Below are 72,089 nucleotides of genomic sequence, written 5' to 3' on the forward strand. Positions count from 1 at the left end.
ATTTTAAGTCTTGGCAGATTTTAGCAACTTAGCACAATTCAAGTAATCAACCTACACATGCAATTCTAAGAGTATAGCAGCGAAATGTAAAACAATTGCATATGAAGGTAAAGGGAGGAGTTTGGAGGGAGCAAACGCAATGTAGACACGGAAATTTTTGGCGTGGTTCCGATAGGTGGTGCTATCGTACATCCACATTGATGGAGACTTCAACCCACGAGGGGTAACGGTTGCGCGAGTCCACGGAGGGCTCCACCCACGAAGGGTCCACGAAGAAGCAACCTTGTCTATCCCACCATGGCCATCGCCCATGAAGGACTTGCCTCACTAGGGTAGATCTTCACGAAGTAGGCGATCTCCTTGCCCGTACAAACTCCTTGGTTCAACTCCACAATCTTGACGGAGGCTCCCAAGTGACACCTAACCAATCTAGGAGACACCAATCTCCAAAAGGTAATAGATGGTGTGTTGATGATGAAATCCTTGCTCTTGTGCTTCAAATGATAGTCTCCTCAACACTCAACTCTCTCTCTCTCATAGGATTGGATTTGGTAGAAAGATGATTTGAGTGGAAAGCAACTTGAGGGATGTTTTTAGTGGATAGATTGATTGCATATGTGGTCATGATGATGGCAGAGTAATGTGCTACGGATCGGAGTTAAAGGAATAGCACAAAAGATCGAACTCATACCCTAATTCGGCGGAGTTCGCTACGATGGCAACGGAGGGGTAGAAATCCGTTGACGGCAACGGAAACCAGCGGCGGGAGGTCGCTGGCGGCGAGAGGACAATCCGGAGACCCGAGGCGGCAGAGCAGGACACACGCGGGCTGAGAGGTTTTGAAGGAATTTCCAAAATCTCACCCGTGGGTATATATATCCCGACCCTGTCGGTGTGACCGAGTGGAATAACTCGGTGGCACCGAGATGCAGAATCGCAAGCGGTTGCTACAACTCGGTGTGACCGAAAAGTTCTAATCGGTTGCATCGAGATTGAAAACCTAGATCAAATTAGTGATCTCGGTGTAACCGAAATGGATGACTCGGTCATACCGAAATGCACAAAGAGGTTTTGGAAGTTTAAGTCTATGACGAATCGGGGACTCCAAGTGCTGCTCACACAGAGTGGTTCGAATATGACTTGATCAAACTTTGTGATGTAGCATGAATAGAGTTTGAGACGAGAAAAGCATAGATAGCTAGAGGGATTTCTTAGGCATTCTTGTCCATCCATTTGGCAAAAGAGAAAAAGCCAAACAAGCAAAGCAACAAATGGATGTCCTCGAATGAGTAAAATATGCATCCAACATGCTCACACAATAAGATGGCAAATGAAATATGTGACAAAGCATGCACAAACACTCTAGCATCTATCAAGCAATTTGGCGATGACTAGGTCATCTATATATGAGTATATTGACTTAGGAGTCAAATGAGAACATTTGATCGTAGGTCATACTCATCGTTTAAGCACAAGTGAGGTTGCCACTTTTACATAAAGCATTGTTGTGTTCACACCATTAGAGTTGCTTTAGCTCAATTTATTAAAGTAAAGCTCCCCCTAGATGTGATATCCCTCCTAGGAGGGATGAACTAACCTTGGGTTTTGTCGATGATGACTTCATGTAGGTGTTGAAGATGTAGATGCTCAATGTTGATGTAGATCCTTTGGAGCAATCCTTTGGAGTGAGTTGCACTTTAAATACCTACACGGGTTAGTCCCACAAGGAACAAACAAGGATATCCATAGACATAGAGTGGTGTTTACATAGGATGATGTCCATGAATGCCTTAGGTTACCTTGTCCCTTGTCTTACCAACAAGAGGGTTTGTGACTCTGTGCAAGATATGGAAGTTGTTTGCACTTGTCCTCGCCAAAATGATATGAGTGAAGTATGTTGGCGGAGTCACCCTCAAGAACTCTCTAGTTCTTCTTCTTCGGGATCCACACCATATTGATGGGAATCCTTGGAGTTGTAGTCGTACTTGATTAAGTGGAACTTGATGTAGTCTTGGGAACCCACTTGACCAAGGCTTTGGGAGATTCCTCAAATGCATCAATCTCCTCTTGAAGCTTGTCCTTGCCTTTTTGCTTGTGGTCTTGTGGTGGAAGATCATCTTGAGCTTGTGTTCCTTGAAAAGAAGTAGGATCATACTTCTCTTGTTGAGGAACAAATTTTGTCTTGGGGTATTGATCTTCTTCCCACTCAACTCCATTGGCATTGAGCTTTCGTTCAAAACCAACACCTTGATTCTTCCGGTGTCTTCCTTGCTTGTGTACAATTTTCTCAAATTGCTTACTTCTGGAAGGCTCTTGTAAACACCTTTCTCTATAATTCCCTTCAATAAGCTATTTTCTTGCTCAAGTGTAACTTGTCTAAGAGAATCATTAGTGGAATCAAGGGAACTACTAGAAGCAACATCATTGGGTTTAGCATGATTAGTGTTACTACTAGAAGAAGAATATTTCTTACTCTTGTTGCTAGATTTAACTTGTGGTACGTAAGTAGACAAGAGTAAACGCTTGGCAATGTAAGAAGAACTTTTCTTGCGAAGATCATCATTGATCGCTTTTAAGAACCCATGCTCTTGCTCAAGGTTGAGCTTTTCGAAGCGTAACTTCTCATGAGTCTTTAAAAGTTCTCGATGATTTTCCAAGGTAGTTTCATGAGCTAACTTAAGAGTGTTTAGCTCTTTAGTTAGAAGCTCAATCTCCTTCTTATCATCGTCATTCGTTTTGTCTTGATTAGCATGATTAATAGCAAGTTCATCATAGTTTTCATCACTAGAATTGTCAACAAGTAAATCATCATCACCTAGCAAGTCATCTTCATCACTATTGAAATCCACATACTCGGGGTGTGATACCTTTGGGCCTTTAGCCATGAAGCATTTTCCAATTCCTTCATTTGGTGACTCAAATATGTCATAGGAGTTGGTTGACACAAGTGCTAGACCGGCAACACCTTCATCTTGAGTATATTCGGAGTCGGGGTGATAACTTCTCTCGAAGTGATCGTCGGAGTCGGAGCCGGATACCCATTCACCAACGCGAGCTTGATGTCTTCGTTTTGTATAGCTCCTTGATGATTTGTCATTCCTTTTCGAATCCTTGCTTCTCTGTGATGTTCTTCGTTCATAACGATCATCTCTACTCCTTCTCTTTCTTGGTGGTGATTCTTCTCTCCTACTCCTTCTTTTGGGAGAATCTTATCTTATTTTGTAGGGAGCCATACACTCATCGGAGTAGTGTCCGGGTCTTCCACAATTATAGCAATTGCGTTCACGACTTGAAGATCTTTTGTCATTGTAGGACCTTGACTTGGAACTTCTTTCCTTGCTTCTATTCTTGTAAAACTTGTTGAAGTTCTTCACCATTAGGCTCAATTCTTAATTGAAGTTTTGTTTCTCACTTGATGATGTGGGAGCATCACATGAGGCTTTGTAAGCACCACTTGACTTATTGTGAAGCTCTTCCTTATCCTTGAGTGACATCTCATGAGAAACAATCCTTCCAATGACTTCCGTTGGCTTGAGATCTTTGTAATTGGGCATCATTTGGATCAATGTGCACACGGTATCATATTTTCCATCCAAGGCTCTTAGGATCTTCTTGATGATGAATCTATCGGTCAGCTCTTCACTTCCTAAGCCGGCAATCTCATTTGTGATGAGAGCAAGACTAGAGTACATTTCAGTGACACCTTCACCATCCTTCATTTTGAACTTGTCAAGTTGACTTTGAAGCACATCCAATTTGGATTCCTTGACGGAGTCGGTACCTTCGTGCATATCAGTCAAAGTATCCCAAATTTCCTTTGCATTCTCAAGACGGCTGATTTTGTTGAATTCTTCGGGGCACAATCCGTTGAAGAGAATATCACAAGCTTGAGCATTGTATTGCATCATCTTCAACTCTTCCGCGCTAGCCTCACGGTTCGGTTCTCTCCCATCAAAGAATTTACCTTGCAAGCCAATACACATAATATCCCAAACGGCGGGGTTATGTCCAAGAATATGTATTTTCATCTTATTCTTCCAACTAGCAAAATTAGTACCATCAAAGTAAGGACCTCTACGGTGGTAATTTCCCTCACTAGACTCCATACTCTCCTAGGTTGTGAAACCAAGGCTATGATCACCAAAGCTATGGAAATCAAGGCAAATGGAGACCAAAGCTCTGATACCACTTTTAGGATCGAAAGTATGTCTAGAGGGGGGTGATTAGACTACTTGACCAAATAAAAATCTAGCCTTTTCCCAATTTTAAGTCTTGGCAGATTTTAGCAACTTAGCAAAATTCAAGTAATCAACCTACACATGCAATTCTAAGAGTATAGCAACGGAATGTAAAACAATTGCATATGAAGGTAAAGGGAGGAGTTTGGAGGGAGCAAACGCAATGTAGACACGGAGATTTTTGGCGTGGTTCCGATAGGTGGTGCTATCATACATCCACGTTGATGGAGACTTCAACCCACGAAGGGTAACGGTTGCGCGAGTCCACGGAGGGCTCCACCCACGAAGGGTCCATGAAGAAGCAACCTTGTCTATCCCACCATCGCCATCGCCCATGAAGGACTTGCCTCACAAGGGTAGATCTTCACGAAGTAGGCGATCTCCTTGCCCATACAAACTCCTTGGTTCAACTCCACAATCTTGACGGAGGCTCCCAAGTGACACCTAACCAATCTAGGAGACACCACTCTCCAAAAGATAATAGATGGTGTGTTGATCATGAACTCCTTGCTCTTGTGCTTCAAATGATAGTCTCCTCAACACTCAACTCTCTCTCATTGGATTGGATTTGGTAGAAAGATGATTTGAGTGGAAAGTAACTTGAGGAAGGCTTCAAGATTTATGTGGTTGGAATGGAATATCTTGACCTCAACACAAGTGTAGGTGGTTCTCTCTCAGAAAATGTATGTTGGAAGTGTAGGCATATTCTGATGGCTCTCTCAGAAAACTAGTATTGCTGCGTAATTCACGCCACCTCAAGGGCGCCTTGTATTCACATATATAGGAATTACATGCCTTGCTAATCAAGGTGAATCAGAGAGATCCCAACCGAAATATACAAGAAGGATTCGGTAGTATTACATTCCTATTACATGTGATTACATTCCTATTACATGGGATATGAACAAAAGGAAATACTTTAACATCCCCCCTCAGCTTGTGCGTCGTATGGTAGCAAGCATAAGCTGGAACGAAACTCAGAGAAGAGCTGCGAGGATAATCCTTTTGTCATAATGTCAGCATACTGATACGAGGATGGTACATGAAGAACTCGGACCTCACCAAGCGACACCTTCTCCCGCACAAAGTGGATGTCAATCTCAATGTGCTTGGTGCGACGATGCTGAACCGGATTAGAGGCCATGTAGACAGTACTAACATTGTCACAAAAAACAACAGTAGATGTCGTCAGGGGGTGATGAAGCTCACCAAGCAACTGACGAATCCAGCAACACTCGGCCACAACATGAGCAACTGCGCGATACTCCGCCTCGGCACTCGAGCGAGACACGGTGGTCTGTCGTTTAGACGACCAAGAGACGAGGTTATCACCAAGATAAACGCAGTACCCAGACGTGGAGCGCCTAGTGTCAGGACACCCCGCCCAATCAGCATCAGAATAAGCAGTAAGTGCCACTGAGGATGAGCTGGAGAGATGCAAGCTGAGATCAAGGGTGCCCTTGATGTAGCGGAGAATACGCTTGACCAAGTGCATGTGAGGCTCTCGGGGTGCATGCATGTATAGACAGGCCTGCTGAACCACGTGCGTGATGTCTGGACGTGTCAGGGTGAGATACTGCAAAGCACCAACGTAACTCCGATACTCCATGGGATCGGAAAGAAGAGGGCCATCCTGAGCTGAGAGCTTGCACTTAGTGTCAATGGGGGTGGACGACGGGTGACAGTCAATCATGCCAGCGCGCTGCAGAAGATCCAGCGCATACTGTCGCTGAGAGAGGACCATGCCAGAGGAGGTCCGAGTGACGGAGATGCCGAGGAAAAATGACAGGGTGCCGAGGTCTGTCATGGCAAACTCTACATGAAGCTGCTGTGTGAGACGTCGAAGGAGCTCGTCCGTGGACGCGGTGATGACAATGTCGTCCACATACAAGAGGATGTAGGCAAGATCATGTCCACGCTTGTAGATGAACAGAGAGACATCCGACTTGGAAGCAATGAAGCCAAGACGATGTGCAAACAGTGCGAACCGTTGGTACCAAGCACGCGGCGCCTGCTTGAGACCGTAGAGAGATTTGTGTAGGCGGCACACATAATCTGGGCAGCGAGCATCGACGAAGCCTGGGGGGTGCTGACAGTAAACCTCCTCGTTAAGATTGCCATGGAGAAATGTGTTCTTAACATCGAGCTGGTGGATCGGCCAGGACTGGGAGACGGCAAGACTGAGAACAATACGGATCGTGGCGGGCTTCACAACAGGGCTAAAAGTCTCATCGAAGTCAATGCCTGGTTGTTGAGAGTAGCCACGTACGACCCATCGCGCCTTGTACCGTGCAAGGCTGCCGTCCGAGTGAAATTTATGTTTGAAGATCCACTTTCCTGAAACAACATGAGCACGAGGAGGACGTGGAACAAGAGACCACGTCCGGTTAGCAACAAGAGCATCAAATTCCTCATTCATAGCACGACGCCAGTGAGGGTCATGTAGTGCTCCCCGGTATGTTTTAGGAGTAGGAGAAGGAGTGGAGTGGGAAACATGAAGGTTGAGATGGTCGATGGGCTAGAAGAGACCACGTTTCGCTCGAGTGACCATGGTATGGGTATTAGATGGTGACGGAGGCCTGTGAACTACAACCGGAGGAGATGGGTCGCTAGAGTTGGATGCGGCGCTAGAGGGAGAAGGTGGTGGACCTGGTGGGGTAGAAACCACGGCAGGAGTTGTGTTTGGCCGGTCATACACGGAGGGAGGCGAAGAGCCGTCATGCATGGCGGGTTGTGGGTGCGCATGCAGGGTGGGTTGCATGCGCGCGGGAAACCTGGGTGGTTGGGTGGGTTGCAGGCGTGCTGGGGAGTTGAGCGGGATATTGCGAGGTGTGGCCCCGGGTGCGGCGTTGTGGGGCGTGGGGCTAGGAATGTGTGCAACACTGCTGTTGCCATGCATGGCAGGAGGCGAGGATGCATGCAGGTTTGGTGTGTGCTGCGTGACTGCTAGGTCTAGTAGAAAATCAAGTGCGGCGATGGGATCAGCTGGACGCTCCTGGGAGTAGGAGAAGGGAAATATGGTCTCGTCAAATACCACATGGCGGGACAGAATGACTCGACGAGTGCTAATATCAAGGCAGCGATAGCCTTTGTGGTTGCTTGGGTATCCTAGGAAGACACAAGCTGTAGACCGTGGAGAGAGTTTATTTGTGGCTGTAGCAGACTGGTTGGGATAACAGAGGCAACCGAAGACACGGAGGGCGGCGTAGTTCGGTGCAGTGTCGTGGAGGCGTATGTAGGGCACCGCAAAGCCAATGGATTGGGAGGGGCGAATATTGACAAGATACGTGGCCGTGGCAAGGGCTTCGGCCCAGTAGAAAGGTGGCATAGAAGACTGGAAAAGAAGTGTACGAACGACGTCATTGATGGTGCGGATGGCACGTTCGGCCTTGCCATTTTGGGCGGACGTGTATGGACACGAGAGGCGAAGGTGAATGCCGTGGGTGGAGAAGAAGTTGGTGACCGTGGAGTTGAGAAACTCGATTTCATTGTCGGCTTGCATAGCAACAAGAGGCCAGGAAAACTGTGTGCGTATATAAGCAACAAGGTTAAGTAGAGTGTTGGCGGTTTCAGATTTGTGGCGAAGGGGAAACGTCCACATGAAGTGGGAAAAATCGTCGACAATAATGAGGTAATATTTGAAACCAGAATTGCTTAAAAGCGGTGAAGTCCAAAGATCACAATGAATCAACTTAAAAGGTTCGACGCTTATTGAAGTAGACCTAGCGAAGGGCAAGCGCACGTGTTTGCCAAGTTGACATGCATGACAAACATATGTGGCTGCTTTATTACATGAGATAAAGGAGTTCTTATGAAGTTGGGACATGGCGTCGCGTCCCGGGTTACCTAAGCGACGATGCCATAGCTCGGTGGTGGTGGTGGCGAGGAGTCCATGGGCTTGGTGGTTGAGGACCGCGGATGGGAAGACGTAAAGGTCGCCGAGGCTATTGCAGCGAAGAATCACGGCCTTGGTGTGAAGGTCCTTCACAAAAAAGCCGAACGGGTCAAATTCAATTGAGCAAAGATTGTCAATAGTGAAACGATGGACGGAAAGTAAATTTTTGACAATAGTAGAAACAACTAAGACATTGCGAAGAAGAAGAGAGCAAGCGGAAGTATTGAGAGATGTGTCACCGGTGTGAGAGATGGGCAAGGTGGAGCCATTACCCACGGTAACAGTAGAAGAAGAGGAGGAAGGAATGAGAGTGTGGAGCATACCGGGGTCGGAGGCCATATGTGTGGTGGCTCCGGAGTCCATGACCCACTCACCAACGGTCGAGGGTGTAGCGGCGTTGTTCGGGGCAGCAAGAAGAGCCGAGCAGTCCCATGCTGGTGCACCGCCGTAGCCGGGAATCGGTGGAGCATTCGTGCCGAATGCCTGGCCATGCAGGGGCGCGAGAGAGGTGAACGCCTGGGCCGGTGGCAGCACTGGAGGGCGCGGCCCAAGGAGGCCTGCGCTGGAGTTAGCCCGTGTCATGATGGGGGCCTGGAACGGCTGCGACCCCGCCTGGAATTGTTGCCCCGTATACGGGTTGAAACAGACCCGGGGGCCAATCGAGGAGGACGCCCCGCGCTGGGAGTTGTTGTCGAGAGAACCGGAGCGGCCGCCGCCACTGTATCCGCCGCCAGTGTTGCCGCCGCTGCCGGACTTCTTCTTCTTCTTCCAGTTGCCGCCGTTGCGGCTCCCACAAGAGGCACTGCCCCTGTTGTTGTTGCCATGCCGAGCACCGTCGCCGCGGTCCGACCCGCGGTGGTGACCAGAGGTGTTGGAGCCGCCGATGACGTGGGAGGGCGTACTGCCATAGAGGGCAGTCTGGTTCCCAATCGCGATGGAGTTCGCGAGTTGAGTCTCACAGAGAGTCAGTAGGGACCTCGTATGGCTGAAAGACGGAAGAGGGTTCTGCATAGTCACGATAGTCGTGATGTCCGAGAAGCGCGGATTGAGCCCTCGAAGGCAGTTGAGGACGAGAGTTTGGTCAGAGACGGGAGTGCCGACATCGCTCAGGGCGTCGGAGAGTGCCTTCAGACGGTGACAGTAGGCGGTGATGGAGAGATCGCCTTGGACGAGGCCGCGGAATTCCGCCTCGAGGTAGACCGCGCGGGTCAATTGATTGTCCAGGAAAAGATTGGAGATGAACGTCCAGGCCTCCTGAGCAGTTTGGTCCTCCATCATAATAATGTCCAGAATCTCGTCGGAGATGGACCCGTAAAGCCACGAGCAGACAATATAGTTCTCGCAAGTCCAGTCCGGGGTGCGGTCCGCCTCGGCAGTTACGGCGTTGACATGGGAGAGCAGATTGTACTTGCCGAGAAGGACGCGAAGCAGCATCCTCCACTTGGTGAAGTTGGAAGCATGGAGGTCTAGGGTGACGGGAACGTGAGTACGCACGCTGGCGACGTTCACGACCGGCGATGCAGCAGTGGGTAGGACGCCCGAGATCATGGCACCGGTGGTGGTGTTGGTGGTGGCGGGGAACGTCGGGGAGGAGAGAGAGCTGCTGGTGCTGGACGAGGTGGTCATGGTGTGGCGGCGAAAGGTCTGGAGGCTGGCGACGTGAGAGAAGGAGGATGGATCGGTGTAGTCTGATACCAAGAAAAACTAGTATTGTTGTGTAATTCACGCCACCTCAAGGGCGCCTTGTATTCACATATATAGGAATTACATGCCTTGCTAATCAAGGTGAATCAGAGAGATCCCAACCGAAATACACAAGAAGGATTCGGTAGGATTACATTCCTATTACATGTGATTACATTCCTATTACATGGGATATGAACAAAAGGAAATACTTTAACACTCTCCACGAATGAAGAGTGGGTGGAGGGGTATATATAGCCTCCACACAAAATTGAACCATTACACACAAATCACCAAACTTGATGGGACCGAATCATATAACTCGAACAGACCGATTTAGTTCAAAATGTGAACGTTAGGATTTTCGGTGGGACCGATATGTCAACTCGGTGGGACCGATTCCATTAGGGTTAGGGCATAACGTAATCTTGGTGAGACCGATTACACAAACTCGGTGGGATCGATTTTGGTAATAGGCAAACAGAGAGTTGGTCAGGCAAACTCGGTGGGACCGATTCGCTCATCTCGGTTAGACCAAAACGTTACGAAGGGGAAACAGAGAGTTTGCGTTGCAATCTCGGTGGGACCGATCGCTCATCTCGGTTAGACCGAAATGTTACGAAGGGAAATAGAGAGTTTGCAATCCCATCTCGGTGAGACCGAGATCCCTATCGGTGAGACCGAAGTGACTAGGGTTTCTAGCAGTAGCTATGTCAAGTGAACTCGGTGGCGCCGGATAGAAGATTTCGGTGGGGCCGAGTTTGACTTTTGGTTTGGGACATATGTGGATATGCGAAAGTAGTTGAGGGTTTCTGGAGCATATCACTAAGCATTTTGAGCAAGCAACTCATTAAGCAACACCTCACCCTCTTTTAATAGTATTGGCTTTTCCTATGGACTCAATGTGATCTAGGATCACTAAAAGTAAAATGTAGAGTCTTGTGCTTTGAGCTTGAGCCAATCTTTTGTCCTTAGCATTTTGAGAGGTCCACTTTCTAATCCATGCCATGCCAATCATTGAGCTTTTTCTGAAATATTTATCTTCAAGTAGCATTAGCTCAATGAGCTATATGTTGTTAGGAATTACCAAAATCACTCAGGGATAGTTGCACTTTCAAGTGGCATAAGCAAAGTGGGTAAAAACTAGAGTGGCAAAAACAAAGTTTTCCCTATGTGAAAACGGGATTTTACTAGGGGTCGACCAGGGAAACGTGTCACATTTTGGTTGGCTGAAATAGTATTTGCTCGGGAGTTACTAGTGGATGGGCGACACTTAAGAAATCTGGAGTTAATTGCCTAAAAACCAGATCGGTTTAGATCTACAGTGAACCGGCCGGTTAACCCACATAAAGAAACGAAGAATAGAGGGATTTTAGAGAATAGAGAGGAGGAAGGACGTGCTCACCATGGGGAGGGAAGAGGGTGACGGCGGCTCCGGCAAGCAACGACGACCAGCGAGGAGGGGGTTGGGGCGGCGCGTCGAGGGAGTTCATGGGGTGGTGGAATTGGTCCTTGGGGAAGTCGGTGCAGAGCGGGGCGTGCTCATTTCTCTCGTGAACTCATGTGCTCCAGTGTTGACGGACGAGCTCGGGTAGGCTGTTTTGGTGTTTTTTTCATTTTCCAGTGTGAAATCTTCTCTCAATCCCTCCCTAATCTTTTCTTTCCTGGGCACAGGCTTACCTGGTTGACCGCCCACATTCATTCATTGTTCATTATGTTGTGGAATCGAACCACAGAGCTAGCACAATTGTGATTTAGAGTCCCATGTGTGAGACTAAAGAGGATTTTTAGTCCTCTGCTCTACCAGTCAGAAAGTAGAAGGACACTTCGCACCCGATTTGACACAGCCAGACTGGAAACACTGCTTGTCAACAGCATAGACTCTAGAAGCAACAAGTGGATGTCAAACGGGTGAGTTGCACGAAAGAAGTTGATTGACAGAAGAAGAAGGCCTAGGGTGGCTTACCAGAGTCAGGAATGGCCGGCGAACTTTGATGATCTACGGCGAAATCCAACTCGTTCTTGCGGTTGAAACGAGAGGGTTTGGGCGAAGGGTTTTGGGGAAATCGGTCGAGGGGAGGCTCGGCTATTTATAGGAAATCTTATTAGAAGGAAAGGATGATTCGGAGATCGAATCCAACAAAGAACAAGATCTAGTTAGTGTACAGAAGGAAAGAACATAGAAAGAAAGAAGGACGAAGAAAGGAAAGAAAAAAATAAAGGGAAGGAAGGGTGATGGGCTCCGCCAGGAGGGAAAAAGGGGGGGGGGGCTGGACTAGGTCGTCCTGGTGGTGGGTGGGGGGGGGGGGCTGCCTGAGTTGTGTTTTCCCTTTGTTTTTTTATGAAGCACAAAAGTGCTAGAAAAAAATAGCAAACAAACTCAGGAAAATTTGAAATTTTGCACAAAAATACCAGGGGATATGTAGATCCCTCTGAATTATTTATTTTTTCAAAATAAAATATATAAATATTTGTAAAAAAATTAGAGAGACAATCTGGTGCTAAAAATAAATTCAAAATGACTTTTAGAAAATATCAAATGGCTCCAAAATAATTACCAACTATTCCTCATGGTGGGATTCATGTTACCCTCACCCGTATTTAATATGTTTTAGAGGAAAATATTTTGAATGAAACCCAAATAAGCAAATATTCAATAAATCAAGAAAACAGCTATGCAAATTATTTCAATTTTTTTTCAAATTTGATTTGTGTGTTTCATAATTCATTTTCCCAATATTCTTACTGATGTTTGAAGGAGACATATTTGCTTCTCTCTTTATTTTATTTGAATAAATAAAAATGATTTTGAAACTCACATGGGAGAACTCCAAAGGGATTTTTTTAAAAGGTGATCCAAATGAACTTTCAAAATGATCCCTTTTAAACTTCCAACTCTCTTTCACTTATGTTTGAAGGAGTCCTTTTATCTTCTCCCATGAAATCATTAAATTGCATAAAGTTTCTGGGGTGAAATATTTTCAAATGGAATTGAAATCCCTTTTCATTTCTTTAACGGAAGAAGTCATATTATCTTCACTCCATGGTTTTGTGTTGAAATTAATTTGAATTCCTGTAAAGATACATAATGCAAGAATGAATAATAGGGAAAGTCATTTTATTTCCTCTCATTTAACTTTAATTTTTTAAAATTTCCACTCAATTTCAAACAACAACCACACAAGTAATCATTATTATTTGATTAATATAACATTTGAAAATTTAGAATTTTGGAATGTTACACTAGGTTACCACATTTACCGAGAGTAGCACTCGGAAAAGATAGTAGTGCTGAGTGGTACTCGGCAAAGATTAATACTCAACATCATTTAATTCCTCTTTTTCATGTAATCCTGCAGCAAAAACAGATATAACAATAATAAAATTATCTCAAAAATTGCAGACTCGTAATTTCCAGGGTGCTGAAATCCTAACAGTGCAATAAATGTCTCAAATATTGCAGGCGGGTCGAAAAAATGCGGAGGGCTTGGGACGTGTCATGCGATAGCCTCCTTTGAGAGCACGAGAAGTTTTGAGGCCAACGGAGCAACAATAGTCGCACTTTCTTTATAAACCGGACACGTTTCCTATCGATACCTAGAGATTAGCTCAGAGATATTATAGTTTACAAGCGGACTCTGATGAGCCTTATTCAAAACGCGTCCAAACTTTTATGAAGGGAAAGATGTACACAATGTGATGCGTCGATCAAATGACGATACACCCATATGTGTGATGGTGCAAGAGGTGTTTCCAGTTGGTTGACCGGCATTGCCCTTTCACAAATAGCTTCGAGAACATACAAGTGATACATGTGGGAAGTAATTCAAATTATTTATATCTATATCTATACCAATATACAAAGATTCAAAGGGACAAATGCAATTAATCTTGACCATCAAATCATGTCAATCCAACGACCTAGACTGCTTCATTGCCGAGCGCTCGACACGTTTATCGTGCAGTTATTTTCATGCCAAATATAGTACTAATCATATAATAATATATAAATAATATCCTACTTAATATTCACATGCATTTAATATACTTTCAAATTAACGTGCATTTTTCTGAAACATAATTGACTTTATTCCTCAAATAATAGCGAGATCGTTTACATAAGTGTGAGAAATAAAGTTAGGGATGACAGAATCCCAAAACATAGAAGAATATTCTCTAAAGGAACATTGTGCTAACTCATGAGCCATCATATTTGCTTCACGTAGACAGTGAAAATACTCCACAATCGCAAAGTTTAAAGATAATTGCTTGCATTCCGGTACAGTAGCAACGTCACGCCCCACAAGTTCAATAAAAAAACGAACCTTGGGGAATATTTTTAAGTGGGACGAGTCTACCTAGCGGCTAGCTGCTCGCTGGCCTGCCCGAGCGGCCGGCCTAAAATAAAAAAAAAATTAACCTGAAATCTCTTCCTAAACGAAAGACTCTTGCGCTAGGTGCCACAACCGCGAACCGTCTGGCGTTAGCAGCCAGCTCCTCGCTGTCGCTGACCGCCTAGCCCTCATCCGCTTCATCGCGCTCGCCGACGCCTCCGGCAATGGCCTGTTCGCATCCCCGCTCCTCGCCGCCCGTCGGCTCCGAGCTCTACCTCTCCGTCTTCAAGCACTTCTTCTTCTCCTGTCTCCTCCGATCCCGCTGCCTCCGCGTACACCCCGATTCACAAACCGCGCCCCGCATCCAGTCCTGGGTCTCCACCCGCCCACTGCCGGCGGCACACGCAAGCCGGGGCAAAAATCAGAGCTCTGTCTGTATCTCAAGCTGTTGTACGCCTGCCTTAGGGAGTTCGTGCCGACTGCGTGCAAGCCATTGCGCCGACTCATGGCACGCTCCTCCAGCGACCGACGCTGCCAACCCTTTCGCCCCCGCTGAGTTCTTCCTCCACATGCTCGTCGGGGACGACTTCTGGCCGCTGCCCGTGCAGATGTACCATGCCTTCATACTCAAGCTGCCCTCCCGTGCTCGAGCTGAGCGAGCGGTCAAGCTGCTCGTCAATGACGAGTCGTCATGTGCCTGAAGAGACTGTTGTGTTGGTGGTTCTGCACGCATGGCGTTTGAAGAAATGGCAGTGAGGAATGTGGTCTGCGATAGCCAGGTTTGATTCTGGAATCCCATGATACAGAGGCCTATGCATGAAGCGATGGTGTCCCTAACCAAAGCAACTAGGAGCTTCTTTGGTAAACCTCGGAGAGAAACAACCCTCACACACCTGCAGCTTAAGCTCATTCATAAGATTGATAGAAAACAATCAAGGAAATTACTTTGGTTAGAACATAGTTGGCTATGGTTGTAGTTCAAGTTGGATTTAACCCTTAGGAAGTTGCACAACAAGGTGGTACTAAGTTTGCTAAATGATGTTTTTTAAGTTAATCTATTTTTTTCTAGTCACTTTTTTGTTGGCATCCGCAACTGTTGTAGTTGCACACATAGTAGTTCTCAGTTGGATATGATCATTAAAATGTTGCACAACACGGCGACACTAAGTTTTCTAGATGATGTTTACTCTTAGGTTAATCTATTTTTTAGTCATTTTTTATGTTGGCATTCGTAGTAGTTGTAGTTGCACACATAGTATTTCTCAGTTAGATATGCTCGTTGAAAAGTTGCACAACATGGCGATACTAAGTTTTCTAGATGATGTTTACTCTTACGTTAATCTATTTTTTCTAGTCACTTTTTATGTTGGCATCCGTAGTAGTTGTAGTTGCATACATAGTATTTCTCAGTTAGATATGCTCATTGAAAAGTTACACAACATGGCGATACTAAGTTTGCTAGATGATATTTTTTATTAACTTCATCTATTTTTTCTAGTCACTTTTTTGTTGGCACCCGTAGTAGTTGTAGTTGCACATATAGTAGTTTTTAGTTGGATATAATAATTGGAAAGTTGCATGACACGATTATTCTAAGTTTGATAGATGATGTTTTTATTAAGTTAATCTATTTTTCCTATTCACTTTTTTATTGGAATCTACAATAGTTCTAATTGCACACATAGTAATTCTCAGTTAGATATGATACTTTCAGAGTTACAAAACGGAATGTTTTCAGAATAGATACCCAAAATAGACCCTTATAATCATTTGAACCCCACCAATCACCCCCTTTTCCTCTTTTCCTTTTCCTATCGTTTTCCCTGTAGATCCCGTTGCAATGGAACTCGAGGCTACCATGAGCTCGCCCTCCCTCCTCGACCGCGTCCATCAAGAGCATGTCGCTCCGCCTCGGCCACTCCCAAGCGCACCTGCACCTGCGCTCATCCGCCTCGACCGCGGGCATATTGATGGAAGTAGCCGCCACCACGAGCCCGGACGCCCGTCCGCCTCAACCATGGCCATCTCACCGGCAGTGGCGCTAGGAAGGAAGAGTAGGTCGCGTTTCGCTCCCTGCCTGGGCCGTTGTCTGCCTCGACCGCGGCCATCTTGCCTCCACCCCGTATGGCGCCGCCCATGCTCCATTCTCGTCATTCTTGACCACAAATGTCGTAATCTTCGGTTGTTCGAGCTCTGGTCAATGATTGAGACGGGGAATCGAACCTCCCCGTGAAGAATTAGAGATTGAAGCCGGCTCAATTGGATATGATCATTGGAAAGTTTCACACACAGCGATACTAAGTTGGCTAGATGACATGTCATGCTGGCATTGAATGTTTGGTACCTTAAATACTGTTCATGTATCTCTCTTTCGTATTTGAATGATATTAGCTTTTTAGCAACAAATTGATTTAGTTTGTATCGAAGTTGTTCTCTCTAATAGGGGCAAACACATTTCATGATTAAGCAGAAGAAGTTGCACAATCATGCTTTTAAAGTTGGTCATGGACTGTGAGGCAGTTGGCTGGTGTAGCTGCCGAAGTTGCACATCCTACTGGTAGGGATAGTTGGGGCGGGAGTGTCCACAGGTAGGGAAGAAAGCCGAACATCAACTGCGACTGTTGGGCCATGGCAGCAGATGTAGTTGTATATCTCACACGATAAGGTGTAGTTAAAAATGGTCTAATCTACACATCCACGAAATAAGGGGAAGTTGCACATGGACTACTAAACGGTTGGAGAGAAAAGCAGACGAAGTTGCACAACGGCTGGTAGGCAGTTAGCCGGGCAGCAGACGAAGTTGCACACCTTTGGGTAGGCAGTTGGTTGAGGGCAGTAGATGAAGTTGCAAATCTCAATGGCAAGGGTTGTTGAGGTGGTCAAACACTCTCATCAACATAATAGCTCACGCATGATTGTGGGAGTTGCACACGCACATCACCATAGTCACACACACAGGATCACGGAGCGACACACTCTTGTTGGCGTAGTCGCACACGCGTGACCGCGGAGCTGCACACTCTCGTCAGCATAGTCGCTCACGCATGGCAGCGGAGTAGCACACTCGTCTGCATAGTCGCACACGCATGACCACAAAGTTAGACACTCTTCGTCAGCATAGTCGCTCACGCATGGCAGCGGAGTAGCACACTCGTCTGCATAGTCGCACACGCGTGGCCACAAAGTTAGACACTCTTGTCGTCATAGTCGCCCACGCGCGGCCACGGAGTTGGACACTCTCGTTAGCATAGTCGCACACGCACGATACACAGTCTCATCGGCATAGTAGCTCATGCATAACTGTGGGAGTTGCACACGCTCGATCACAGAGCTGCACACTCTCGTCGGCATAGTAGCTAACACAAGGTCGTGGAGTTGCACACTCTCGTCGGCATAGTCGCACGCGCAAGAGTAGATTTGCACACTATTTTTTGGATAGTCACACACGCACGATCACAGAGTTGTACACTCTCTCCCGCACAATTCTACAAGTACGACCACAGAGTTGTACACCCTCGTCAATATAATCGCACACACGCCGCAGAGTTCCACACCCTGGTCGGCATAGTTTCTTACGCATAGAGCGGGATTGCACACACTCATCGGTTAGTTGTTCACGCACCACCGCGGGAGTTGCATATGTGCGGTGGCATAGTCGCATAATCAAATTTGCGGGAGTTGTCACACGCGGTGTCATTGTCACACATGCACAATCAAGGAGTTGCACACTCTCGCTGGCATAGTTGGCCGGGGCAACAGACGGAATTGCACATCCACTACTAGGTAGTTGCCCAAGGCAGCAAACAGTGAAAAATGCACATCTGCGGGCAGAGAGAAAGATTGCACACCGGCTACTAGGCAGTTGGCAAGTGCAGTACACGAAGTTGCACATCTCACTGGTAGTGGATAGTCTGGGGTGAAAACTTCAACAATGAAAACTGCAGTTCCACGTGTATGAGGAAAAGTTGCACACTGACTTTCCGGTAGTTGCACACTGACTGCTAGGCAGTTGCACAAAACGGACAATAAATTGCACAGAAAAAAGGTCGTCGAAACATACCCATGTGAGATCTAGTTTCGATGAGCATGTCATGATGATTCCAACAGTGAAAGAAGATCTTAATTTCGATGTTTGGTTAAAAAGTTAAGACATTTTTTAGGAAAATAGAATCCGAAGTAAATGCGTTCACACCAAAAACTGCATGTCCATGAGTTGGGAAAAGTTGCACGACGACTCTGAGATAGTTGTACATCGACAACTACGCAGTTGCACAAAATGGGGAGTAAATTGCACAAGAAAATTTTCATCGAAACATACCATGCAGGATCTAGTTTTTAAGAGCGCGCCACGAACAAAATAGCTCATTCTAGATAAGGAGATAAATATATTTGGACAATCTGAAGACCTAAAATAGAACAAAATTCTGAAGTGCGATGGAGATTATTGAGTTGTTACTAATAATTGCTACAAGAAAAAGAGGGAACTTAACAAACTGTGGGTGAAATGTAAGAGCCTGAATCATAACCTCTCTATGATCATTCTCATCAAAATATTCATAGCTTCATGCTATCTGAATCATCTAACGACTAGTAAAGGAAGTTGAGCGGATGCTAATCAGGTAAAGATCCACGTCACAGGCTACACTCAATTGAGGTGCATTTTCATAACTAATCATTAACTATATCAAGTCTAGAAGTAGGTTTTGGAGACACACTCCTTTGTGTAGCAACAATCATAGCCATAGGTGGAGCGGAAGCACTGGTCTTGGTAGCCAGTGGAGTTTTGATGTACATGTAGAAGAGCTTGTCCGCGTCCTCGTACTGAAGGTAGAGAAACTCCGCAACCGCAAGCATGATCTCCGTGACCGACGGCACAAGGCACATCCCCAGGTACTCCCTCCGTTTCTTTTTACTCCGCATATAAGAATTGGTCAAAGTCAAACTACACAAAATTTGACCAAATTTATATAAAAAAATATGAGCATCTATAATATTAAAACTATATAGTATGAAAATACATTTTGTGATGCATCTGATAATATTGATTTCATATTGTCAATGTTTATATTTTTTAATATAAAGTTAGTCAAACTTTGTAAAGCTTGACTTTGAACAAACCTTATATGCAGACTAAAAAGAAACGGAGGGAGTACATGATACTGTTCTTGTAAAGGAACGAGGCCAGATTCGGCGACAGGTGCTCAAACGTTGTTTCCATCAGGAACGGGATAACCTGCCAAGTAAGAAGACACCAATCAATTTACCAAGCTGGATGAGCCAGGCTGCAGATTCGGCCAGGGAGCAGCGATCCAAGTTTAGCTCCTCGTACCATCGTGGTGACATCCCTAGTGCCGCGGCCAACGGCGGGATCCAAGTGGAGGGATCATGAAGCGCTGCTTGGGGATGGCGGCGACAAAAGGTGTGGAAGGCGGCGAGCGCGTGGGCAGTCGGAGAGGCGGAGGCATGAGGAGTTAGAGGAGGGGAGGGCAGAGGGAGGGGAGAAGAGGGCGTCGGCCGGTAGATGACGGCGACCGCCTCCATGGCATGGCGGTTAGGAAGGAGCGGGCTGAGTTGGGGATGAAGACGTGGGTGGATAGCGACAAACCCCAGCGATTGAAATCGCCCGACCAGATATCACCTGCCACCATGCGCGCGACCGTTCAGGGAGATCGTGCGGCCAGCGTGCGGCCGCTCGCGAAAGCCAGATAGTGCGCGTGCACTTTCTAGTATTTAGGTTTTAAGTGGCCCGCCTCAAATCGTGAAATTATAGCCCGCTGGCTCACCTCGCACAGCACGACACACCACACCCCACCCGGCGGGGGCGGTTGATCTGCCGCCCACCATGGCACCGCCGGCGCCGTACATCGTCGACGAGATCCTGGAGGAGATCTTCCTTCGCCTACCCATCCTGGCCGCGCTCGTCCGCGCCTCAACCGCGAGCCCCCGCTTCCGCCGCATCATCAGGGCGCGCTCCTTCCTCCGCCGCTTCCGCGCTCTCCATCCGTCTCCACTCGTGGGATTCGCCCTTGACAAACATGGCTTCCACCAAGCCCAAGAACCCCATCCCTCCGCCCCGCTTGCCCGCGCCCTTGCCGACGGCGCAGATTTCACCTACTCCTTCGTCCCCAAGCCCAATGATGATCCGCTCAGCCCCTGGTGCCACCGTGACGTTCGCGACGGCCGCGTCCTCCTCGAGTGCAGCTACCTGTGGGACAAAAAGCCAGTCTTTACACACCTGGCGGTGTGCGATCCCTGGTCACGGAGAAACACGCTGCTCTTTCCCATACCAGAGGAGATGACCGTCCAGCAAGAGCGCCTTATCGAGTTCGAGCCTATGCTCGCTCCCATTGGCGGGGATGAGGATGAGAATGAGGATGAGACCTCGTTCAAGGTGATCTGCACGGCGCGCTACGAAACCAAGCTGGTCACGTTTGTCTACTCTTCCGTCGCCGTTGAATGGTGTATAGCTGCATCTCCCAGCTGGAACTCTTTGGGCACAGATGAGCCCCCTGGGAAAGGCTTCTCGTATTGCAATTATTTGCGTGGCTGCTTCTACTGGAGCTCTCTTTGGAAAGACAAGCTTCTCGTGCTGGACACACGCACAATGGAGTTCTCCACTGTCAACATTCTCACCGGCTACCATGTGCAGCTTATAAACCAGCCTGGTCAGAGTGTGTGCATGCCTACCATTGTTGATGGTACAGAAGGAGCCCTTGAGATGTTTACTCTTGTTGGTCATTGCAAGCCTACCTCGTTTTATATTTATCATACAAGTCAGCAAAACAATGGCGGACCTTCCAATGAGTGGCAACTGAAAAATGTTATAGCATTGCCTCCCCGATGTCTCTATTATACCATGGGTGCAACTGAGGGATTCTTATTCCTTCGAGGTGTTCGAGAAGCTCGGTGGGATGACAATAGACATGGGGTCTTTCCTGTGTATAATGATATCGATTTTTTCTCTCTGGATGTCAAGACTTCAGAACTTAAGAAGGTCTGCAGCCGCAGGGCAACAATCTTTGATCGTCATCCCAATCGTGCTCACCCATTATTTGGCTTCCCGCCATCATTGTCGAAACCGACCCTATGAACTACAAAGCGGTAAGCCTGTTTTCATAGTATTGCTTATACTTTTGGAGTTTTTCTCTTGTAAAGTTGTAGATTAATGGCAAGCTTATTCTGTTCGTCCTTATGAATTATGGAGCTTTGCTGTCCTAATTTAGAATGTAGAAAGTTAAGGGCTCATGCGATTGTTAGAACTTGTCAAACCTGGAAAGGTTACGGAATATCTGGCTAATCTATGGTAACACTCCTCGAGTGCATAGTTTTAGCTAAGACCTTTGAAGAACAAGAGTAGAAACTAGACAAACATACATCCGCAATGAAATAATATGGTAACACATGCAAGTTTTCAGTCACATCTTTATCCCACAACCAATACCCATCAGCTTTGTAAATTTACTCAGGTTGAGTTAAAACCCACTCAGGTTGGCTGGATTTTCCCGTCCCAGCCCCCTGAAGTAAATCAGGCCATTTTGGTCCTTTGCATTTGAGTTTCTCTGGTGCAACTGTTTGACCAAGCTGGATGTGATGACGCTGCTCTCAGTGCCACAATTGATCCTATTCAAGCTAATCTCATGCTTGATTACAACCTCTAGGAATTTGTCAAATTACAACAGGTGAAAAACTAGTTTGTTGGAGCCAATCTCAATCTTGTTGGGTATATGAGTCTTGCTCAATATCATGCTGTTCAGATTGTTGATAGCCCTCAGCCCCTGGAGATTTTGTAGTGGGAACTGAAAACTTCATAATTCTGGCCTTAGGAGTTAATACTCTCATGGTGTGTCTTGTAGAAAGTTAGCTACATATGGTTTAATTTATGGAAAGAACACAATAGGCGTCTTTTCATAGATGGATTCCTTGAAGTGGATCAGGTGGTTTTCCTCTCTGATATGCGATTGCACTGGACAGCGCCAAGCAACAATCAATGGTCCTACCTAGTTGTGTCACCGGTAGCAAGTGATCTATCTTATGCACTTTGTGAGGGAGTGGTACCCCCACTGTCCTAATTAAAGGGTTCATCTGTACATTAAAACTCTTCTCCTCAGAATATATTATCCACTATATATCTAATACTCTACTATCTATGGACGAGGACTTGCGGCACACAAGTGCGGGGGCACTGAGGGCCTGGTACTAGCTTTTTATTTTGGCTTCCGATTTTCAAAGTTCTATATCTTTTAAACAAAAAATCCAAATTAACTTATGTTTTCATATTCATGTTTCTCGTGACCAGCGCTTTGAATGAATATATTTTGATGACTTATAAAAATGTTAAGTTTTGAATGTTGAAACTTAGTACGAACGACCGATAAAAATCAATTATTTTGTGTCTACGACCGACAGAAAAATTTGCTTAAAATTATATCTCTGGAACTTGTTGAAACTTTGCATTTTTAGATGCAAAAACCGTAAGTTTCATCGTTGAAACTTAAATTTTTTCAAGGGATTTTCTTTTTTAGTGTGCACTTGTGCGGGATTCAACTACTTTGCGAATCGCGGGGCAAATCGAGCGGGCGACAGCGATTGGCAGGTGAGTGCCCCCGCACTTACATGCCCCTACGAATTTCCGTACCATCTACTATCTATCTACTACTACTACTTATAAAAGCATGAGTTTGGTGAATCGAAATGATGTCAGCCATTCAACCACCTTTCCAACGTCTCATGCAGCTGGTCGGATGATGTATCCATCACATCATCCATAATATGGGAACATTAATTGCATTAATCATAATTTCAAAATGACATTAATTGTAATCAATCTTGGAGTAAATGTAGCTAATCTTCAAAATAATATTACTATCGAATTGGATGTGTGTTGCACATGGACGGTTACTAGTGAATCGATGTTGTCCTGTTGGTTCTTGGTTTTTATTGTGCTATGCATAATACAGATCTTTTGAAATTTATAATACTTAGTTTCTGGATGTTTTACTCCAAAACTGTTATAAGATGGCTGTGAGACTTCTCCAATCATGAATTAGTTTGCTTGTCATTTTTTGCCATCTGTACTGATCAATTACGGTTAGCGGGTCTTATTCTGAAACCGCAGAAGCAAAGATTTTTACATCCACATCGGCTTTCTAACTAAATATATCTGCAGGGGTGAATCTCACTTGCTTTTGGGATCTCTTATCTGGGCCACGCATCTGGCGATATTGAGTAGAGACGGAGGATGCTTAAGATGATGCGGTGCAACCAATATGCTGGCTGGATTTAGTACTGGGGTGTTGGCAATGTTACTTTGTCTAGCACTATAATATGTAAGGGACGTACTGTTTTCCTGTGACCTAGTATTACGGTGGTGTGCATTGTCACTCTCTGCTTGTTATTGTCTGGATCTCATTGTCACTCTCAGCAGTGTTCAGCTTGTTTACGATCTACTAGCTTTTGTGACTTGAGCCCCTTTGGAAGGTAGGATTTAAGGAATTTTGCAGTGTTTCTATCCATACGAATTACTTTCTCTATGAAGATGTAGTCGTGTGAATTCTGGAGCGGCTCAATCCATATAAATTTGGAGGAATTTAATTTAACACAATAATATGGAGGAATTCTCACAAAAAGTTTGAACTCACAGACTAAGTTTTTCTTTATTTTGTATCTAGCTCTCCCAACCTTTTCCTTTTGAAATTGTTAAGCTGTCATTTGTTTTGTCTGATCAGTAGACGCATACAAAATCTAACAGACTCCTATGGTCGCACCCATTGTGCCGTAATGCGAAGACTCTGAATTGTCTTATGGAACTTTTGAAACACATAAATGCATTTAGTAAAAGCAAGACTTACATGGCAATATTTTGGGCACCCATTAATATAAAATGAATGAGCAAATATGATTAGGTAGCATATCAACCACTGTCATGATTGCTTTTTTATTTCCCTATATATTGTTGGAATTTCCATTTCCGATCTCTTATGTTTTAGATGTTGGATCGTGTTCTTAATGACATTGAATTGGGAATAAAAGTGTGCTCTCTTGTAGAGTAAAGGTGTGCTCCATGTGATGGATCACAACCAACCCGGAGAGGAAAAGGGTAGGTGTGCTCATGTGAGAATCAGTCCTATGCTCACATAGACACAACACATATGTGCTCCATGGGTGTTCAGCACATCAAACTCACATAGACACAACACATGTGTGCTCCATGGGTGTTTAGCACATCAAAACCAAAAAATAAGAAAAAGAAGGTGTGCTCCGGCACGAAGCACATGTCCCATGGTTTGAGCATATCGAAACCACAAAGGAAAAAAAAAGGTGGTGTGCTTCTACACGAAGCGCACATGTGTTCTCTCTGAAAGCACAGGTGTGCTCCCCCACGGTGGAGCACAATCAACCTAGAAAAGGGGAAAGGAAAAAAATTATGCTACAATCTATCCTTTTGTCACGTGTCAAACGCAAAGTGCACCATGATCGTCTTTCGTTGCACCAATTGTCATGTTGGGCAGTGATGTACGACGACCTTCGCGAAGGGTGTCCGTTAACTAATAACTTTGAAGAAAGAATTGTTCCATGCTAGCATCTTGCTTTCCTAGGAGAGAATGCGGGATCCTGCTAAAAACCCTGTAGAATTGCATCGGTCAAGAAACCTTGTAGAATTGCAATGTACGGTATGAAATTAACCCATATATAGAATAAGTAGTGGCATCGTTTCTTTGGCCCCAAAAGAATTTTGCGTGTCAAAAACTGAAAACACCCGCTCATTCCCTCGCCCGCCGGTAACCCCGACCAAAACCTAACCCCGACGATCCCCTTCCTCCCCCGCCCCGGCGGCAGCCGGCGGCGGCCCAGCTAGCGCCGCACCTCGTCGACGAGATCCTGGAGGAGATCTTCCCCCGCCTTCCCACACCGACCGCGCCTCCACCGCCTGCGCGTCCTTCCGCCGCATCATCGCCGCGTGCTCGTTCCTCCGCGGTTACCGCGCCCTCCACCCGCCGCCACTCCTCGGGTTCGCCACCGAAGAAGGCGGCTTCCGCCCGGCCCAGGATCCCCACCCCTCCGCCCCGCTCGCCCGCGCCCTCGTCGACGGCGCTGGTTTCAGCTACTCCTATGTCCCAAAGCCCGGCGATGGCGGTGTGTTCACCCCTTGGTGCCCCCGCGACGTGCGTGATGGCCGCGTCCTCCTCTTGTGCAACCACTGGCTTCGCCGGTGGGCCATGACCATCAGCAGGTCAGTCCTCGCGATGTGCGTGGGATCCCCTGTCACGGAGATACTTGCTGCTCCCACCCATACCTGTGGACAGGACTCCTCAGTCCTCACCCACACCAAGAGCATCTTCATCGATTCGAGCCTGTCCTCGCTCCCACCGGCGACAGCGATCGAGGATGAGACGTCGTTCAAGGTGATCTGCTGGGCGGACTATAAAAGCAAGTTCGTCATGTTTGTCTTCTCGTCTGCCACCGGAAAACGGTGTATAGCTGCTTCTTCCAGTTGGAGCTCATTTGGTACGGTTAAGACATTTCGGGAATCATTGTCCTATTTTAACTATTTCTGCGGCCGATTGTACTGGACGGCACCTTGGGGCCGGGAACAAGCTGCTTTTTCTTGACACGTGCAGGATGGAGTTTTCTACTGTCGACATCCTCAACACCTCCCATATGCAGCTTATAGATCAGCCGGAGCAGAGCGGATGCATGTCTTCCATTGTTGTGGCTACAGAAGGAGCCATTGAGATGTTTACTCTAGTTGTGGATCGCAGTCCAAACGGCTCATTTTATCTCCATCATACAACTCAGCAAAATGATGGCCACTCTTCCAACAATTGTCAGCTAAAAATTGGCATAGCATTGCCTCATGGATTGCATTATTATATTTTGGGTGCAACTGAGAAATTCTTATTCCTTCGAGGTGTTTAACAAGCTCGGTGCGATGATGATTTACGAAGGTATGAAGATTTATTTTCGCTGGATGTCGAGACTTCTGAACGTAAGAAGGTTCATGGAGGAGCACCATGCACTATCAATGCTGCCATGCCTGTTTACCCATACTTTGGCTTCCCGCCATCATTGTCAAAACCAACTTCATGAAGTGGTAAGTTTGTCGCTGTACTAAGTGTTTGCATATTTCTTTATATTCCATCTTCTGAAGTGAAAATCTTAGTTCAATTATGATTGTGGTAGATTTTTCAATCTTAATTGTAAATGCAAGTTGTGTAAGTAGTCAAGTACTCATTGTTGGTTTCTGTCCTGTTCAACAATTTCGTAGTGGCTAAGAAATAAGGAAAAAAAATCAGTTTCATACTTGGAAAGGGCATTTATATCCCTCTAGTATACCCAATGAAAAAAACGCTCCTAGGTGCTCACCTGGGTGTGCTTAAGCGCGGGGCGTTGGCATAATGGCTTGCTTTGGCCATAGGCGCTTTGAAAAGCGACTGACGAGGAATCCTTGAGCATACCGTTGATCATTTGTGTAGGTGATATATTACTCCCTTTGTAAACTAATATAAGAGCGTTTAGATCACTAAAGTAGTGTTCTAAACGCTCTTATATTAGTTTACGGAGGGAGTACCTTTGAAGAACATAACTGGAAAATAAACTAGACAAACGTAAACCCATAATTAACTTTAATACACTGTATGTTCAAGCCTAGCTCTGAATGCTCTGTTTGGAAAATCAAACTTTCAATTGAGAGCCTCCATAGGTAGTGTATTGGGAAAAAAAATATATGGAACAGCTCTGAAATTTGCCCACCTTATTGACAGCATGAAGCTTATAGAACAACCTAATTTGAAAAGGTCAACTTTCCTATATCTTCTTCTCCTTTCAGTGTATGTCATCGCAGGTGAGGAAGACTAGCGCCAGAAGAAAAACTGAGGACAAAATTGAGGCAGTTAAATTTATGCATTCACTGAACCCATAGTATTTGATCAATACATGGTGTCGGTAGCTAGGGAACAAATGAACTGAGATTAATCAGAGTCATAAGCTAAGATTTCTTTCGAAATAGAACATCAAACTGTATGGCAGCAACTTATTTCCACCAAGGAGATACCCAAGATTATGTCCTACACAGTAACAACAAACAGACCACAGTATATCGAAACTGTGCCATCCAGTGGCCAGTAATATCAAAACAAAAGCTTAGCTCACATCAGAACCAAGAAACCATAACCCCTCAACACCAACATATCATGCACCATCCTCCCAGAATTTACATGAACCAATTGTTAGAGCTAAACTTATACCCCCTCTGTAAACTTATATAGTGATCTAAACGCTCTTATATTAGTTTACGGAGGGAGTATTTCAGAACCAATTCCAATAATGGAGCATTGGATGGACCAAATTCAACTTATACTGTTCTGTTTCAGCAATACATATATGTTAACTGTTGAAGTGGCTTGCAATTACAGCTCTACGTTACTCCTACTGGCGTCATCCATGAAAGAACTTGTCTTGGTGTAAGGAAGATGAGATACTGTAAGTCCTACAACCACATGTAATTAGTGTGAATCAGTAAATCGTATATGGTGTTTGGAGCTTATTGTCAACAACAATAGTCAGTAGTAGCAGTGTTTGAGACTCTGGAAGTGTACACACGGTCAGCAGCATCAAATTTTACAAATCGTGAGCACAAATACGTGGATAATAAGATGAGATATGTGAGTACATGTATACTAACCTGCGCGGCAACCAATGCAAATCGTGAGATTTAGAATTGCCCGAACTAACCACCAGAACCAGTTCAGCAGTTCCAATACCTCAACTGAGATGTGAGAGCACCTGCAGCAGAACCAGTGTCCTGCGAATTGGGAGCAAAACACACACACACACACACACACACACACAAAACAGTATCAATCAGAAGGGATCCGACTCAGTATCAGCAAGTAACTGGATGGAAGATGTGAGGAAGGAGGGGCGGTAAACTGCAGCGGCAACCGGGTGAGAAGCATGGCTAGGAGAGGTGACATTGCCGAGTAGGGAGGGGAATGATCAGTAGAAGGGTGGAGATGATATAGAAGCGCATCAAATAAAGGAAGAAGATGAATCGAATAAAGGAAGAAACTGAATAAGAATCGTAACCGACCTGCAATAATTGGTCGCCGGCTAGTGGTGCACATCGACTGTGATTATAAACCAAAGGTGATTTTCTTCTAAGCAAGCATAACAATCAACTTGTAACTGGAAAGTAACCCTTCCACAAACCGTGTAAGGATTGTATTGATCAGGCCTATAATGAAAGCAATATGTGTGATAATCCAACTTGGTAAGTGTTTTACATGCTTTTTCGTGCAATAAGTGGGCATCGGTGTATCAAATACCTAAATGGAACCCAACATGACCATATGGAAATAATAGAGGATATTGCAAGGCCATAAGAGCAGGGTGCAAGTTTGATATAGGGTGCAGACCTCTATCATGCACAATAATATCGCGTTTGTAACTGTCTGGTGTGAAGCCACTAACAATTAAGAGAGCAAGATCATCGAATGTTGCTAAATTGTACCGGACATCAGTGTCTAGTTGAGGAGCTAATAGCCTAATTGCTTCACAAGTGGGTTTACATTAGAACATTCTCTAATTCATTCTCCAGCAATTTATTTCCTTATAATCATGATAAATGTTTATTATTCATGCTAGAATTGTATTAACCGGAAACATAATACATGTGTGAATACATAGACAAACAAAGTGTCGCTAGTATGCCTCTACTTGACTAGCTCGTTAATCAAAGATGGTTATGTTTCCTAACCATGAACAATGAGTTGTTATTTGATTAACGGGATCATATCATTGAGAGAATGATCTGATTGACATGACCCATTCCATTAGCTTAGCACCCGATCGTTTAGTATGTTGCTATTGCTTTCTTCATGACTTATACATGTTCCTATAACTATGAGATTATGCAACTCCCGTTTACCGGAGGAACACTTTCGGTACTACCAAACGTCACAACGTAACTGGGTGATTATAAAGGAGTACTACAGGTGTCTCCAAAGGTACATGTTGGGTTGGCGTATTTCGAGATTAGGTTTTGTCACTCCGATTGTCGGAGAGGTATCTCTGGGCCCTCTCGGTAATGCACATCACTTAAGCCTTGCAAGCATTGCAACTAAATGAGTTAGTTGCGGGATGATGTATTACAGAACGAGTAAAGAGACTTGCCGGTAACGAGATTGAACTAGGTATTGGAATACCGACGATCGAATCTCGGGCAAGTAACATACCGATGACAAAGGGAACAACGTATGTTGTTATGCGGTCTGACCGATAAAGATCTTCGTAGAATATGTAGGAGCCAATATGGGCATCTAGGTCCCGCTATTGGTTATTGACCGGAGACGTGTCTCGGTCATGTCTACATTGTTCTCGAACCCGTAGGGTCCGCACGCTTAAGGTTACGATGACAGTTATATTATGAGTTTATGCATTTTGATGTACCGAAGGTTGTTCGGAGTCCCGGATGTGATCACGGACATGACGAGGAGTCTCGAAATGGTCGAGACATAAAGATTGATATATTGGAAGCCTATGTTTGGACATCGGAAGTGTTCCGGGTGATATCGGGATTTTACCGGAGTACCGGGAGGTTACCGGAACCCCCCCCCCCCCCGGGAGCTAAATGGGCCATGATGGGCCTTAGTGGAAAAGAGAAGAGGCAGCCCTTCATGGGCTGCGCGCCTCCCCCTTCCCCTAGTCCTATTAGGACTAGGAGAGGTGGCCGGCCCTCTCTCTCTCTTTTCCCCCTCCGCGAATCCTATTCCAACTAGGATTGGGGGGGGGGGGGGGAATCCTACTCCCAGAGGGAGTAGGACTCTCCTGGCGCGCCACACCTTGGCCGGCCAGCCTCCCCCCTCTAGTCCTTTATATACTGAGGCAGAGGCACCCTAGAACACACAAGTTGATCCACGTGATCTATTCCTTAGCCGTGTGTGGCGCCCCCTGCCACCATAGTCCTCGATAATATTGTAGCGGTGCTTAGGTGAAGCCCTGCAGCAGTAGTACATCAAGATCGTCACCACGCCGTCGTGCTGACGGAACTCTTCCCCGACACTTTCCTGGATCGGAGTCCGGGGATCGTCATCGAGCTGAACGTGTGCTCGAACTCGGAGGTGCCGTAGTTTTGGTGCTTGATCGGTTGGATCGTGAAGACGTACGACTACTTCCTCTATGTTGTGTCAATGCTTCTGCAGTCGGTCTGCGTGGGTACGTAGACAACACTCTCCCCTCTCGTTGCTATACATCACATGATCTTGCGTGTGCGTAGGAAATTTTTTGAAATTACTACGAAACCCAACAGTAACAGCATATCGTACTCATTTATTGGCCACGAAGATACGTCTGGATGTTCCATTTGTACAAGGGAGTTCACCTCCAAGGTATTGTTAGCTATTTCTGCCCTCTGAAATATAAATGTGAAGTTCATATGAAGTACATAACTAATTACTACTATCTATCCTGTTACATGTAAAGAAAGAAGCTTACCAGCTGCCTTATTTTTTTAAGAACTGCCTTGCTGCATTTACCAGTAGAATTTAAAAATTGAAACTCTTTTTTCTTGTTGTGCATGAGAATTGTTATCCAGTGACTTTCTTCCACATGAAAAGGAAAGTATGCCTACAACAAAGTTTAGTCAAGTTCTTGGACACACAATTAGTTATGTACTACGAAGGATCATACAAATGTGAAATACCTTATCTGTAATGAAATACTCCTCATTAACTCTAGACACCATTTTAGTTTGGTTTGTGAAATGCTCTATAAAATGGTGCTTAGAGTTCTTAACCTTTCCTTCAGCACGAAGAATAAGCCAGTGTGACACCCAAGATGATAAAATGTGACGGTCAGGACGAGGATTATGGGTCTGCATATGGTTGCAATAACTATTGATGACCTGAAAATAACATAACAGCAATACTCCTCTTAGAAAAAATTAAATATGACATGTAAAACTTCATATAATTGTTGTAATACTTACACCGCCATGCAACCATTTTTTCGCAATGATGGATTGAAGCATATCAGGTGTACATGTTTCCCCAGCAATTCCTGTCATGTGCACGACAGTTTTCCTACTAAGCTTCGCCGAGTCTGATAGTGTCTTGATATAAACCTTCGCGGCCTCTATGTGATCCTCGGTAATGTAATCGGTATTAATCAGAACGTCTCTTATACCAAACAAACCTAAAATATAATCAAACAATGAGTAAATAAATTGTGCATGGAAGGAATGAAATATCTTCAAAACAAAGTACATAACACTTACTTTTCTTTGGACGCTTACGTCCACCGATCTGCTGGAAGGGTGAAAGAACGTACTTTGACTTTTTTCTCTTGCGTTTCCCATCATTCTCCTCAGTGCCACTTTCTTTCGCATTCCCATCATTCTCCTTAGTGCCACTTTCTTTCGCATTCCCATCATTCTCCTTAGTGCCACTTTCTTTCGCTTTTTTAATACGTGTGTTCAGACTATCCATACTAATCTCCACAGATTTATCGGTGCTAGACCCGTCTGACACTGCATTTATATTCTTGGGGGTTGAAGTAACTGCTGGAAAGTCATTCGTGTCTACCGTTGCAAAAGATGGGTCGGTTGAATTACCATTCTCGTCAATAACGAAGGGGTCCCCTTCATCTCCTGTACCAGGTGTGTTGAGATGCATACCTTTCTCACGTGCAGACTTCTTCCCGTTCCCATTGGTGAAGGATGCTTCCACCCCGTTGTCCATATCGTCCTTTGCAGGAGTTGATTTTACATCTGGAAAATATTTTGACGGACCATACCTCCTCATCCAGTTCTCACTGTGCTCCACAAACTCAACATCACTAAACCCTCTATTTGTCTTGAAGACAAGACCTTTGTTCTCCAGCTCCTCCAGTACTATCTGCAATAACACATGGGAATCAGTAAGTACATGCAAAGAATATGAATAATCTCATGTAATTTGAATAACACATCACTAATTACCTCGGCACATTTTTTAGGGACAAGGAGAATTTCTTTCTGCATATCTTTGCTGCTTTTCATAATTTGATCTAAGGTCGTGTCCTTGCTCGATGAAGCCTCGTCTCTATTATCCTTCCTTTTCCGCGAACGACCTGTTCTATCAACTGGCTCAGATTCTTCCTCCACAAATTTCCCCTCTTGAGCAATTATCATCTGTCTGTGCTTCTCACTTATTATGTCATCAACCTATGCCATGTTAAATCATTTTAAATTACTCACCATGAAAAATGTTCCATAACTCCATGCATGCAAACCATAAATACTTACCCTCCCATTCCCGCGGCCGTACGATGTGTCGTACGCATCACGCTTCATAGCCTCGACTTCTGGCCAGTTAAGCATCAGCGGATACTCATGCGCCAGTGGATCAAATGTCTCGTCATCAAGTGGCTGCACTTTTTCCCAAAACAAGTACTGCATGAACATGAAATATATTAGCAATCTTAACAGTCCAGACTATAGTTCGAAATAACATATATAACATACAATTTACCTGTATGGGAGCAAAGTTTCCCACCGGCCATGTAAATTTTGTACGATCCGATAAAGTCTTCGTGATGCCATCGACGCAAACGCGTAAAGTAAACGCGTTCCAGTTAAATGATTTAATGCTCTCCACATCCTCCACTAGCTTGTAAAAAGCATTAGGAACTTCTACCGTGGAGTGTGGTGCAAGAACAGTGCCTAGAAGAACCAACATAATTCGACGCAGGAAATCATCATCATACAATCCACTAGTAGTTATGTCATGTATAAGCTGGTCTATCATTATTTCATTCGTACTCGAATCTATGAAACGACTCGGCACCTTCACTTTCGCCTTTAGCCCCCCTTTACCTAAAGCTTTCATGGCATCTCTGCCCTTGTTCACTAGGCCAAAAATATCAAACACATCTTCAGCGCGCAATGATATCGCACCGTTTCTTGATGGCATAATGAACCTTTTCGTGTCCAATGCGTATGATTTAATCATAAACTTTAGCAGACACTTGCGCATGAGCACACTAGGAATCATCAACATTTGTCCTAGTCTAGTGCTTGCAAATCGTTTTTTTTTTGCCTAGAGAACCGTTTGCTGACGAGGAGACACCACTTCTCAACAGAACAGAAAATTTGTCCGTAGTCCTCCATCACTACGAATAGGAGCAAACAATATATTAGCTACTTTTCATGTGTACATGATGAACATGATGAATGCATCATTGAAAAAACATAAAAATTACCTCCCACCAGTACGGCCGTCGGTGGCCGCGGGGGGGGGGGGGGTGGGGGGTGCTGGTGGTGATGACGACGCCGACTGCGCGCTGTGGAACCGCGGCCGCCTACGTCAGAATCTTCGGCTGGCGTGATGTAGACGGACAACCACGTTGGATGGCGTGATGTCGATCGGTGGACGGCGGATGAGGTGTTCTCCAACGGCGGCGGACGGACGGCGGATGAGGTGTTCTCCACCGGCGGCGGACGGATGGCGGAGCGGCGTCACGGGGCCAGAGGGGGTGGATGGACGGCGGCGTGCTGAAGAGGACAGGGTGAGGGGTGTCAGGGGATCGGGGGCAGATGGCGGCGTGGGTTAGGGCTTGGGGCAGGGCGTCGTGGGTGACGAGGGCATATGGCGGCGGGCGTGCCAGGTGCTAATCACGATAGATTCGGTCGGGCCCGCGTCGCTTCTGTCTCCACTGCCGTCCGCAATGATTGGGCCGGGCCCCAGACGACACGGGTTGATTAGCGTCGGCGTGCAGCAGCCATTCTAATTTAGTCCCACCTCGGCAGCCGAAGGATGTCCAGACCAGTTTATATAGCCGCCTCCGGTAGTCCATGCATGGTCATATCTTATATTGTGATATGGCTCTACATAACTGCCCGACAGTACACTGTCTGGTAGTGAACTGCCCGGGCAGTTAGTAAAGTCACATCACAGTATTAAATATGTTTATTTTGTCATTTTGTTTATTTTTTTAACTTCAAACGGAAAACAAATTTTTTTTAAATATGGTTTTTCTACTCCATCAAACATCACGACACTTTTTCCACACGTTGCCATCACCATCCACAGCACCCACGCCAATTCGCGTATTTTTTCGGCGCTTGGCGCATTTTCTAGGGTTTTCCAAGTCGAAAATCGCAAAAACACTGCCCGGACGTGACGCAACGTCCGTTTTGTGTCCGTCTTCGTTCCAACCTTGCGTGGGGGCCTACGTTGGCCGTGCCCACATGTACACACACTTTCGTGCAATTGCATGCATGCGATCACGTAGCCCCAGTGCAACCAGCTACTTCTCGGTCTGCCGGGGAGTGGGTTCCCAACTACGGTTTTTTTTTCTACTCCGTCAAATGTCACGACACTTTTTCCACACGTTGCCATCACCATCCACAGCACCCACGCCAATTTGCGTATTTTTCCGGCGCTCGGCGCATTTTCTAGAGTTTTTCAGGTCAAAAATCGCAAAAACACTGCCCGGACGTGACGCAACGTCCGTTTTGTGTCCGTTTTCGTTCCAACCTTGCGTGGGGGCCTACGTTGGCCATGCCCACATGTATGCACACTTTGGTGCAATTGCATGCATGCTATCACGTAGCCCCAGTGCAACCAGCTACTTCTCGGTCCGTTGGGGAGTGGGTTCCCAACTACGGTTTTTTCTACTCCGTCAAACGTCACGACACTTTTTCCACACGTTTCCATCACCATCCACAGCACCCACGCCAATTCTCGTATTTTTCCGGCGCTCGGCGCATTTTCTAGGGTTTTTCAGGTCGAAAATCGCAAAAACACTGCCCGGACGTGATGTAACGTCCGTTTTGTGTCTGTTTTCGTTCCAACCTTGCGTGGGGGCCTACGTTGTCCGTGCCCACATGTACGCACACTTTGGTGCAATTGCATGCATGCGATCACGTAGCCCCCGTGCAACTAGCTACTTCTCGGTCTGCCGGGGAGTGGGTTCCCAACTACGGTTTTTTTCTACTCCGTCAAACGTCACGGCACTTTTTCCACACGTTGCCATCACCATCCACAGCACCCACGCTAATTCTCGTATTTTTCCGGCGCTCGGCGCATTTTCTAGGGTTTTCCAGGTCGAAAATCGCAAAAACACTGCCCGGACGTGACGCAACGTCCGTTTTGTGTCCGTTTTCATTTCAACCTTGCGTGGGGGCCTACGTTGGCCGTGCCCACATGTACGCACACTTTGGTGCAATTGCATGCATGCGATCACGTAGCCCCAGTGCAACCAGCTACTTCTCGGTCTGCCAGGGAGTGGGTTCCCAACTACGGTTTTTTTTCTACTCCGTCAAACATCACGACACTTTTTCCACACGTTGCCATCACCATCCACAGCACCCACGCCAATTCTCGCAATTTTTTAACCCTCGACGCATTTTCTAGGGTTTCCTAGGCTAAAGTACCCTACACCGATGTCCGGACACACACTGAGCGACGTGTGTTTCCTGTCTGATTTCGTTCATACCGTGCGTGTAGGACTACATTCGGGATGCACACACACTCACAAATTTTTATTCTGTTACATGCATGCAATCACGTACTTTAGCGTCCTTACTATTTTATTATGTTTTAGCATATTTTCGTGTACAAATTCATCATCAAATCAAAACTCTTGAATGAAATGGACAAAAGAAATTTCACTTAAATTTCATTCAACATAGATAAAATATTTTACATAGTCGAGCATCTCAATGATTACAAGTTCATACATAAAGTCTACTACTTAGGCTTACAACGACATAACCAAATTAAATAAAAAACACAGTAAAAAAACTACTCGTTGTCGCTATCAACGAGGTCAATCACGGCCGGGCCGTCGCCGCCGTCATCGCCGCTGCTGGACCAGTTGGCGAGGTCGTCCCAGTCCACCGGATCATCGTCGGAATCCTCCTCCTCTGTCGGCGCCTGCTGCCACTCCGCCGGCGCCTGCTCCCACTCCTGCTGCCACTCCGGCGCCGCCATCGCCGCCTGCTGCGCCGCCTCGGCCGCCTGGATTGCGGCCGCAATCTCGGCGGCCTCCATCGCCTCCGCCGCCGCCGCTGCAGCCTCCGACGCCCGTACGGCCACGTGGTACCCCGGCGTGTCATCCGGATCGCCGTCCTCGCGGAGGATGACCTGCTCCGGCAGCAAGTCTATCCCCGGCGGCGAGGGAGGGGCGGCCGGCGCGGGCGCCGGTGCCGGGTGCACACCGTGGCCGCCGCCACGTCTGTGGCGATCGTGCGGTGGAGGCGGTGCGCGAAGACGGCCGCTGCTGCCCGTCAGGTCGGGGGTCTCGCCGGCCGCCGCAAGGCGGAAGGCGGCCATGACCTCCCAATAGTCCTTCCCGCACCAAAACCGCTTCCGGCCTTCGATATTGTGCCGGCCGCCGCTGTGGTTGCGGAGCTCCTCCTCCGTCGCGCCGGGACCCGGCGTCGCGTAGCCATCCGCGTCGATCTTCCAGTTGCGTGGAAGACGGCAGCCCGGCGGCACAGGGAGGCAGTAGCGGTGGAGCTCCAGCATCTCCGGCACACCGATGCTCGTCGGCCATGCGCCGGGGACGTCGTCGTCGGCGCCGCCGCCGCCGGTGCTGCTGCTGCTGCCGCGGAAGAACAACATCGGGTGCGGGCAGGCGGCGACGGGCGTCGGTGGGACGGGTGTGGGCAGGGGCAGGGGAGGAGGCGGGCAGGCGACAGCGCGGTGGGACGGGCGTGGGCAGGGCGTCGCCGTTTTATAGCGGGGCGGGGCGGGGGAGGAGGCGGGCGGGCGGCAGCGCGGCTATTAACGCCGGCGCATTAATGACCGCGCGGCAGGCGAGGCGATGCTTTGACCGTCGGGCGCCGCGAACGGCGCGTCCGGAGGGGGCAGGCCAGGCGGCGGGCCGGTCGGGTGGCAGGCCAGGCGACAGCGGCAGTGGCGGCGCGGCAGGCGAGGAGCCAACAGCGACGGCAGGCGGCAGAGGTGGCGTCCGGCAGGCGCGGCGGCAGGCGGCAGCGGTGGCGTCCGGCAGGCGCGGCGGCAGGCGGCAACGGAGGCGCGGCATGCGAGGAGACGACAGCGGCGGCAGCGGTGGCGTCCGGTAGGCGGCACGCGCGTGCAACCGCCTACGTGCATGTGCGCCTCGGGCGCCGTGATTGGCAGACGGGTGCGGGCTGGCATGGAGTCAGGGGACGTGGGGGGGTGGGGCCGCGACGGGTGCGGCGCGACGCGTTGACTGCGGGGACTGCCGTCGTGATCGCGGGCGGGCACGTCTGCATGCCTGCCACGTCACCAGGCGCGTGCGGCCGGCCGGTTTAATTTTTTTCCCTACCGGGCAGGCGGGCTGTATTCATATACGTATTGCTTCGCTTATTTTTTTTGCGGGCGGTCGGGCCGGCGGGGGAAGCTTTTTCAAAATATGCCCATCCTGCCCTCTGTTATGAAGGGATATTGGGCAATCTCGGCCGTCCTTGTGTTTACAGGGGGTCTACCGAAGCGGAAGTGACATATATTTGTCATCCAACTTTGAGGCAATAAGGAAATGATCAAGCTTCTTACAAACATGCTTTCTCTGTCCAATAATATAAGCATATTATTCCTGTTCAATAAAATTGTATTTCAAAGGTATGGTGAAACAATGCACTTCAAAAAATCAAAATTTTATTTTGTGGCTCTGTAGCAAAAATACCATATAATTTTAATAGAATGCAGAGGTTAGGACTAATCAGCGCTAGGTTATGGTTGAGGGGAGGGGTGGCCGGCGGTGGCGACGGGGTCGCGAGAGCGGTGGTCATAGAGAGCCTGACACACAGATGCGAATCACCAGATTTAGGAGGAATAATCAGCGCTAGGTTATGGTGGAGGGCTGGCGGGGAGCAGAATCTCAATCTCGGTGGCAGCGAAAAAAATGGATATTATTTAGAGAAATTCTGGGTTGAGGTTGACTGCCCCTCTGGCTTCTGAGGTTGGGGTTACAGAGATTCATTCTACACCGCCAGGTTCCCAGTTCGATTTGTGATTGGTAGAGGTGCCCGGAGAGCGGTGTCGCCGCCGACATTCGTGATGACATCATCAGAGAGGAAGGTCAACGGTGGCAGACGAGTCACTGCCAGGAGGGCCCTACCTATTGGGGACCGTGTGGCTCAGCGGACGGATGCGGTGCCACTTGGCTCGATCATGTCTGCTAGTGCCCTAGATGAGCCCTCCTTGGCGGCGCATTTGCAGAAGCCACCTTCCCTGGGGTGCCCTAGTGTCTTGGAGGATTCCCCAAATCGACCATGAGCTAGGGTTCGCCGCTGCAAGACTCTACCACCATCACTTGTCTGGGTTAGGAAGGATCTATTCGTTCATGAAGAATTCACTGCTAAGGACTACTATCCTGTAGGTAGTGATGATCATCTTCCTGTTCCCAAGCAATTCAACTTTTTTAGAGATTGTTGGGCCCCGAGCAATTCAGCTTCTCTAGAGATTGTTGGGCTAGGAGGACTGGAAAAATCCCCTTTGCTGCTATTGTTAAAAGGTGTGGCTGGAGATGGGAGAGATCAGAGCTCACGCGAAGGGAGGAGATATGCTGCAGATAGAGGCTACAAAGAAACTGGTAGGCCTATTGCTCCCAATCCCAATACTCAGGTGGGTTCTAATAATCAGAATCAACCAGTTTGCCCCTTGTGACTCCTCAAGCGCCGTCGATTTCTATCTACTCAGAGTCTCCAATTGTACCTGTAGCACATCCTACTCCTATGGTGCCTCCTAGACAGACGTTTGCTGGTTATCCGTCTGGTGGATGGAATAATCAGTACCAATCCATGGGGCAGTGGCCAGAACAACCTCAATTGTCTTATCAGTTCTTGCCTGCTCCACACCAACCGGTGTAAACTCCAGATGGGAGGGAAGAGGATAGAATGAAGATAGGATTTTGAACATGCTGTTATATTAGAGGAGCTTTGGGATGAGATTTGCCCGGGCTCTGTTTCGGCCCGCTAAAATGGAATCTTAGCCGTTCTAGCAAAATTATAGCAACCACTAAGCCATTAGTGATGTTTCATGTAGCAATCATCCGTAGTGGTAGATAACGGAAAAATGGGCATTGCGTCGCGTGGAGACTCTCCCGTCATGATAGTGCCAATTTTGCCCGCAATTTTAATATTTGGATACAATAGAGAAAATTGACGTGCATCTCCAACAATTTGTCATCGCACGGCAGGACGAATTGCCATGGTATGCAAATAGGTTGCCATACATGTTTTCAGGAATTGTCATGCTACATCATAAATAAGTGTCATGCTACATAAAAAATGAGTGTCATGCTACACACGGCCGTTTTCTCAGGAGGATGGATGAGAGGGAACGTTTGCGTCGTTCCATTGGGATGGTCAATGGGAGCGAACCGTGCACCCATGGGGATTACCACATGTCATCATATTGAGATTCACGATCAAGGAGGTTACACGTACCAAAAGTGTTCCCTAAAAAATCGCTAACAGAAATATCAACTTCATAATATTTTTGTTAATTAAATACAAAAATTAAAAAAATAGAAAAACTAGGCAAGGGTACTCATGGTGTTTCTTTCCTACCATTTTCCCATTGATTTTGATAATAAACAAGTACATTTTGTTTGTACAAAATGTCTTCACTTCAAATTTTTTGAAACCACAAGGATTTATTTAGATTGTGGTGTTTCAAAAAGTACCTCGTGTGGTTCGCTAGATCAAGATCGAACGGTCCACGCACTTTCTTCTTGCTCCTCCATCTTCTTCCTCCGGTACATCCATGACTTGCTCAATATGGCTACGCCAGTGCTCGCTATCCCTTCCGCCTTTAACTCAAATAAAGCATCCCATCTAAACGCCTTGGATTATAGCGGACACCCACCCTAAGCATCCCCAGTCATAACCACTCACTCGTGTGAGCTTTCCATCTCCTCTCTCATGTTCACCAAAGCCCTCTGAAGGTAACCAACCGTTCTGCCTCGATCCAGACTCACCTTGATCACCGTTGACGCAGCGGCGGCGGCGGTGATGCTGCCTTTGAATACCCATTATTTTTGGTTCCGCAACTTTTTTTAGGAGTTCTATAATCTATTGCCTACAATTATGCATGCACTTTTAATGGCTGTTTGGAATCACTGCAATCTGCTAACTCCGCTCCGTGGGAGGAGCTCGGTCTGAGCTGCTCCCAGCAATTGTGCTGGCCCTTCCTCCGCTCCGGAGCTACAGTGGCAGAGCGGAGAGGAGCCAAACAGGGCCCTAGTCTAGTGTTTATAATAGAAAAAATTATGCAAATGGGCTGAGTTCGAACCGAACCATTGTCGCCGCTTGCTCAGTCACATCACAGGCTCACAGCGCAGCACCCCAAGCTCACAACCCCCTTCGACTCAAAGAAAAAAAAAACTCACTCCCCTGCCGACCAAACCCTAACCACCGATCCCCACCCTCTCCACCTCGCCGGCGGCCGAACGGCTGCCAGCCATGGCCTCGCCGACGCCGCCAGACGCCGAGTGCCCGACACAGTCCTCGCTCCTGGCCCTTCCGGATGTGAACCTGGAGGACATATTCCTCCGCCTGCCCACACCGGCGGCGCTCGCCCGCGCCTCCCTCGCCTGCGCCGCCTTCCGCCGCATCATCACCGAGCGCTCTTTCCTCCGCCGCTTCCGCAAACTCCACCCGCCTCCCCTCCTCGGCATCATCGACGACGAAGGTGTCTTCGCGCCCACCGAGGCGCCCCACCCTTCCGCCCCGCTCTCCCGGGCTCTTGTCCAAGGGGCTGATTTCACCTACTCCTTCGTCCCAAAGCCACTCGGTGACAATCACACAATCTGGTCTCCCTGCTACGTCCGCGACGGTCGCGTCCTCCTCGAGCACCGCCGGTCTCGAGCTGACACTTTCTTCACAGACCTGGCGGTGTGCGACCCCCTGTCGCGGAGGTACCTGCTGCTCCCACCCATTCCTGAGGATATGACCATCGAGCAAGAGCGCCTCTATGAATTGCGGCATTTCCTCATTCCCATTCGCGAGAATGAAGATGAGACATCGCTCAAGGTGATCTGTCTGGCATACTACAGAAGCAAGTTGGTCACATTCATCTTGTCTTCTGTCACCGGACAATGGTGTATAGCTGCGTCTACCAGCTGGAGTTCTTTGGGCGTAGTTGACCCCTTCAGGAAATTGTTCTCCTGTTTTAACTACTTTCGCGGCTGCTTCTACTGGTCCTTGCATTCGGAGTACAAACTGCTTGTGCTGGACACACACAGGATGGAGTTTTCCACTCTCAGTATTCATCCTGGCAAGTTTATAGGTCAGCCTGAACACATCAGATGCATGCCTACTGTTGTCGAGGATACAAAAGGAGCCCTTGAGGTGTTTAATCTCGTCGGTGATCCTTTTAAATCTCACTCGTTTGATCTCATCGGTAGTCCTTACGATCTTACCCCATTTTACATCTATCATACCTTTCAACAAAAGGGAGAATCTTCCAGTGAATGGCAGCTGTTAAATGTTATGGAGTTGCCTCGCGGATATTGTTATTATACTGTGGGTGCAGCTGAGGGGTTCTTATTCCTTGGAGGGATTGGGAAAACTCAGTCAGAGGGGTTGCCGGATGATTGGAGTGCAGATGTTTTCTCACTGGAGGTCAAGACTTCTAAACTTAAGAAGGTCTGTAGAGCAACAAACGCCACTGTCTTTTGTTTTCAGTCGTACTTTGGCTTCCCGCCATCATTGTCAACACCGAGTCTATGAACTACAAAGCGGTAAGCCTGCTGTCACACTTTTTATTTTGTTGGAGATTTTCTCGTGTGAAATGGGAAGTGATAGGCTTAGTATTTATGAATTATGGTGCTTTGCTGTCCTAACTTGTAATATAGAAAGTTAATCACTCTATGCTTCTGGAAGTACTTGTCAAACTATGGAAGGTAGTCATGGTTTGTTTCTGTCCTGATCAACATTTCCATGTATCTGTACATGTAAAGAAAATAACTCACGTACTAGGAAAGTCATTTATCCTTGTACTATTCTGGAATATCCCACCATTCTACAAGTTTCAGCTAAAATATTATCTTTGAAAACAAGAATAAAACTGGACATAATCTGGTAAGAGACATGCAACTGTTTAGTCATGCGTGGTGTTTTGGATACTGGGCTCCAGTGAGCCTGGATTTTTTAAAAGAAAATGTCTTCTAAATATTATATGAATACATATACATGTTCTCTATGGATCTGCAAAGTTTTATTAAGTAATACGATAATTTGTAGGCTACAAAAAAAGACAAACTCCGGCCCAAATACAACAAGAAAAAGGCCTGTGTTGATCTATGTATTTGTCCTTTTTGTTTAAACCACATATAAAGATATATTTTGATGAAATTTTGTGTGTACACTACATACTACGCACACACAGTGTGTGTGTATATACTTTTTTTCAGAATTTTTTGAGGTGCAGAAATAATGTTTTCCATATAAAATTATAAAGGGCACCCACTTTTCGGTGTCTGGTCCCACTTTTATCCGACAATCAGTGCCCATCACCATCAGCTGTGTAAAGTCCACTTAAGTTGATTTAAAACCTGTCTTGCCTGGGTTTTCCCATCCAGATCCCCTGAGGTTAGAGCATCTCCAGTCGTTCGGCCCCCCAGGGGCTTGAAATAGCGCCGCCCTGGGGTGCGCCGGCTTAAAAATCGGCGTGGGGGCGATTGGGTTCCCAGCCGCCGCCCCCAGGCGCAAATTGGCCAATTTCAGTCCGTATTCGGCGTGCTTTGGCACAAATTGAACATAAGCTATTTTTATCACATAGTTCATCACAGAAAATCAATAGAAATCAAATAGTTCAATACAAATTATATAGTTCAACAAATAAAAACTCATATTTCATCACACGTCAAGCTAGGCGTTGCCCTTGAGCCTTCATTGGTGCTCCACCAGATCCTGTTGCAGTTGTTGATGCACCAGTGGGTCTCGGATCTCCTGACGCATATTGAGGAAGGCAGTCTAGGTTGCCGGTAGGTGGTGATCAACTTGGGCAAGAGGACCTTGCCTGTAATATGGTTTAGTGTCAAACACTGGCTCTTTCTGCTCGCTCTCAATGATCATGTTGTGCAAGATGACACAGCAAGTCATGATCTCCCACATTTGATCTTTTGACCAGGTCTGAGCGGGGTACCAGATAACAACAAATCGAGATTGGAGCACACCAAATGCCCGCTCAACATCCTTCCTGCAAGCCTCCTGAACCTTCGCAAAGTGGGAGTTCTTGCCTCCTGGCACAGGGTTGTGATAGTCTTCACAAATGTGGACCATCTCAGCTAGATGCCATCTGCTAGGTAGTATCCCTTATTGTAGTGCCGCCCATTGACCTCGAAGTTCACCGGAGGAGAATGACCTTCAACAAGCTTGGCAAAGACAAGGGAGCATTGCAATACGTTGATGTCATTATGAGTTCCTGGCATACCAAAGGAGTGCCAAATCAGAGGCCGTGTGTGGCCACTGCCTCAAGTACCACACTGCAACCGCCTTTGGCGCCTTTGTATATCCCCTACCAAGCAAATGGACAGTTTTTCCATTTTCAATGCATGCAGTCGATCCTTCCAAGCATCCCAGGAAATCCTCTTGCTGCATTCTATGCTAGGATCCGAGCAGTGTCTTCAACATTGGGTGATCACAAGTATTGCGGTCCAAACACTGCCACCACTGTCCTGCAGAACTTGTAGAAACACTCAATGGTCGTGGGCTCGGCCATGCGCCCATAGTCTTCCAGTGAATAATCGGGAGCTCCGTATGCAAGCATCCTCATAGCTGTCGTGCACTTCTGGAGTGAGGTGAATCCAAGTGTGCCGGTGCAATCCTTCTTGCACTTGAAGTAGCTGTCGAACTCCCTGGTGGAATTCACAATCCTGAGGAAGAGCTTTCGGCTCATCCGATAACGGCGTCGAAATACTTTGTCGCCGTGCAGTGAAGCGTCGGCGAAGTAGTCGGAGTAGAGCAAGCAATAGCCTTCCAGTCGATGCCTCTGCTTTGCCTTCGGCCGGCCCGGCGCCGAGCCACCTCGCGGCGGCTTTGCATTGCTCGCGAGCAGGCTGGCCAGGGCGGCAACGACCATGAGATGCTCTTCGTCCTGGGCGTCGGCATCGGCTTCCTCCTCCAGCAGCGCCGCGAGCACCTCCTCGTTGTCCGACTCCATCGCCGAGCAGATAAATCGCCGAACACCTAGCGGGCGTGGTAGGCTTGCAGCCGCCGGTATCCCGTGTTGCACGGACGGAGCGCCGGAAAGCTCACCCAGGAACGGGGTTGAGGATGCTGCGGTGGAACCCTCTCTCTTTTCCGGCGGGGGGTGGCCTATCTAGCGGTGGTGGGGGTGGTCGGCGCCGGGATTGGCAAGGCGGCGGGAGGGCGTGCGCGCGGAGGGGGGGTGGGAGGTGGGGGCGAGGGGGCGAATCTGGACGTGCAAGATGCGTTTTCGCCTACAGTGGTGGCCTAGACATGGGTTTCCCTTCCGCTGGAGCCCCCAAGCGCCCCCCCTAGTGTGCTGGGTTCGGCCTGGGATCGCTGGGCCCAAAAACGGGCCGAGCCGGCGGATTTTGGCGTCTTGGGGGCGCGACTGGGTTTATTTTTCGGCGCCGGCGCGAAAAAAGTCACCCTGGGGGGCCTATTGGGGGCGCGGCTGGAGATGCTCTAAGCCAATCCATTCTGGTCCTTCCATTTGAGCTCCTCTGGTCAAGTGCTGGACCAAACTGGGTCTAATAATGCTGATCTTGGTGTCCAATTCAGTCTATTGAAGCTAATCTCATCCTTGATTAGAGCCTCTAGTCAATTCACCTTTCCTATAACATTAAGGTGAGAACGGTGGCGGGTGGCGGCAGCGGTTGTGCTGCTTGTGCTGGACACACACAGGATGGAGTTTTCTACTCCCGGTATTCATCCTGGCTACTAATGTTATATAAAAGGTGAATTAGACACCCAAGACAACACATTCATGAAGGGGACAATGGCGGCGTCACAGCGTTGCCCCCTTCATGAAGGTGTTGTCTTGGGTGCTCACAGAAGTCCCCGGTGTTGAATGTGATGTTGGACGTTATACTTGGTCTTTGGCTGCTTCCCTGGGTGTGGGCATCCGGGGCGCAATGTATGACATCGCCAGCGCTTTCTCCAGGCCTTTCTCCTCCGTCCTCCTGCACGGTCGGGTCCTGCTGTTGGAAATATGCCCTAGAGGCAATAATAAATTAGTTATTATTATATTTCCTTATTCATGATAATCGTTTATTATCCATGCTAGAATTGTATTGATAGGAAACTCAGATACATGTGTGGATACATAGACAACACCATGTCCCTAGTAAGCCTCTAGTTGACTAGCTCGTTGATCAATAGATGGTTACGGTTTCCTGACCATGGACATTGGATGTCATTGATAACGGGATCACATCATTGAGAGAATGATGTGATGGACAAGACCCAATCCTAAGCCTAGCACAAAGATCATGTAGTTCGTATGCTAAAGCTTTTCTAATGTCAAGTATCATTTCCTTAGACCATGAGATTGTGCAACTCCCGGATACCGTAGGAGTATTTTGGGTGTGCCAAACGTCACAACGTAACTGGGTGGCTATAAAGGTACACTACAGGTATCTCCGAAAGTATCTGTTGGGTTGGCATGAATCGAGACTGGGATTTGTCACTCCGTGTAAACGGAGAGGTATCTCTGGGCCCACTCGGTAGGACATCATCATAATGTGCACAATGTGATCAAGGAGTTTATCACGGGATGATGTGTTACAGAACGAGTAAAGTGACTTGCCGGTAACGAGATTGAACAAGGTATCGGGATACCGACAATCGAATCTCGGGCAAGTGTCGTACCGATAGACAAAGGGAATTGTATACGGGATTGATTAAGTCCTTGACATCGTGGTTCATCCGATGAGATCATCGTGGAACATGTGGGAGCCAACATGGGTATCCAGATCCCGCTATTGGTTATTGACCGGAGAGTCATCTCGGTCATGTCTGCATGTCTCCCGAACCCGTAGGGTCTACACACTTAAGGTTCGGTGACGCTAGGGTTATAGAGATATTAGTATGCGGTAACCCGAAAGTTGTTCGGAGTCCCTGATGAGATCCCGGACGTCACGAGGAGTTCTGGAATGGTCCCGAGGTAAAGAATTATATATAGGAAGTGCTATTTCGGCCATCGGGACAAGTTTCGGGGTCACCGGTATTGTACCGGGACCACCGGAAGGGTCCCGGGGGTCCACCGGGTGGGGCCACCTGCCCCGGGGGGCACATGGGCTGTAGGGGGTGTGCCTTGGCCTATATGGGCCAAGGGCACCAGCCCCAAGAGGCCCATGCGCCAAGAGAAGGGGGAAAGGAAGAGTCCTAAAGGGGGAAGGCACCTCCGAGGTGCCTTGGGGAGGAGGGACTCCTCTCTGGCCGCACCCTTCCTTGGAGGAAGGGCCAAAGGCTGCGCCCCCCCCCCCCCTCTCCCTTGGCCCTATATATAGTGGGGGGAAGGGAGGGCAGCAACACCTAAGCCCTGGCGCCTCCCTCTCCCTCCCATGACACATCTCCCTCCTCCCGCAGCGCTTGGCGAAGCCCTGTTGGAATCCCGCTACTTCCACCACCACGCCGTCGTGCTGCTGGATCTCCATCAAACTCTCCTCCCCCCTTGCTGGATCAAGAAGGAGGAGACGTCGCTGCTCCTTTCGTGTGTTGAACGCGGAGGTGCCGTCCGTTCGGCGCTAGGATCATCGGTGATTTGGATCACGACGAGTACGACTCCATCAACCCCGTTCTCTTGAACGCTTCCGCGCGCGATCTACAAGGGTATGTAGATCCACTCCTCCCTCGTTGCTAGATGACTCCATAGATAGATCTTGGTGACACGTAGGAAAATTTTGAATTTATGCTACGTTCCCCAACAGTGGCATCATGAGCTAGGTCTATGCGTAGTTTCTATGCACGAGTAGAACACAAAGTAGTTGTGGGCGTTGATGTTGTTCAATATGCTTATCGTTACTAGTCTTATCTTGATTCGGCAGCATCATGGGATGAAGCGGCCCGGACCGACCTTACACGTACTCTTACGTGAGACTGGTTCCACCGACTGACATGCACTAGTTGCATAAGGTGGCTAGCAGGTGTCTGTCTCTCCCACTTTAGTCGGATCGGATTCGATGAAAAGGGTCCTTATGAAGGGTAAATAGCAATTGTCATATCACGTTGTGGTTTTTGCGTAGGTAAGAAACGTTCTTGCTAGAAACCCATAACAGCCACGTAAAACATGCAAACAACAATTAGAGGACGTCTAACTTGTTTTTGCAGGGTATGCTATGTGATGTGATATGGCCAAAAGGATGTGATGAATGATATATGTGATGTATGAGATTGATCATGTTCTTGTAATAGGAATCACGACTTGCATGTCGATGAGTATGAAAACCGGCAGGAGCCATAGGAGTTGTCTTAATTTATTTATGACCTGCGTGTCAACATAAACGTCATGCAATTACTTTACTTTATTGCTAACCGTTAGCTGTAGTAGTAGAAGTAATAGTTGACGAGACAACTTCATGAAGACACGATGATAGAGATCATGATGATGGAGATCATGGTGTCATGCCGGTGACGATGATGATCACGGAGCCCCGAAGATGGAGATCAAGAGGAGCAAAGTGATGATGGCCATATCATGACACTATTTGATTGCATGTGATGTTTATCATGTTTTTGCATCTTGTTTACTTAGAACGACGGTAGTAAATAAGATGATCCCTCATAATAATTTCAAGAAGGTGTTCCCCCTAACTGTGCACCGTTGCGATAGTTCATTGTTTCGAAGCACCACGTGATGATCGGGTGTGATAGATTCTAACGTTCACATACAACGGGTGTAAGACAGATTTACACACGCGAAACACTTAGGTTGACTTGACGAGCCTAGCATGTGCAGACATGGCCTCGGAACACAAGAGACCGAAAGGTCGAGCATGAGTCGTATGGTAGATACGATCAACATGAAGATGTTCACCGATGATGACTAGTCCGTCTCACGTGATGATCAGACACGGCCTAGTTGACTCGGATCATGTAATCACTTAGATGACTAGAGGGATGTCTATCTGAGTGGGAGTTCATAAGATGAACTTAATTATCCTGAACATAGTCAAAAGGTCTTCGCAAATTATGTCGTGGCTCACGTTTCTGTTCTACTGTTTAGATATGTTCCTAGAGAAAATTTAGTTGAAAGTTGATAGTAGCAATTATGCGGAGTAGGTCCGTAAACTGAGGATTGTCCTCATTGCTTCATAGAAGGCTTATGTCCTTAATGCATCGCTCAGTGTGCTGAACCTCGAACGTTGTCTATGGATGTTGCGAACATCTGACATACACATTTTGATAACTACGTGATAGTTCAGTTAAACGGCTTAGAGTTGAGGCACCGAAGACGTTTTGAAACGTCGCGAAACATATGAGATGTTTCGAGGGCTGAAATTGGGATTTCAGGCTCGTGCCCACGTCAAGAGGTATAAGACCTCCGACGATTTTCTTAGCCTGCAAACTAAGGGAGAAAAGCTCAATTGTTGAACTTGTGCTCAGATTGTCTGAGTACAACAATCGCTTGAATCGAGTGGGAGTTGATCTTCCAGATGAAATAGTGATGGTTCTCCGAAGTCATTACCACCAAGCTGCTTGAGCTTCGTGATGAACTATAATATATCAAGGACATATATGATGATCCTTGAGATATTCGCGATGTTTGACACCACAAAAGTAGATATCAAGAAGGAGCATCAATTGTTGATGGTTGGTGAAAGCACTAGTTTCAAGAAGGGCAAGGGCAAAAAGGGATACTTCATGAAACGGCAATTCAGCTGCTGCTCTGGTGAAGAAACCCAAGGTTGAACCCAAACCCGAGACTAAGTGCTTCTGTAATAAGGGGAACAGCCAGTGGAGCAGAATTACCCTAGATACTTGGTAGATGAGAAGGCTGGCAAGGTCGATAGAAGTATATTGGATATACATTGTGTTGATGTGTACTTTACTAGTACTCCTAGTAGCACCAGGGTATTAGATACCGGTTCGGTTGCTAAGTGTTAGTAACTCGAAATAAAAGCTACGGAATAAACGGAGACTATCTAAAGGTGAGATGACGATATGTGTTGGAAGTATTTCCAAGGTTGATCAAATATCGTACGCTCCCTCTACCATCGAGATTGGTGTTTGCGTTGAGCGTAGACATGATGGGATTATGTCTATCGCAATACGGTTATTCATTTAAAGAGAACAATGGTTACTCTGTTTATTTAAATAATACCTTCAATGGTCTTACACCTAAAATGAATGGTTTATTGAATCTCGATCGTAGTGATACACATGTTCATGCCAAAAGATAGTAATGATAGTACCACCTACTTGTGGCACTACCACGTAAGTCATATCGGTATAAAACGCATGAAGAAGCTCCATGTTGATGGATCTTTTGGCTCACTCGTTTTTGAAAAGTTTGAGACATGCGAACCATGTCTATTGGTGTATATGCATGAAGAAACTCCATGCAAATGGACCGTTTGGACCCACTTGATTTTGAATCACTTGAGACATGCAAATCATACCACATGGGCAAGATGACTGAAAGCCTCGTTTTCAGTAAAATGGAACTAGAAAGCAACTTGTTGGAAGAAATACATTTTGATGTGTGCAGTACAATGAATGCTGAGGCGTGTAGTGGATATCGTTATGTTCTTACTTCACAGATGATTTGAGTAGATGTTGAGTATATTTACTTGATGAATCATGAGTCTGAATTATTAAAAGGTTCAAGTAATTTCAGGGTGAAGTTGAAAGATCGTCGTGACAAGAGGATAAAATATCTATGATATGATCATAGAGATGAATATCTGAATTACGAGTTTGGCATAGAATTAAGACATTGTGGAAATTGTTTCACAACTAATACAGCCTGGAACACCATAGTGTGATGGTGTGTCCGAACATCATAACTGCACCCTATTGGATATGATGCATACCATGATGTCTCTTATCGAATTACCACGATAGTTTATGGGTTAGGCATTAGAGACAACCGCATTCACTTTAAATAGGGCACCACGTAATTCCGATGAGATGACACCGTATGAACTATGGTTTAGAGAAACCTAAGTTGTCATTTCTTAAAAGTTTGGGGCTGCGACGCTTATGTGAAAAAGTTTCAGGCTGATAAGCTCGAACCCAAAGCGGATAAATGCATCTTCATAGGACACCCAAAAATAGTTGGGTATACCTCCTGTCTCAGATCCGAAAGCAATAAGGGATTGTTTCTGGAATCGGGTCCTTTCTCGAGGAAAAGTTTCTCTCGAAAGAATTGAGTGGGAGGATGGTGGAGACTTGATGAGGTTATTGAACCGTCTCTTCAACTAGTGTGTGACAGGGCACAGGGAGTTGTTCCTGTGGCACCTACACCAATTGAAGTGGAAGCTTATGATAGTGATCATGAAACTTCAGATCAAGTCACTACCAAACCTCGTGGGATGACAAGGATGCGTACTACTTCAGAGTGGTACGTAATCCTGTCTTGGAAGTCATGTTGCTAGACAACAATGAACCTACGAGCTATGGAGAAGCGATGGTGGGCCCGGATTCCGATAAATGGCTCGAGGCCATAAAATCCGAGAGAGGATCCATGTATGGAAACAAAGTGTAGACTTTGACAGAACAGCTCGATGGTCGTGAGGCTGTTGAGTACAGATGGATTTTAAAAGGAAGACGGACAATGATGGTAAATGTCACCATTAAGAAAGCTCGACTTGTCGTTAAGATGTTTTCCGACAAGTTCAAGGAGTTGACTACGATGAGACTTTCTCACTCGTAGCGATGCTAAGAGTCTGTTGGAATTATATTAGCGATTACTGCATTATTTATGAAATCTTGCAGATAGGATGTCAAAACATTGTTTCCTCGACGGTTTTTTGAGGAAAGGTTGTATGTGATACAAACCGGAAGGTTTTGTCAATCCTGAAAGATGCTAATAAGTATGCAAAGCTCCAGCAATCCTTCTAGGGACTGGAGTAAGCATCTCGGAGTTGGAATGTATGCTTTGATGATGATCAAAGATTTTGGGTTTATACAAAGTTTATGAGAAACTTGTATTTCCAAAGAAGTGAGTGGGAGCACTATAGAATTTCTGATGAATATATGTTGTTGACATATTGTTGATCAGAAATGACGTAGAATTTCTGGAAAGCATATAGGGTTATTTGGAAAGTGTTTTTCAATGGAAAGCCTGGATTAAGCTACTTGAACATTGAGCATCAAGATTTATAAGGATAGATCAAAACGCTTAATGGTACTTTCAAATGAGCACATACCTTGACATGATCTTGAAGGTGTTCAAGATGAATCAGTCAAAGAAGGAGTTCTTTCCTGAGTTGTAAGGTATGAAGTTAAGACTTAAAGCTCGACCACGGCAGAATAGAGAGAAAGGAAGAAGGTCGTCCCCTATGCTTATGACATAGGCCCTACAGTATGCTATGCTGTGTACTGCACCTGAAATGTGCCTTGCCATGAGTCAGTCAAGGGGTACAAGAGTGATCCAAGAATGGATCACAATACAGCGGTCAAAGTTATCCTTAGTAACTAGTGGACTAAGGAATTTTCTCGATTATGGAGGTGGTAAAAGAGTTCGTCGTAAAGGGTTATGCCGATGCAAACTTTGACACTAATCCAGATTATTCTGAGTAGTAAACTGGATTCGTATAGTAGAACAGTTATTTTGAAATGGCTCCAAATATAGCGTAGTAGCTGCATCTACAAGATGACATAGAGAGTTGCGAAGTACATACGGATCTGAAAGATTCAGACCCGTTGACTATAACATCTCTCACAAGCATAACATGATCAAACCCAGAACTCATCGAGTGTTAATCACATGGTAATGTGAACTAGATTATTGACTCTAGTAAACTCTTTGGGTGTTAGTCACATGGGGATGTGACCTTGAGTGTTAATCACATATCGATGTGAACTGGATTATTGACTCTAGTGCAAGTGGGAGACTGTTGGAAATATGCCCTAGAGGCAATAATAAATTAGTTATTATTATATTTCCTTGTTCATGATAATCGTTTATTATCCATGCTAGAATTGTATTGATAGGAAACTCAGATACATGTGTGGATACATAGACAACACCATGTCCCTAGTAAGCCTCTAGTTGACTAGCTCGTTGATCAATAGATGGTTACGGTTTCCTGACCATGGACATTGGATGTCATTGATAACGGGATCACATCATTGGGAGAATGATGTGATGGACAAGACCCAATCCTAAGCCTAGCACAAAGATCATGTAGTTCGTATGCTAAAGCTTTTCTAATGTCAAGTATCATTTCCTTAGACCATGAGATTGTGCAACTCCCGGATACCGTAGGAGTGTTTTGGGTGTGCCAAACGTCACAACGTAACTGGGTGGCTATAAAGGTACACTACAGGTATCTCCGAAAGTGTCTGTTGGGTTGGCATGAATCGAGACTGGGATTTGTCACTCCGTGTAAACGGAGAGGTATCTCTGGGCCCACTCGGTAGGACATCATCATAATGTGCACAATGTGATCAAGGAGTTTATCACGGGATGATGTGCTACGGAACGAGTAAAGTGACTTGCCGGTAACGAGATTGAACAAGGTATCGGGATACCGACGATCGAATCTCGGGCAAGTGTCGTACCGATAGACAAAGGGAATTGTATACGGGATTGATTAAGTCCTTGACATCGTGGTTCATCCGATGAGATCATCGTGGAACATGTGGGAGCCAACATGGGTATCCAGATCCCGCTATTGGTTATTGACCGGAGAGTCATCTCGGTCATGTCTGCATGTCTCCCGAACCCGTAGGGTCTACACACTTAAGGTTCGGTGACGCTAGGGTTATAGAGATATTAGTATGCGGTAACCCGAAAGTTGTTCGGAGTCCCGGATGAGATCCCGGACGTCACGAGGAGTTTCGGAATGGTCCGGAGGTAAAGAATTATATATAGAAAGTTCTATTTCGGCCATCGGGACAAGTTTCGAGGTCACCGGTATTGTACCGGGACCACCGGAAGGGTCCCGGGGGTCCACCGGGTGGGGCCACCTGCCCCGGAGGGCCACATGGGCTGTAGGGGGTGCGCCTTGGCCTATATGGGCCAAGGACACCAGCCCCAAGAGGCCCATGCGCCAAGAGAAGGGGGAAAGGAAGAGTCCTAAAGGGGGAAGGCACCTCCGAGGTGCCTTGGGGAGGAGGGACTCCTCCCTGGCCGCGCCCTTCCTTGGAGGAAGGGCCAAAGGCTGCGCCCCCCCCCCTCTCCCTTGGCCCTATATATAGTGGGGGGAAGGGAGGGCAGCAACACCTAAGCCCTGGCGCCTCCCTCTCCCTCCCATGACACATCTCCCTCCTCCCGCAGCGCTTGGCGAAGCCCTGTTGGAATCCCGCTACTTCCACCACCACGCCGTCGTGCTGCTGGATCTCCATCAAACTCTCCTCCCCCCTTGCTGGATCAAGAAGGAGGAGACGTCGCTGCTCCGTACGTGTGTTGAACGCGGAGGTGCCGTCCGTTCAGCGCTAGGATCATCGGTGATTTGGATCACGACGAGTACGACTCCATCAACCCCGTTCTCTTGAACGCTTCCGCGCGCGATCTACAAGGGTATGTAGATCCACTCCTCCCTCGTTGCTAGATGACTTCATAGATAGATCTTGGTGACACGTAGGAAAATTTTGAATTTATGCTACGTTCCCCAACACCTGCATCCCGCTTGCCATCTCCTAGGCGCGTAGGGTGGGGGAACATTGATTCGGTCTGTGATGGAGTGGTGGCCGCGCGACGGAAGTTCCTTGTGTTGGTCGTGACACGGTCTGCATGCCTTGTGTTCCTTCTCTTTGCCTTTCGTTGCTTCAGTTTGGGCTAGGTGATTCTTTAGGATGTGGTCCTTGTTGGTGTGGTGCCCCCTCCCCCCCTCTCCTCTTTGTAACAGTTCTCTCCTACATATCAATGAAATGATACACAATTCTTTGTGTATTAAAAAAATGTATCATGAAATATAAAATCGGATTCTTGAACTCAGTTTCACTCCATTTTCAATGGAAGACTTGAGTTTCTGGTATTGTATTAACTTGAGAGCTGCCCCAAGTCATCAACTTTCTGAAATAGATGTGTGAAGAAATGTGTTGGATCTCCTCCATCATAATAGGTGTATATGAAATTCCAACTTCATTGTATGTGCTTTATGCACATCTTTAGCCAGCAGAGCATATGCATATAAAATGTAGCATTGATATCAAGTTAGTTTTGTGATAGTCTATTTCTTTAGGTGGATAGTTAATGGTCTAAAATTCTTGATGGTTGCCCAGCCCATTAATTACGCACATCCTCGAATTTTGCTTATATCCTTATTTCGTAATAATATTTTGATGACTATCTCCAAATATTTGACTACATGAAACCTGTAAAGTATCTTTGTAGTTGTCAACGCTTGAACAAATTCTTGCACAAATAATGGACGGAGACTAGTCTAGATACCTATGTGGTCATAATATTACTTGTTACTGAGCTAAAATCTTAGTTTCTCTATATTTTACTCCGTCTTAGGCATTTATTCTGCCAATGCCGTGATTCCAAGTTATTAGTCGTGGGCTTGATTTATTGGCTTGGTATGTTGTTGAGGAGAGTTGTAATTTTGGCTTCATAAGTTTGAAATCTCATAGTGTGGCTGCTTAAAAATCGGCTATGTCTAGTACATATCTTTGGAAAGATATAGGAGGGGAAATGTCTTGGGCTTATGGTAAAATTTTAGGTCTTAGTATTTTACACAGTTCTTGAAGCATAACATGTGCATCAGTTATTTATTGTTTGAGGGCATTGAGGCTTTAGATTTACCATTCAAATGCTATGTATTTTTTTTCATTTGCTTCAAAACTGTACTTGCATGTCCCTGAGACGATCCTGGAGCATGAATGAGTAGCTCATGTTGCCTTTTACTCTTCAGATGTACCATATTTCTCAATTTTGCACCTACCTTTTGATATTGTTCTGCTCCTAAACAGTTGTAAAACGGCTCTTTGACACTTCCAATGCAGGAATGAACAGCTTATGTCCCTCTAGTCTTATATCTTTACTGTACTTATCAATTTTGCGTAGAGTCCTATTTTGAAACCGCGGAATCAAAGATTTTTTATCGCACTGTTGTAACTAAATACATATGCAGGGGTGAGCTCACTTTGTTTTTGGAGGCTTTTATTCGGGCCATGCATCTGGTGCCTTCGAAGAGAATTGAAGGATGGTCAAGATGGTGCTGTGGACATGCTGGCTGGTTGTGCCATACTATTTATCAGAAAATAGTAATCTGTTAAGCGTATTTAAACAGACACTTTCTGTAGCACTAATGTGCAAGAGACATACTGTTGTACCAGGAGAGTGGTCATTACCAATTGTGGTGGCTTTGTCTAGCAATAATTTATCAGACACACTCTTGTGCTGGGAGAATCACCGCTTGTTGTTGTACTTAATCTGCTCAACAAGTTATGCCCTAAGGCGTTTGGCCTGCTGTGTGCTTTCTTTTTCCTTGGGCTGGTTGCCCACTGAGCCCTCTGCTGATTCAACATCCTGAAACTGCTAGTAGTTGTGTGTAGCCCAGTCTGTAATGTTAGGCTTTACTTTTGTCGTGGTCGTCGTACTTTTGTTATGATCTTACCCCGTCTTACATCTATCATACCTTTCAACAAAAGGGTAAGAACCTTCCAGTGAATGGCAGCTACTGTAGCTGTTAAGTGTTACAGGGTTGCATCACAGATACCGCTGACCATGTGTGCAGCTGAGGGATTCTTATTGCTTGCAGGGAATTGAGGAATTCAGTGGTACAAAAATGCAGCATAGGGGTTGCCTGATGATTGGGTTGAAGATGATTTTTTCACTGGAGGTCAAGATTTCCGAGCTTAAGAAGGAATGCATTATCTTTGAAGAACAAGAGTTAAAACTAGACAAACAAAAATCAACAGTGAACCAATATGGTAAGGCATGCAGATGTTTTGTGTGTGTAAATTGCTTCAAAACTGTAATTACATGTGCCTGAGACTCTCCTGAAGCATGAATGAGAGCAGCTCATGTGCCACTTACTCTCAAGCTATACGCAGCGATGAGCTCCACTTCGCTTTTGGAGTCTTATTCTGGCAATGCATCTGATGCCTTCGAGGAGAATTGGAGAGTGGTATAATGTGTCAAGTGTGTGTAGTGATGAACTATTTAGCGCTACGATCTTCTGAAATTTTCTCCTTTGTACACTCACCAATTACATGAACTAATTAGATCTTGCCTTTGAATGTCGCCGTTGCCCTTTTTATGCTATAACCTCACCGACTTCGCTTCACATCCTTGCCTTGAGCTTTCCTCATCATCTTCCTTGATGGTTCCGGTCCCTATCTAAAGCAAGCATGGCATGCTCTAAACAAGGTCACTTTCTATAGCACTAATATGTAAGAGACATTTTGTTGTTTGTACTGGGAGATTGACCAATTGTGGTGACTCTGTCTAGCAATAATATGTTAGGCGTTACTTATGTTCCTTCTGTCCGGCTTTGGAACCTCTTTGTTCCTTGTGGTCGGCATTACTTTTGTATGATCTTACCCTGTTTTACATCTATCATACCTTTCAACAGATGGGTGGACCTTCCATTTGTTTATGGGGTGCAGAGGTTAAGTGTTATGGGGTTACCTCTCGGGTATTGCTTTTTAACCGTGGGTGCAGCAGAGGGATTCTTATTGCTCAGGGATTCAAGTAACTCAGTGGAATAAAAATGCACCAGAGCAGAGGGGTTGCTTGATGATCGGGGTGCAGATGTTTTTTCACTGGAGGTCAAGACTTCTTAAAAAGGAATGCATTGCTGCCTGTTTTCGGTTGTACACTTGTACTTAGCTTCACACCATCATTGTCAAAACCAAGTCTATAAACTACAAAGCGGGTAAGATTGTTGTCATTGTATTTCTTATTCTGTTGGGGGTTCTTTCCTGTGCAGTGGGAAGTGGCAGGCTTATATAGTTTGTTTTGATGAATTATTTTGGTGCTTTGCTGTCTTAATTTGTAATGTAGAAAGTTAATCGCTCTATGCTACTGGACGTGCTTGCCAAACTATAGATGGTAATGAAAGAGCCTATATGAATATATTAAATTGTATGTTGGAGGAGACTATGTGTTTATTGGAGCCACTCTCATAGAAAAGGTGAAAAAAACTAGTTCATTGCATCCACTCTTAATCTTGTTGGGCATATGGGGCTTGCTCAATGCTAGACTGATCAGTTTGTTGACACTTGACAGCCCTTTCCCTTGTAGATTTCGTGGAACGGACTTTGTAACTTTGCCCTCATGAGTTTGGACTCTCATCGTGTGGTTTTAAAAAAATTGGCTTTGTATATATAGTGCATATCTTGGAAATATATAGGAGGGGAAATTGTCTTGGGCTCATGGTAGATTTTAGGCCTTAGTGATGATCTACTTATCGCTATGATATTTTTAAATGTTCTCTTTTGTATACTCACTAATTACATGGATTAATTAGATCTCTTCTTTGAGCGGCGCCGTTGCCCTTTTTATACTATGACTTCACTGCCTTCGCTTCACATCCTTACCTTGAGTTTTCCTCATAATCTTCCTTGATCCTTCTTGTCCCTAACTAAAGTGGAGCCTTACCTAAGAAAGGCATATGCTGTAAGCAAGGTCACTTTCTGTAGCACTAATATGTAAGAGACATTTTGTTGTTTGTACTGGGAGATTGACCAATTCGTGGTGACTCTGTCTAGTGATAATATGTTAGAGACATTCTGTTGTTGCAACGGTCGCTTTCACCTCTTGGTCGTACTTGATCTGCTCAACAGGTTATGCCCTAAGGCCTTTGGCCTACTGAATGGGTTTCTTTCCAAAAAAAAAAGATAGCCACCTTTCAAATGGTAATACACTACTCCTATTCATCCACGTTGTGCGCGCAGAGCGAGTGTCATGGAGTGTAATTAAGCAGCGATAGACGAAAACTTCGTCTGGCACATTCAACATCCTGAACCATTCAGCAGTAGTTGTAGCCTGTCTCATTAGTAGCTGTAATGTTGAGCGTTACTTCTGTTTCCTGAGTTGTCTCTGGAACCTCTTGGATGATGGATATGGCATGCTTGCTTGATGTGGTTCAAGCCTATAAGCCGCCTTGTAATTTAGTAGTTGGGCTGCTTGTATATGAATGAAGAAAGCATGAAAGGTAGGAGCCCAGCTTCATGTGTCCAAGCCATAACAGTCATAAGATTGGTCCATAAAGTTTTTTTTCTCCGTTGACTTCATGTATTCAAAATTTCTTCTTCTTCTGATGTGATCAAATTTTACCCAAGTCGGGTATCTAGTCTGTCACAAAAACTCAGTGCTGTATCATCTTTTGCTCCGCCCTAAGTCACTTGAATAGTTGTACTGTCATGTTTAATTGGTCATGAGAAGTATAATCTTTATTAAGAAATCTTTGAAACACATACATATGGTTCATTCAGCAATCATGTCCGGAGATCCACATTCGCCATGCATGTTTGGAATGTGTGTGTGTGGTGGGGGGGGGGGGGGGGGTCAAAGATCTGCATCATGGTAAAAAGTAAATGTACCATGCCCTCACAAAATATAGACTTCACAGCTTTTGGAAATGCACAATGCATTTTTCAAATGAGCGTCCATTGATCAGTTGAGGTAGATGACGGGAATCCAACTGTAGGAATTCTACAATTTTCCTGAAATAGCTTGAGCTATATGAAGAAATTAAGTCTAATAAAAAATCCATTTTGGGGGATGAAAAATTGAGGTCTATATGTAGTCAACTATGTTGATATATAAAATCCATTTATTTCCTCACCTATGTAGTAGGGATCAATCTTATCTACAGTACAAAATAGGGTTTCAATCTGCATCATGTTGGTATATAAATCCATTTGTGTCCACCTTGGCTCTAAAAAATTCGGCAAAGTTCTGGTGGAATATTTGAAGAGACTTTGTGTGTACTGTTCAACATGCCATGCCTTTCAATTATATTGTTCATAGTACTAAAATGCAATGTTGAAGCAATATATTTTTTACAAGTCTCATTGTAACATGTCCCCGTTGTCTAGGAACATATGGCTTATTATCAACAAACATTGGCGTAGCATCGCCTCGCGCGTCCCCTCCAATTCTTCAGGTCGGCGGCTCATAATAACCTAGTGATGGATTCGCTCCCGGACTCGGCATGGGTCAATGACATCTGCGGGGCCTGCCCTCTGTCCTGACAATCACGAAATACCTTGACCTATGGAACTTGCTGCAAAACCAACAACTCACCAGGCGCACTGGATATATCTTCCTATAGGCTTTCAGTGAGAGGCTCATACTCGTCGAGGGAAAACTATGCGGCCTTCTTCTTCGGCAGGGTGTTCGCCCGGGTGCTAGAGAATTGTGAAACTCCATAGAACCCTTGGGAATCAAGATGTTCGTTTGGTTGATCCTCAAAATCGCCTCTGAACCACGAAACGACTGGCTTGCCGCTCTGTGCCACATCCGTCCTGTTGCAAACTATGTTGCGAAGACTAGAAGGATGCCAATCACATGTTGCTTGGTTGCTCGTTTGCTCATAAGGTTTGGTACGATGTTTTGTTGTCTTATACTTGCACCGCTTCACTCCTTAGGAGGTTGCACCGCGTTTCCCGCTGCCCAACGATAATTATGTATCATGAGCAAAACAAATTGAATTTTTTGGATTTTTTTGAATTTAAACTCCCAATGTCTCGTTAAATAAGGCATATCTCTCGCTCAAACACAAGCTTGCTCGTGTTCTAGTGGTAAGGATGTTCTTTCAGCAACAGCACATCATGTGTTAGGATAGCCGGCCGCACTTTTTACCTTTTTGATTTTTGAAGAATGCAAGCCACATTGTATGTGGTATAATTTCTAAAAGAATATGTGCATGCGAGGGTCAAACTCGCGACCTGCATGTGTGTGGCAGTGGAGCAAACCTGTTACCGCTGCCCTAGTGCTAGTGCACAGTACATTTAGTGTTCCAAACTTATATATTCTGGTCTTAAAAAATATCAATTCAAATTTGAATTTTAAATTTCGCTTGATTTTTTTTCGGTATTTCATGGTTATCATGGTAACCGAGTTAACCCCCCCCCCCCCCCCCCCCCCCCCCCCCCCCCCCCCCCCTCGAGAAAAATGTTCCATTTGGAATCCAAAACCAAGGAGTTGAACTCCCTTGTTACCGTTATGCTTCGGTCTCGTCTTGAGCAAAATAAGCGGTTTTTGGACAACACTTCCTCGCAGCCTGTACATGCCGTCACTTCGCCCAGAGCTGAGTGTGCTCTTTGTAAAGTCGCTTGTGTGGATAGCAAAAAAAAATCACGAGATGGAGTAGCAGCCGGTGTGCGTTGTGTGAAGTTGGGTAGTCGATAGTGGTGATCTGGCATGTACTCTCTCTGTTCTTAAATAGTATAAGTCTTTTTAGAGATTTCAATAAGAGACTATATACGATGCAAAATAAGGATGATAATGGGTAGGGTATGGGTGGGTACGATCCTCTTCTGCCCAAGCCTATACCCACAAAAACTCTCTACACCCACCCACTTCAATACCCATGTGCACAAATTGAGACACATGCCCATACCCGTCGGGTATTCTATATTCAATGGGTATTTAGTGAGTATAGTATATAGCATCTACATTTTGAAAAAGGTAGATAAACAAGTCTAAATTTCAAGTGATGATTGACAAGAATTCTAGCAGTAAGGTGGCCTCCTCAGGTGGGTGTCTTGTTGGAGGCGGCAAGGGAGTACTAGCAATGGTTGGTGGAAGCCCGACATAGTGGGGGGGGGGGGGGGGGGGGGGACAAAAGAGATCACTGGATTAAGAGTTAGACAAGAGTCCAGTGGCGACGATTTAGTATTTCATTGTTTCGACGAGTCGCATAGGATGTAGGAAGAGTGATGAACCGGTGGCTATGGGTCTATGAGCTATGGCTGGTCTAGGAAATAAGGTATTTCGGATTGCGCGTTAGGAGTTGGATGTCGACCCCACATGTCATTCAAGTTATTTTACTTATTTTTTTCAGGGTATCCGTTGGGTTACCCATGGGCACAGTTTCGTACTCATACCCTACCCATATATTTTGTGGATATGGATATCCATTACCCATGGCTACAAAATCGTGCCAAGTCTCGCCCATACCAAGTGTTTTCGGGTGCCCTACCCACGGGGTACCCATACACATGGGCAAAATTGTCATCCCTAGCGCAAAATGAGTGAATCTATACTTTAAAATACGTCTATATACATTTGTATGTAGTCTGTATTGAAATCTCTAAAAGGACTTACACTTAGAAACGGATCGATTAAAATGCAGTCAACTCTGTTCTCTTCATAATACAAAAGACATGCAAGCAAAATTCTTGCATGTTCTTGAAAAATTTAAACAAACAGTTCATTTCAATAAGTTCTTCATTTTTGTGAGCATGGTTAAAATATTCAAGATAAGATGAGAACAAATGGGACACGGGTTTCTGCACCTAGGTTTAGATACTCTTGGGTGTGAACAGTAAAATCGTTCAAAACAGCAAAAAAAAATCCAAAAAAATCTGACTTTTTTTTGTGCAAGATGATTGAATGTGTGATGCCCATGCGGAATTTGGTGGAGTTTGGACATTCGAGGAGCTCATTGTAAGAAAGACAAATTTCAGGCTTATGAGAAAGTTAAAGAAAAAATGCACTGTTCACAGTCGATTTTGTGGTGCGAGCTCCTCGAATGTCATTTTCCCATGAATATTTGCATGTACCTGTCCACTCAAGCATCTTGCACGCAAAAAATCAGATTTGTTTTTTTAAAAAATTACTATTTATTTTTGATTTTACTGTGCACTGGGTTGAGCCTGGGCTCCAAATTGAATTATCGGCACAAATGGTGTTTACTTTCCGTAAATTGTTTTTTTTGTCCACAAATTCATTTAGCTTACGTTCTTCCAAATAAGCCGTCATACATTGAAATGGTATCCACACCATTCAAACCTTTTCCCATCTCCTTTGCTTTCCCGGCCTGCTCACTTCGCGCAACACCTTCCGCTAACCCTAATCCCCTTCGTCTCCACCTCCCACGGCGGGCGATCGGCCGCCGACCATGGCCCTAACGGCGCCGCACCTCGTGGACGAGATCCTAGAAGAGATCTTCCTCCGCATGCCCACCCCGGCCGCGCTCGCCCGCGCCCCCACCTCCTGCGTCTCCTTCCGCCGCATCATCACCGAACGCTCCTTCCTCCAGTGGCGGAGACAAGGGGGGGCGAGCAGGGGCCTGGCCCCCCTATCGATCGAGCAAACATCGAGTAGGCCGTAGATAATTAGCGATATGATTCAAGTACAGAAGTAATTGGCCCCCCCTAACTCAACGTGATTTATGAAGAAAGGAAAAAGGGCCAATGTAAAAGCCCACTAGCAATCGTTTACAAGCCCATGACAAGGCCATATTTGTTGATCGGCCTTCGTTAAAAGTCTCCTGGGGGCTGGGCATTATTCCCGATGATGATTAGCGCGTGTGTTGATTAGCGCTACGTTGTTGCCGTCCTGCGCCCTCGCCGCCGCCCGCCTTGGCTCTCCCTTCTCATGATCTGATTCGTAAAGTCAAGCTAATTCACTCGCCAATTATTTGTCCTGCAGCCAATGATCTAGCCAGCACTGTCTACTTCTCTGAATTCTCATCTTGTATCATTAATTTGTTATACATCAGATGTGTGATTTGTGATGCGTCGCGCTTGGGCACAGACAATCGTTCGAAATCATGCACCTTCCAACCACGACCAGCCGGTCTACCTCGACCTAGCAGTAGAGGGAACGAGTACAGGTTGGGTTTGATTCTCTATGTATGTATTCATGTAATATTGACTTTTTTTTCAATACAACAACAAAGTTACATAATAGAACCAGTGATGATTTTCCACTCAAACCTATTATTCGGTTATACAGTGATTTTTCTTATTTGTACATATGACATGTAGCATTTCATGCCATATTTCGGAGTAGTTTGATTATCAACTTTGTCTAGTCTGCTTCAGCCACAAAAGGTTGTGTGTGTCTATGCAAAGTTAAAATGAATGATACTAGTCCCTTCGGGGACATCCGAGAAAGATGAATGATACTCGGATGTAAAACTATTAGGTAGTTTGTGAGGCAAAAAAAACTGGCTTTATCGTCGGTCTGCCCCCCCCCCCCCCCCCCCCCCCTATGTCTAAATCCTGGCTCCGCCCCTGCCTTCCTCCGCCGTGTCCGCAAACGCCGCTCGCCGCCGCTCCTTGGGTTCGTGGATGACGTACGTGGCTTCCACCCCGCCCAAGCGCCTCACCCCTCCGCCCCGCTCGCCCGCGCCCTCGCCGATGCCGCAGATTTCTCCTACTCCTTCGTCCCCGTCCCCAGTAATGGTTGGCGGCTCACCCCCTGGCATCCCCGCGACGTCCGCGAGGGCCGCGTCCTCCTCGCGTGCTTCTCCCTAGCTAAAACCAATGCAATCTACCTTTCGGTGTGCGACCCCTTGTCACGGACATACATGCTGCTGCCACCCATACCTGAGGAAAGCACCGTCCAGCAAGAGAGCCTCGTTGAATTCGGGACAATGCTCGCTCCCACCGGGAGGATGAGGATGAGACCTTGTTCAAGGTGATCTGCGCAAAGCGCTACAAAAGCAAGCTCGTCGCCTTTGTCTTCTCTTGCATCACCGGACAATGGTGTGTGGCTGCTTCTCCCAGCTGGAGCACAGCACTTTGGGCACAGTTGAGCCGGCTTGGAATGGATTGTCCCGTTTCAACTATTTGCATGGCTGCTTCTACTGGAAAAATCTTTGGAGGGACAACCTGCTCGTGCTGGACACACGCATAATGGAGTTTTCCACTGTCAACATCCTCACCGGCTATCATTTGCAGCTTATAAATAAGCCTGGCGAGAACGTATGTAGCCCTACCATTGTTGATGGTACAGCAGGAGCCCTTGAGATGCTCACTCCCGTCCGTGATAACGTTCATGCCTTGTTTTATCTCTGTCATACCACTCAACAAAACAGCGGCGAATCTTCCAACGAGTGGCAGCTGAAAAATGTTATAGCCTTGCCTCGCCGATATCTCTATTCCATTGTGGGCGCAACCGAGGGATTCTTATTCCTTCAAGGTGATGAAGTAGCTCAGGATAACGCATATCGGAAGTCGCCCAAGGATACTGTTGTTTTTCTCTCTCTGGATGCCAAGACTTCAGAACTTAAGAAGGTCTCTAGGTTAGCAAACTTTGATCGTCCCAATCGAATTCACTCCTACTTTGGCTTCCCACCATCGTTGTTGAAACCAAGTCTATGAACTACAAAGCGGTAAGCCTACTGTCATAGTAGTGCTATACTGTTGGTGTCTCTCTCATGTAAAGTCGTAAATGACAAGCTTATCCCTTCTGTTTTTATGAATTATGGTGCTTTGATGTCCCAATTTGCAATGTGAAAAGTTAACGGTTCATGCTACAGGGAGAACTTGTCAAATCAGGAAAGGTTGCATGGTTTGTTTCTGTATTGATCAGCATTGCCTGCCATGTGCCTGCACAATAAAAGATCGAACAATTTCAGGAAATGCATTTTATCCATCTACTGTTTTGGAGTACCCAACCAATCTATGATAACCTAGATCAGTTCATAGTTTTAGCTAACACCTTTGAAGAACAAGAGTAGAGACTAGACAAACATATGTCCGCGGGAAAGTAATACTGTATATAATAAGGTAAAACAAGCAAGTTTTCAGTCACATTTCTATCCCGCAACTAGTGCCCATCAGTTTTGCAAGTCACTCAGGACTTAAAAAGTTAAAACCCGCTCAGGTTGGCTGGATTTTCCCGTTCCGGTCTTATGAGGTAAACCAGACCTTGCGTTTGAGTTTCTCTGGTGCAACTGTTTGACTTTGATCCTATTCAAGCTAATCTTATTCTTTGATTACAATCTCGTGTGATCTGTCAAATTATATATGTAGCTACGTTGCACAAAAGGTGAAAAAACTAGTTCATCGGAGCCAATCTCAATCTTGTTAGGTATATGGGTCTTGCTCAATATTATGCTGACCCGATTTTGAAGTGGGAACTGAAAACTTCATAATTCTGGCCTTGTGAGTTAGGACTCGTGTGGCTTATTGAATGCTAGCTATGCGTGTGGTTTAATGTATGGAAAGAACACAATAGGCATATTTTCATAGATGAGGTGGTCGTTTTACTTTTACTCACCCATGAACGACCGCCAAGCAACAAATCACAGTCCTACCTAGTAGCGTCACAAGTATTGAGTGATCTGTCTTCTGTACTTTGCAAGGGAGTGGAGCCCCCACCATTCCTAATTGGAGGGCCCATCTGTACGATTAAACTCTTCTCCGAACAAATGAAGTTCTCCTGACGGTTCTTGATTTTTTTTAAATGCTATGTATAATACAGATCTTTGGAAATTTGTAGGGTTGAAATTTCCTGGGTTTATGGTACATCTTTAGGTCCTGATGTTTTACACATAATTCATGGAACCAATGATATTCCAAAGAAGAATGTTGCATAACCTGTGCATCAGTATTAATGTTTGAGGGCCTTGAAGCTTTTATTTCCATTCAGATATTATGTTTCTGCTAATTTATGTTAACTGGAATTATATCTTCCCGAGACTCTCCTGAAGCTGAATGAGCAGCTCATGTTCCTTTTACTCTTAAGTTGCATTGTACTTTTCAATTTGGCATATAGGACTTAATATGTGTGCATTGCTTCCAAAACTGCTGCAAGATGGCTCTTTTCATCTGAAGTCGGCCATACTTCCGCACACAGGGCCTTATTTTTGGTAGCGTACGTGGAAGCAAAGTTTTTTACTCCCACATCAGCGTTCTAAATATATCCGCAGGGATGCACACAGGGCCATGTTGAGTAGAGATGGAGGATCCTCAGCCATGAGATGAGTAGAGATCAAGGTGAGCGCTTGTTTACTCTTTATGTATCTAGAAGCCACCTTCATCCACTAGTATTATTCCCAGAACAGAATACCAAATTATTCTGGGAATAGAATACACTACCGGAAAACGGGCATACGCCGACGGCCAAACCTATGCCTACGGCTGCCGTCGGCCTACTTTGAGATATGCTGACAGCCCAGTCCTGGCCGTCGGCTTACACAGGCCGTCGGGTTACGTGGATCTATGCCGACGGCCGCCGTCGGCACAGAACGGCCGTCGACCTAGCCGCAGACATGCCGACAGCAGCCGTCGGCATAAATCAGTCGTCGGTATAACTGTGGGCCCGGCGACCCCGCCCGTGACTAGCGGCTAACGCCGTCAAACCTATGCCGACGGTCGGGACGGGCGGCCGTCGGCATATCTCCGCATGCCACGTCACCGATCCGCGACGTAGGTATGCCGACGGCAGCCGTCGGCATATCTGCCACGTCACCGATCCACGGCACGGCGCCCACCAGAACTCTGCCGTATCTATGCCGACGGCTTTGCCGTCGGCATAGCTATTTTTTTACATACTTTTTTTTGCATATGTTTTAATGCTTTTTTACATACGTTTTTTGCATATGTTTTTATGCTTTTTAAAAAATATGTGTTCATGCTTTTTTATGTATTACATGAATATATATGTAGTTTGTAATTTTTTCCATAGATTATGAACATATATATATATATAGTTTGTATTTTTTCGAGCACATTAATAATATGCTGTCATGTTCTTTTGAATATAGGTCCTTAAATTTTATTAAAATCAAAAACAGCTATGCGATAGAAGTTGAGTGGCGGTTGCAAACGCCCGGCAGCCGTCTCCGGAGTGTGACCCCCTCACGTCCGCGGTGTGCCCCCCTCACGGACGGTGCCGCCGCCAGCATCTGGAGGGCGGAAACAGCCGCATCGGGTCTATACGGAGGGGACGTTGCTCTCAAGTGTTTCTATGGGATGACCTACCACAACCGGGTGGTGTTGTGGCATGTTCGAAGAGGCGGCACGCATCTCCGGGGCATGGCCCCCCTAACGGACGGCGCCGCCGCCGGCACCTGGAGGGGGAAAACGGACGCATCGGGTCTACACGGAGGGGATGTAGCTGTCGGTTTGGCCCGGATGTTGCTCCCAGGTGTCCCTCTGAGCTGACCTGACACAACCGGGTGGAGAGGTCCACTGTTCAAAGCCCTTCCGTGAAAAATCAAAGGGCTAGATCTCGTGGCCAACCGCTCCAGGGTTAGGCGGGATGGGGGCCCTGAGGGGGTAGCAATGCCACCGGAGCATCGCACTAGCCCCTCATACATGCGGGGTGGTGTGGTGGCATGTCCGAAGAGGCGGCACGCGTCCCCGGGGTTTGGCCCCCTCACGGACGGCGCCACCGCCGGCACCTAGAGTGGGGAAACGGACGTGTCGGGTCTACACGGAGGGGATCTTGCTGTGGGTCTGGCCCGGATGTTGCTCCAAAATGTTCCTATGGGCTGACCTAACACAACCGTGTGGAGAGGTCCACTGGTCAAAGCCCGTCCGTGCAAAGTCAAAGGGCTAGATCCCATGGTCAAACGCTCCAGGGTTAGGCGGGACGGGGGCCCTGGGGGGTAGCAATGCCACCGGAGCGTCGCACCGGGCCCTCATACATGCGGGGTGGTCTGATGGCATGTCCGAAGAGGCGGCACACGCGTCTCCGGGGTGTGGCCCCCCTCACGGACGGCGATGACACGGTAGTAGACGTTCTGCGGTAACGATGCGGCGTGAATATTATTAAATACTCGGAGCACGATAAAATCATGAGTTTTTTTGCACGACGTGGGCACATGTGCTATAGGAACGATGGTATTTTTTCATAATTTTTGGTGATGGAGAAGTATCCGAAAAATACCCTCTACGTGGATTGCCCTTCGCGCGTCTACGGCTGTGGCCGGCGGCCTCCGGGGGCTAGCATGCCGCCAAATCTTGCATAGGCAGCCTCTCACAAGTCTGGAAGTGTTGTGGCGGTTGCAAACGCCCGGCACGTGTGTCCGGGGTGTGCCCCCCCTCACGGACGGCGCCGCCGCCGGCACCTGGAGGGGGGAAACAGACGCGTTGGGTCTACACGGAGGGGATCTTGCTGTGGGTCTGGCCCGGTTGTTACTCCAAAGTGTTCCTATGGGCTGACCTAACACAACCGGGTGGGGAGGTCCGCTGGTCAAAGCCCGTCCGTGCAAAGTCAAAGTGTTAGATCCCGTGGTCAAACGCTACAGGGTTAGGCGGAACGGGGGCCCTGGGGGTAGCAATGCCACCGGAGCGTCGCACCGGGCCCTCATACATGCGGGGTGGTGTGGTGGCATGTTCGAAGAGGCGGCACGCGTCTCCGGGGCGTGCCCCCCCCCCTCACGGACGGCGATGACATGGTAGTAGACGTTCTGCGGTAACGATGCAGCGTGAATATTATTAAATACTTGGAGCGCGATAAAATCATGAGTTTTTTTGCACGACGTGGGCACATGTGCTATAGGAACGATGGTATTTATTCATATTTTTTGGTGATGGAGAAGTATCCGAAAAATTCCCTCTACGCGGATTGCCCTTCGCGCGTCTACGGCTGTGGCCGGCGGCCTCCGGGGGCTAGCATGCCGCCAAATCTTGCGTAGGCGGCCTCTCACAAGTCTGGAAGTGTTGTGGCAGTTGCAAACGCCCGGCACGCGTGTCCGGGGTGTGCCCCCCCTCACGGACGGCGCCGCCGCCGGCACCTGGAGGGGGGAGACGGACGTGTCGGGTCTACACGGAGGGGATCTTGCTGTGGGTCTGGCCCGGTTGTTACTCCAAAGTGTTCCTATGGGCTGACCTAACACAACCGGGCGGGGAGGTCCGCTGGTCAAAGCCCGTCCGTGCAAAGTCAAAGGGTTAGATCCCGTGGTCAAACGCTACAGGGTTAGGTGGGACGGGGGCCCTGGGGGTAGCAATGCCACCGGAGCGTCGCACCGGGCCCTCATACATGCGGGGTGGTGTGGTGGCATGTCCGAAGAGGCGGCACGCGTCTCCGGGGCATGGCCCCCCCTCACGGACGGCGATGACACGGTAGTAGACGTTCTGCGGTAATGATGCGGCGTGAATATTATTAAATACTCGGAGCGCGATAAAATCATGAGTTTTTTTTGCACGACATGGGCACATGTGCTGTAGGAACGATGGTATTTTTTCATAATTTTTGGTAATGGAGAAGTATCCGAAAAATTCCCTCTACGCGGATTGCCCTTCGCGCGTCTACGGCTATGGCCGGCGGCCTCCGGGGGCTAGCATGCCGCCAAATCTTGCGTAGGCGGCCTCTCACAAGTCTGGAAGTATTGTGGCGGTTGCAAACGCCCGACACGCGTGTCCGAGGTGTGCCCCCCCTCACGGACGGTGCCGCCGCCGGCACCTGGAGGGGAGAAACGGACGCGTCGGGTCTACACGGAGGGGATCTTGTTGTGGGTCTGGCCCGGTTGTTGCTCCAAAGTGTTCCTATGGGCTGACCTAACACAACCGGGCGGGGAGGTCCGCTGGTCAAAGCCCGTCCGTGCAAAGTCAAAGGGCTAGATCCCGTGGTCAAACGCTACAGGGTTAGGCGGGACGAGGGCCCTGGGGGGTAGCAATGCCACCGGAGCGTCGCACCGGGCCCTCATACATGCGGGGTGGTGTGGTGGCATGTCCGAAGAGGCGGCACGCGTCTCCGAGGCGTGGCCCCCCTCACGGACGGCGATGACACGGTAGTAGACGTTCTGCGGTAACGATGCGGCGTGAATATTATTAAATACTCGGAGCGCGATAAAATCATGAGTATTTTTGCATGACGTGGGCACATGTGCTATAGGAATGATGTTATTTTTTCATAATTTTTGGTGATGGAGAAGTATCTGAAAAATTCCCTCTACGCGGATTGCCCTTCGCGCGTCTACGGCTGTGGCCGGCGGCCTCCGGGGGCTAGCATGCCGCCAAGTCTTGTGTAGGCGGCCTCTCACAAGTCTGGAAGTGTTTTGGCGGTTGCAAACGCCCGGCACGCGTGTCCGGGGTGTGCCCCCCCCTCACGGACGGCGCCGCCGCCGGCACCTGGAGGGGGGAAACGTACACGTCGGGTCTACACAGAGGGGATCTTGCTGTGGGTCTGGCCCGGTTGTTGCTCCAAAGTGTTCCTATGGGCTGACCTAACACAATCGGGCAGGGAGGTCCGCTGTTCAAAGCCCGTCCGTACAAAGTCAAAGGGCTAGATCCCGTGGTCAAACGCTACAGGGTTAGGTGGGACGAGGGCCCTGGGGGTAGCAATGCCACCGGAGCGTCGCACCGGGCCCTCATACATGCGGGGTGGTGTGGTGGCATGTTCGAAGAGGCGGCACGCGTCTCCGAGGCGTGGCCCCCCCTCACGGACGGCGATGACACGGTAGTAGACGTTCTGCGGTAACGATGCGGCGTGAATATTATTAAATACTCGGAGCGCGATAAAATCATGAGTTTTTTTGCACGACGTGGGCACATGTGCTATAGGAACGATGGTATTTTTTCATAATTTTTGGTGATGGAGAAGTATCCGAAAAATTCCCTCTACGCGGATTGCCCTTCGCGCGTCTACGGCTGTGGCCGGCGGCCTCCGGGGGTTAGCATGCCGCCAAATCTTGCATAGGCGGCCTCTCACAAGTCTAGAAGTGTTGTGCGGTTGCAAACGCCCGGCACGCGTGTCCGGGGTGTGCCCCCCTCACGGACGGCGCCGCCGCCGGCACCTGGAGGGGGGAAACGGACGCGTTGGGTCTACACGGAGGGGATCTTGCTGTGGGTCTGGCCCGGTTGTTACTCCAAAGTGTTCCTATGGGCTGACCTAACACAACCGGGTGGGGAGGTCCGCTGGTCAAAGCCCGTCCGTGCAAAGTCAAAGTGTTAGATCCCGTGGTCAAACGCTACAGGGTTAGGCGGAACGGGGGCCCTGGGGGTAGCAATGCCACCGGAGCGTCGCACTGGGCCCTCATACATGCGGGGTGGTGTGGTGGCATGTTCGAAGAGGCGGCACGCGTCTCCGGGGCGTGCCCCCCCCCCCTCACGGACGGCGATGACATGGTAGTAGACGTTCTGCGGTAACGATGCAGCGTGAATATTATTAAATACTTGGAGCGCGATAAAATCATGAGTTTTTTTGCACGACGTGGGCACATGTGCTATAGGAACGATGGTATTTATTCATATTTTTTGGTGATGGAGAAGTATCCGAAAAATTCCCTCTACGCGGATTGCCCTTCGCGCGTCTACGGCTGTGGCCGGCGGCCTCCGGGGGCTAGCATGCCGCCAAATCTTGCGTAGGCGGCCTCTCACAAGTCTGGAAGTGTTGTGGCAGTTGCAAACGCCCGGCACGCGTGTCCGGGGTGTGCCCCCCCTCACGGACGGCGCCGCCACCGACACCTGGAGGGGGGAAACGGACGCGTCGGGTCTACACGGAGGGGATCTTGCTGTGGGTCTGGCCCGGTTGTTGCTCCAAAGTGTTCCTATGGGCTGACCTAACACAACCGGGTGGGGAGGTCCGCTGGTCAAAGCCCGTCCGTGCAAAGTCAAAGGGCTAGATCCCGTGGTCAAACGCTACAGGGTTAGGCGGGACGGGGGCCTTGGGGGGTAGCAATGCCACCGGAGCGTCGCACCGGGCCCTCATACATGCGGGGTGGTGTGGTGGCATGTCAGAAGAGGCGGCACGCGTCTCCGGGGTGTGGCCCCCTCACGGACGGCGATGACACGGTAGTAGACGTTCTGCGGTAACGATGCGGCGTGAATATTATTAAATACTCGGAGGGCGATAAAATCATGAGTTTTTTACACGACGTGGGGACATGTGCTATAGTACTGATGGTAAATTTTTACACCCCGCGCGAAGCATCTCCCTTCGACGGACTTGGATCCGCCGCCGCCCCCACCCCCCCCCCCCCCCCCCCCCGTCGACGACCCCCTCCCCCGTCAGTCAC

General features: G+C 47.2%; 3 protein-coding genes and 2 pseudogenes across 3 annotated transcripts; 4 read left to right on the forward strand and 1 right to left on the reverse strand.

The window, feature by feature from the left end:
* Nucleotides 1-8,182: 8,182 nt before the first annotated feature.
* LOC147964070 (uncharacterized) lies at nt 8,183-9,759 on the reverse strand. Its single transcript, XM_087526684.1, has 2 exons — nt 8,457-9,759; nt 8,183-8,220 (listed from the first exon to the last, which is right to left on the reverse strand). The coding sequence occupies exons 1-2, from the start codon at nt 9,757-9,759 to the stop codon at nt 8,183-8,185; spliced, it is 1,341 nt and encodes a 446-aa protein (XP_087382810.1).
* A 10,230-nt stretch (nt 9,760-19,989) lies between these two features.
* On the forward strand, nt 19,990-21,246 carry LOC147964071 (uncharacterized). The gene has a single exon (XM_087528649.1). The coding sequence runs from the start codon at nt 19,993-19,995 to the stop codon at nt 21,238-21,240; it is 1,248 nt and encodes a 415-aa protein (XP_087384775.1). The 5' UTR covers nt 19,990-19,992; the 3' UTR covers nt 21,241-21,246.
* Nucleotides 21,247-24,968: 3,722 nt separating this feature from the next.
* Nucleotides 24,969-26,235, forward strand: LOC147964072 (uncharacterized; annotated as a pseudogene).
* Nucleotides 26,236-40,556: 14,321 nt separating this feature from the next.
* Nucleotides 40,557-41,854, forward strand: LOC147964073 (uncharacterized). The gene has a single exon (XM_087528655.1). It carries the CDS (start codon nt 40,585-40,587, stop codon nt 41,851-41,853), a length of 1,269 nt encoding a protein of 422 aa, XP_087384781.1. The 5' UTR covers nt 40,557-40,584; the 3' UTR covers nt 41,854.
* A 20,434-nt stretch (nt 41,855-62,288) lies between these two features.
* Nucleotides 62,289-64,500, forward strand: LOC147964074 (uncharacterized; annotated as a pseudogene).
* Nucleotides 64,501-72,089: the final 7,589 nt, after the last annotated feature.

Source organism: Triticum urartu, chromosome 6A (genome assembly GCF_056163025.1).
Source record: "Triticum urartu cultivar PI428250 chromosome 6A, HENAU_Tu73, whole genome shotgun sequence".
Lineage (NCBI taxonomy): Eukaryota > Viridiplantae > Streptophyta > Magnoliopsida > Poales > Poaceae > Triticum > Triticum urartu.

Bases quoted from the DNA above. Each gene is read 5' to 3' on its own strand.
- LOC147964073 (XM_087528655.1), top strand. From the start codon at position 40,585: ATGGCCTCGCCGACGCCGCCAGACGCCGAGTGCCCGACACAGTCCTCG.
- LOC147964070 (XM_087526684.1), bottom strand. From the start codon at position 9,759: ATGACCACCTCGTCCAGCACCAGCAGCTCTCTCTCCTCCCCGACGTTC. The intron at 8,221-8,456 runs GTATGCTCCACA...TTTTTTGTGAAG, and splicing joins ACATATGGCCTCCGACCCCG to GACCTTCACACCAAGGCCGT.
- LOC147964071 (XM_087528649.1), top strand. From the start codon at position 19,993: ATGGCACCGCCGGCGCCGTACATCGTCGACGAGATCCTGGAGGAGATC.